At 44.6% G+C, this 61,010-nt stretch overlaps 1 protein-coding gene across 4 annotated transcripts; it reads right to left on the reverse strand.

Moving 5' to 3' along the window:
• Positions 1-303: 303 nt before the first annotated feature.
• On the reverse strand, positions 304-50,309 carry zeb1b (zinc finger E-box binding homeobox 1b). 4 transcript variants are annotated; one of them, XM_035142069.2, is made up of 8 exons: positions 50,195-50,309; positions 16,058-16,213; positions 10,532-10,693; positions 9,243-9,445; positions 8,533-8,638; positions 6,393-8,077; positions 4,743-4,923; positions 304-3,998 (listed from the first exon to the last, which is right to left on the reverse strand). In XM_035142069.2, the coding sequence occupies exons 1-8, from the start codon at positions 50,250-50,252 to the stop codon at positions 3,256-3,258; spliced, it is 3,294 nt and encodes a 1,097-aa protein (XP_034997960.1). In that variant the 5' UTR covers positions 50,253-50,309; the 3' UTR covers positions 304-3,255. The 4 variants fall into 4 exon arrangements, with proteins under 4 accessions (XP_034997960.1, XP_034997962.1, XP_034997963.1 ...); XM_035142071.2 differs by lacking the exon at positions 50,195-50,309 and adding an exon at positions 48,361-50,182; XM_035142072.2 differs by lacking the exon at positions 50,195-50,309 and adding an exon at positions 25,082-25,284.
• Positions 50,310-61,010: the final 10,701 nt, after the last annotated feature.

Consider the following 61,010-nt stretch of genomic DNA (forward strand, 5'->3'; position numbering starts at 1 on the left):
TACCACATTAACTTTTCTGCTTTAGTAAAAGTAAGTACTTGCTTTTGAATATGAGTATTAAAAGTAAAAGTAGCCTATTCCCTAATGTAACGTTTTACTATCTTTATAATCATTGTGGCTGAGACTCGGTGGTGTTTCTTCACTAGTGATGCTGCTGCTGCAGGAGGCGGGGTCTAATGTTACCGGCCCACTCTGGTTGGATCCATGGACCAATTTCCTTCTTGTTATTTATTACTTTAAAAAATACATTTAAAACAAACAATGTAAACATGTAACGCAATGCATTGTAAAAATGTAGTGGAGCAGAAAGTGCAGATATTTGCAGATATGAGTAGTGGAGTACAAGTGAAAAGTACCTGGAAACAAATCTATTTCAGTAAGGTACAAATACATGATAAATGTACTTAAGTACAGTAACTACGTAAAAGTTACATCCCACCACTGACTGAAATGACACCTGTACGACAGCATGTCGTGGCAGAACAGTTGAACTGGATTGTATTAGACTGTACAGGAGCTAAATGTATGTGTTTTATGGACCATGCATGAACAAATATTTATACCTTAAGTTGGTCAGAGTCATTCGCAGCCAAAGGCATCAACAGTGTAACAGTGACACTGCTTATGTTTAGAGCCGATTTCAGACCCTGTAGTGTCTGTCTACCTGTTACACACTTAGCTGGGCCTCATGAGGAAGAGAGGGTTGTTCACTAACCAGAAGGTTGGCAGTTCGATCCCAGTCTCATCCCGTTCAGTTTTTTTTATAAATGGTCCCTTGTTAAATTTTTTATCATAATATTTACTTGAATGTTACAGTGTGAGCAACCTATTATTATAGGACTTTAAAATCTCTTAATAAAAATAGCATCACAAACTGAGCAGCTTGTAATTGATGTATTTTATTGTGAGATGGGGAGTCATAAAAAATGAACTAAAACAAAAAAACAAAAACAATCATTATAAAAAAAAGATGAGGGTGTTAAAAGGGGCGGGGGGCATATAAAAGTGGGTGTGGTCTTGACACTGACATATAAAGTAACAAATTGGCACAAATAAAAACATAAGAACATACGTCATTATTATTTTGGCTTGGCAAAAAGGACAGTTTGTGTGGTTAAGCATCATCCTTCAATACAACAGCACACACTCATGCTATTAGACATACAATTAGTTTTTTTTCTCAAAAGTTCAGTAGCATTATATTAGAGAGGGGGAAAGAAAACTAAACTAACATGAGAATGGATGCAGAAAGGTCACAGGTTCCAATTTTCAGGCTTGCAGGGTGCGGGTTTCTTTTCCCGAGGAAAAACATAATTTTGTTTGTTCGTAAAACATACTTCAGTATGCCGGAGTCTCGTTTTCCAGGCTTGTAGCTGTAGTTGCCTTTGAATCTTTTTTTTTTCCATACTAAAATATATTATCGTATTAATACAAACTACAGTATTGTACACTACATAGTGTAATAAATAACCATAAAGAAATATAAAAAATAAGACACATAAATATAAAAGTTCTCTATGACTAAACAGACATTACCATCTCATTTGGGGGGGTGGGGATAATACTGCCATTGCTGGAAACGTACAGTACACACACTGAACAGAACATAAAACAACATAAGAGACAAAAATAATACTGACAGGTAAAAACTTTGTTGAATTAAACTCCTGGGATTTGCCTACATTTTGTTACCTGAAGAGACGTTTGAGCGTTTCGTGGTGTGTTAAACAAGTGCACTGAATAAGCTTTGAAAAAGGCAGGACACAGTTAACAAGTGGAAATCATACTTCATCATCATCATCCGTTTTGAAAACATGTGCATCGTAATTCATGTAGTCGCTCGGCATAGAAATAAAAACAAGTCATCTAGAGTCTATGGTACATGATTATGTCGTCGGCTAAATTCTGCTCGCTCAGGTCTGATCATACCTGCGAAGCTTCGGCAGCAATATTCTGTGGCACTTCTGATTTGCATGTTTCTCTTGTTTTAGTTTGATTCTTTTTTGCATAAGCCTCAGGTGGGTGCTGGGTAGGGGGTTATAGGGAGGGGTAAAGAAAGGGTCAGAAAGTTTTCTACATCTCCTTTCTGCTCACTCTGAACATTTAAAAAAATAGCTTGACATTTAGGGTGTTACGCTCATTTGCTTTCACGGTAAGACCTGAGACAACAAGATACCGCGACCATATCTGCACGGTAAATACCAAGGTACAGCCGGGGGGTGGCTAGTTTGAGTTAGCATGAATGCTGCAATCAGCAGGAAACAAGCTAACCAGGCTCCATCACTAGCTTTTTTTCCTTCGTCATCATTTGGGTTTCAATAGCATTTGGCAAACCAGGTTACAGGTGTATTACTGCCAACTACTGGACTGGAGGGAAATAACATATTTCCCTAATGTTCTGGTTTTCATGCTACGCTATGCCAAGCTAAGGTTCGTGACAGGCCATTTACCGTACAGGCACGAGATTGGTATCAATCTGTACATCTCACTCTCACGAACCAAGCGGACAAGCATATTTCCCAATATGTCAAACTATTCCTGTAAAACACTGATAGATACTTTGACAACAATGTGTCTAAACGTCTTAAAAGGAACAAAAGTGAAAAGACCCGTCCATCTTCCATTGTTTTTCTTCTTAAGGCTCACATTCCGATCTAAATAACACACACACAAAAAAAGTAATGCTAACATCTGCTAGCGGGATGATGTGGTATATCTAGTGCGGTAATACTGAAGGGTAGACAACACAACTCAACTGCTTAATCCAAAGGTAAACCAAGCCACGTGTAGTGCACAGGATTTTTCTCATTTTCCTTCCAACTTAATAAAATACTGACTTTTTTTTGTTCATTGGCAATAAAAAGGTATAGAAATATCTCCCAACTGTACAGCTTTTAAAGGTTAAAATATGAGTGATAAAATTAGTAACACTGATAAAAAGAAATGACCCAAGGTGTTTTAGTAATAAAACATTATCTAAAACATGTCGGCTCTAGCTTCCAAAGTCTGTATAATGCATTTCCTTTGTTAAAATTTCGTCTTCATCTTTTTCTTTACAAATGGATTTTTCTAACAGTGAGAAATTGCTCTCCTGTGGAAAAGTCACTAGTATTTTTTTCAGGCACACCTGGATTTCTACACAGTAGTGAACTGAAACAAACTGTCAGGGTGACCAGACATCATCTCCTGCATTCTTCCTCTGCACGAGGAGAGGAGGAATCTGATTGTGTTTCATGGAGGAGTCTGGTTCCTCTTTTAGTCAGTATCTCCTTCCTCCTGCGGCGTCTGGTTCTCGTCTTCAGAACCCGTGTTCCTGTTTGTTTCGACTCCGCTCTCCTCTCTGACCTCTCCCTCTGCATTCCCCTCTTCCGTCACCCCTCCTTCTGTATCCATCACCTCCTCTTCCTCCATCTTGACTTCCTCCTCCTCCTGAGTGCCCGTGAGCTCCTCCTGCCTCGTGTCAGCCTCCACTTCCTCAGGTTTCATTTCTTTCTCTGATTTCTCTTCCTCTCCTTCTCCTCCCACCATTACTCTCTCAATCTCCTCCTCGTTCCCTTGCTCTTGCTCCTCTTCTTCTTCCTCCTCTTCTCCTATCTGCACTACCTTGATGTCATTCATGTCTACCACACCTTCCTCCTCCTCCTCCTCCTCTTCCTCGCTCTCCTCGTCCTCCCTTGTGCTGCTTCCTCGCTCATCCAAATCCAGCTGGAGAGGGGCCATGTGCTGCATCTGCACGTGGTTCAGGGCCTCCATCTCGACCGGGGCCTCGCCATCCTCCTCTGGGCTCTCCCGGTCTCCTCCTTGGTTCTGTGTCTCCTTCTTGCAGTAGGAGTAGCGGTGGTTCATGTGCTGGGAGTAGGAGCCCGAGTGGGAGAAGCGCTTGCCGCACTTGTCGCACTGGTACGGCTTCTCCCCCGAGTGTAGCCGCATGTGTTCAATCAAGTGGTGTTTGTGTTTGAAAGCCTTGCTGCAGATGCCGCACTCGTGAGGTCGCTTCCCTGCACAGAAAGAAAAAAAACAATATGAGTCAACACATTTATGATAAATGACAATTCCCTCGAGTTAAAAACAGACTAAGGAGGGAAACAATAAACAGAACAATCACTACAGACCCCCACACTGTCGCATGAACAATGCCAAAGCTTGAGAAGGCCATAACGTTAACGTATCCAAGGAAAACATATCAAAACAATACAACTAAATCACAACAATTGTGCTTAAAAACCTTCAAGGAAACTTTATCCAGGCCACTTACACCTAGGCTGAGGTCATTTGGAGCTGGGAGCAGTGCTTTCAAGCCAGGTATCAGAGTAATAAAGAAAAAAAAGCTAAAATGCCTCTGAGAGCATTGACCTGAGCTTGGCCACGGCATCATCATCTTAGAGCAATCCAAATCACTACCAGAGCCTCTTACAACATTTGGTGCTTCACATGAGAAGCTGGCAGTGCAGAGGTGGGGAGTTGGCGGAAAGAAATTCTCAGACCTCTTCTACGCATGTTGAGTAATACCTGCTGGAATGGAGCTGTCCACCCTTCTTTAAACTGCAGCGTAAAATCCCCCTTTGCTCACACTCTGACTCATCTTTCCCAGGATCCAAAAAAGTAAGTGATGGTTAGACAAGTTCCCTTTCCTCAGTTTTTTTTATTTTCTGTTATTAATATTATTATTATTCAAGCTCCATCTGTGACTGGTGCTTGTGTTTTGTGTGTTTGTCTGGAAAACAACAAGAATTTGTATTCACCTGTGTGTTCATATTTGTGTCTCAGCAGCGAGCTGCTCTTCTGGAAGATCTTGTCGCACAGGTCGCAGGCGTACATGCCGCTCTCCGTCTTCTTCATCTTCTTCCTCTGAGGGCCTGAGTCTGAGTCATTCTGCTCCTCCACAGTAGATACGCCCTCCGAGTATGTGTCCTGTCTCTCCTCCTGGAGAATATGAGAAACCATATTAATACAGTGGTTGGAATTCAAAGGGAGGTTTGTTTTACAGCAAAAAGACAATGAATGACTCAAAACAGAGAGCAGTGTATGTGTGCTTGATGCTGTGTCATACACTACTCATCAGTCTCTGTGGACACAAGCAATCTTTTCCTTTGCCTGAAACAACCACACTGTTCACTTATGAGTGTAACTGCAGCTCTCTCCTGTCCCTTGGCTGCTAAAACTCATGCACTGATACAGTGAACGAGGAAGTGAGGCATTATTAAGAAGCAGATATAAATACACAGGGCTCTTTTTTACAAGGCAGGTCTATGCCAATCCACTTAACACAAAAGTATAATACAACAACAATAAATCAATGGGGCAGGCGGAGGTGTGGCGTTTAAACAGATTCCAGCAGATCAATAGGGGCGCTGCAGTAAAGTGCAGCCTCATGTCCTCTGGGCGACAGCCCAGGAAGATCACTCACACATGGTGAGATCTACATCCATCTTTAGGGGCCCATTAGGTGTCTGCACAATGAAGAACTATTAAGGGCTATTATTTTTACAAAGAGCTGAATTCTGACATTTCTGTATATGGGTTATTGATCAGAACTCTGAATGCTTTCACACTATTTATAATGTTGTAGTGGTTTTGAACAATGAGAGGTAATAATCTGGACTAAAGAGTCTGATTCCAATCCACTCGCTTCTCAAAGTGGCTACTGGATTAGACACTGAAGCAGCTAACCCCCTTAAACCTAAACAACATGTGATTTGTTATATTAAAATATGTTGCTTTTATTCTATGGCTTTTGCAATAAACAAATGTCATGTAATGTCATGTCGATTTGTCAAGTCATTCTGTTTTTCCTGTTTTATTTTGTCAGGACACTAACGCTTCCTGTTGTTTCAGTTCCTGGTCCCCCGTTCACTTGGCATATACACACCTGCTCCCGATCTCCCTGTGATTCCCACCAAGAAACCCCTTATATACTCTGCATTCTTTAATCTTAGTTGCCACATTGTCACTCTCATGTTTTTCCCAGTGTAACCTTCTCTTATCTCATGAACTTTTGATCTTTGGCTTTTTGCCTGCTCCTTGCCTGTGTTTGTTTGCCTGATTCAGACTGACTACCTGTGAATCTTGGATTTTGAGTAAGTACTTTCCATTTGACCTCTTCCCTGTTCTCCTATGTGTTCTACACCAGTTTCTGTCTCCTGTCACACATTAATTAAATCAGCTTTAACTGTGATGGTAGGCAGATTTTTTTTTTACCTTTAAATATAGCCTGGCTAATTCTTTGTGCGAAGTGTCCGACAGTAGCTTTATAATCATATGTGAGTTGTATCTATCGTCTTATATGTTGGCTAGAAAGCAAAAAGTGTTGCTTTCCAAAATATCAAACTATGATTTTAACAGAAACAGGGCAGCTTAATTGTTGCTAGAATGGAATATAAACGGTTGCACACCTTCACTCCGTTGAGGTGGATGGTTTCGTGCATCTCGGTTCCTGCAGGGCTGTTTGCTGTAGTGGTATAGGTGTAAGCCAGCTGGGGGATCAGGATAGTCTGTTTGTTATTGGTGGCTAGAGCCCTGAGGCATTGCATCGTGGTCACAATGTCGAGGGGTTTGGCACTTGTCTGGCTGGCGTACAGTGCGATGGGAGTGGTGCCCATGACTGAGAGTGGCGATGCCTCTTTCTTTGTGCAAGTTAAGTTTAGGGGTTCTTCCTCATTGGTCAAGCAAGAGGAGGGAGAGGGGTACATGCTGGCTTTAGCCACCATTCTCTCTGCTTCCTCTCTGGAGGGCTTTGGCAGCGATAGGTCTAGGGGTCCCTCTGTGCTCTGAGGGGTCTGGGCCGGTACTGGACCGCCAGCTCTCACGTTGAGTGATGATGCCGGAAAGCTGTGATCACCATTTGTCTCTGCTGGGGTGGCTTCTGTAGGGCTGTCCTGGCTCACAGCAGGGCTCATAGTGGATGTGTCCTTGCCTGGGACCAGAGAGACCACACTGTTTGCTTCACAGGTATCCTCTTCCTCTGAGGGAGGTGTCGGGGCACCCAGTGATATTTGACCCTCCTGCATTTTGTCAAACCACTTCTTAACCACATGGACTGGCAGGCTCACTGAGTCAGAGATCTTGGCCAGCTCATCCTTAGTGGGCTCTGCATTTAAGGCAAAGTAGGCCTTGAGCAGGGACAAGAGGTTCTTGGGCTGGTTGCAGAGTCCTCCCTCTGACAGCAGGGCTGCAACAGCAGACTCAGACTTTCCCAGGCCTGCTCCATTCAGCCTGAGACAATCCTTCTTGCAGTGCTTGAGGGCATGGAGGGCTTCCAGCCCACCGGGACAGTTATCACACAGGAGACAAGTTTTAGTGGTCTTTTCCTCTTTTTCTTTTGTCTCAATGGACCTGGTGCCTCTGATCGTAAGATCTTCTGGGAGTTTCTGGGACTTGAAAGTGTCAGTGGTGGTGTGAGCTGGTGAATCTGGCCCAGGCTCTTTCTTCAGGTTTTGGGCTGTGAGCTGGCCCTGGTCCAAGCTGTAGTTGATGATGATTTTTGCATTTCCATCCTGACCCACAATAGGCAGACTAATGGCTGAGATGAGTTGCTGCTGCTGAGGGTGGAGTATTCCAGTGGTTAACCCCGAGTTCATCTGCCCCTGGCTTTTGGCATTGTTTTCGAGCACCTGACGAATGACATTGCTGTCCACTGCTACTTTGAGAGCATTCTGCAGGTCTGCCAGGTTGATGCTGATGGGCGACATCAGCCCCATAGTCGGCAAGACTACGGCCTGCACTGTACCCAGAGGAGCAGCAGCACCTCCGTTGAAAACCGCGTTCATGGCAGTCTGGGACGTGATCATTGTCGGCTTGTACTCGTAGTCCACAGGCTCAGTCTTGATCTGATTGAGGGGCAGCTGCTCCTGCAGGGGCTTGCTGTGCTCCAGCTTCTCCCTGATCTGGGTGCGGAGGACTGAGGGTGGTGTGGGCAGCACTGGTGATGGACCCTGGGTCTGGGTTTTGGTGTTCCCCGAGCGTGGTCTGCCGTTAACTGAGATGACGCTGATGCACTTCTTACTGCTGATGTGGGAGCTGTATGAACCTGAGTGGGAGAACCTCTTTTTGCAGTTGGAGCACTCGTAGGGTTTCTCTCCTGAATAAAAACCACAATGTGTAGAACAGAGAGAGAAATAGAGAGGGGGAGGGGGAGGCATGTTTCCATTAGTGAATGAACCTAAATGAGCAAGCTAGGCTATGAGCACTATGGCAGGAAGAAGCTCTAATGCGTTTCAACGATGCTCAAACGCTGATGTAATGGCACCATTGGGAACCCTTCTCTAATTGCTGTCCCATAATGCAAAAAGAAACACAATTATGGCACATTAAGGAAGAGCACACAATGGACTGAAACACAATAAAGGATATGTAATACAGGGAATTGGCTCAAACATAAATAAAACATAAATACGATTTCAATGGAGACAGACATTTCTGTGGCCAAGAGAGACTCATGGCAGAGACATGTACACTAGACCTGCTCAAGTGCTCGGACACGCCCATTTACACACACACATAAGGCTGCCATTGTGACATGGGTTGTCCACTCACCGCTGTGGATGCGTAGGTGCTCCTTCAGATGATGCTTGTATTTAAATGCTTTGCCACATTCAGTGCACTTGAATTTACGATTGCCGCCCGACTGCGTGATGTGTCTCTGTCAGACGAGGGGGAGAGGGGTCACTCAGTGAGATACACAATGAAAACACAACCTTTGAACTGCCACTAATTCATGTCACAATGTCATTAATCAATCGAGGGCAAAAGTTCATGTTTATTTATCATGTTTGGAAGCGGGCCGCTAAAGAAGCAGGACTAGGCTTCCATGTCAGGTTGCATAATTTAGAATCACTCCGTCATGATTAGTGGAGTACGACAAAGTAAAGTGCTACTGAAATGAATCACAAGTCATATAATCTGAAAATGAAAATTTAAAGTGGAAACTGATCCATATAAATAATAACACATAAATATTAAACTCCTGCTTGGTTTCAGTCAATCTTTTAAAATATTTATGTTCATGTATACACTTTATTAGTAGTAGTAGTAGTAATAGCACCAGAGAAGTTGAATGTTTCTTAAAAGAGGATTCATCTGGCTGCATTAAGTATTTAAATCAAATGTTCCCTGACAACTTTAAACACTGAGAGCAGAATACAAATTATATCATTTAAGATTACATATCAGATAACATGATTTTTCTGTCTAGCCAGTGATTGTATCATCAGTATCCAGACACGAGTAAAGTGTTAAGTTTTTACCTGATCCCGTCCGCCCTTGTGGACTGTCATATGCCTCTCCAGTTGCGCACGGTAAGCGAAGCTGTAGCTGCACTCGGGGCAGTTGAAGCTCTCCTCTGTCTTCTCGTGTCGGTATTTGATGTGCTCCTTCAGGGAGCTGTAACGCTTGTAGCCGCGAGTGCAGTAAGGGCAGGTGAGCAGCTGGGAGAAGGAATCCGGAGTTCCTGGATGGGAAAAAAAAAAAAAGGAGAGATTGTAACGGCATGTGCGAGAAGGAAGTGGGGAGGACAGGAAAGGGTTAAAGACACATGGTCAACAGGCAGGGCTCTTTGATGTTCCACATGGCCTGCTGCAGTGACACTCACCAATCACTGAAAGTTCCTCCCTCTCAGGTAAACAGCACCCAGGTAACCAGACGGATAGAGGCTGAGTTCTGATCCATTGTAACACCCCCCAGTCTTAAAGGACTGCAGTTTATTTTTGGTTTTGTACCATCCGATTGCCTATTGCACATTGGACGATTTTTAAATAAAAAAACACCCACGTATGTTAGGAAAAGTGAGCTTGGTAAACAACTTCCACCTGTCTGGATCCACGCTGGTGAACAGAGGGTCTCAGTCGCACGGCTCCCACACAGGTAAAGCATTAGTGTGTTAACAGGTGATGTATTAAGTTCTCCTGTGGGACAGGTGAGGGCCTCGGGATGGGAATGCACACACATTACTGGCCAGGTAGCCGTGAGTCAGAGCTCGCACAGACGTGACAAATTTACTCAGGTGTTACTGTTTCTCTTCCTTCCCCCCCTTTCCTCCTCCCCTCCCTCTCTTTTTTTCCACCCGTCTGCGGTCGCAGGTAAAAGGCAAAAGCCCGGGAGCCATAAAGGGCCCAGTGTGCTGCACTTAACAAATTGCAGTGTGTGTAATGAAGTTGGAAAGTGGTGTTAATGGGATGGAGTTAACACCTGAGGTGAGACAGGGAGCAGGTAGAGCCATCTCCAGGGGGCGTAATTACTGGGTAGGTGCAGTTACAGCGTGACAGCTCATTGACTGTGAGATCATGGGTGGAAGTACTGGTGTGTTTGAAAAGGTAGGATATTGAAAAATGGCGGTAATGCACCTTGACATTGGTTGCCACCCGCCAGTAAACCAAACAAAGAAGAAGAAAAGGTATTGGTGTGTAATTTGAGTGTGATTTATGGACACAGCACTGCTTGTGTACACTAACAAACCAATTAATGAAAAGAGCAAACAAACCTAATTCTGGGGGACAAAATTATGTTGATGAGAGAGTTTTTTATTTTATTTTTTTACCGTTCTCATCGTGGATGCTGGCATCAGGCGTGCCCTGTCGTTGCGGCTCATCTTCCGGGGCTTCTGGGTAGATGACGGCTGTGTCTCCTTGCTGGAGCATCTCCTCCACCAGGGCGTCCGTGCTCACATTGTCCTCTCCATCCGACACACAATCCTCCTTCACTGTGAGACAAAAAAACACACACTGATTAGAGTCGGGCCTGCAAAAAGGTATTATTGATTACCCTTTTACTTCATGACTTGCATGCTCTCCGCATTGTTGCAGGCTCTGCATATGAAACTTTAACCTTTGTGTATGAAATGCGATAATCCAATAATGTCACAGTGAGTGTCATTATAGCTGAACCGGATCTTCCAGTCCAAGCCCTCGATCATGACATGTTCACCAGCATGGAATGAGGCATGTGGCACGGGGAGAAATAAAGTGAACGCTGCTGTTCATAATAGGATGAGAAAACTAATTAGCATCAAAGGCCACAGGCGACTGTATGAGCATCGAGCTCTTTGTAAGAACTGAATGGCAGGCCGCTATTCACAGTGTTAGGTAAGGTACTTGTTGACACTGGGGCTGATAATTAGGTGATGAATCTTGTCCTGATGTATTGTGGCAGAGAGATATCGCACAGGAAAGGATGCACACACATGTTAACAAACCCACACTCTGGCCTTCAGACTCTTCAAATCCAAGCAAATGAGAACCTGCATGTGGGAGCACAGCGCGTTCCTCCTCGGCATCACATAAGCACGGCTAGCTAACGTCTAACGAGTACTAATTACCAGGCAGCATTTGTAGGATGTGTAACCTGAGGACGACATTCAGGATGAAATGAAAGCTTCCTTCCCTCTCTCCGTCTTTGCTCACCCATCGTTTCCTGATGTGGCGGCCGGAAACCAGGTATAGTGTGTCTGCGATTAAACCGAGCATCATTCCTCTATGGATATGTTAGTGTGCCTGCGTGTATCATTACAGAGAATAATTACCAGGGTGAGCTATCAGCTAAAAGCAAAGTTAGGCTACTGAGGATACTGTGGAGGTGTTTATAAGGCAGATGTTTTATGGATTGATTTAAGCGCTCCCACTGCAAGGGGAGATTTGAGGATTGTGTTTTGTGAATTGTGTGCTTTGAAAGACCAGGGCCAGCTGCGTTTTCCGCGGAGATGGGAACAGGTGTAGCGCCTCATGACTCACGGACACACAGCGAATGCCAGTAGTGTTACGTACAGCCCTGCTCCGGCTTCCTCTGGTGCACCTTAATAACGCCAGGAAACAATAGGCGAGCAGCCATTTGTTGCTATGGTTATTAAAGACCATTCATAGAAACCTCCCACCCTGACAAAAACACATAAGAGATAATCCAGAGAAAGAGGTTGTCTGCTGCAGAATGTGTGTGTGTGTGTGTGTCAAGCAGGAGCCAACAGCAGGTGCTGAGAAAGTCAGAATGAGGAATTCTCATCCCACAGTGGAGGGTCAGGAACACATTAAGTGCTGCTAACCCCGACATATCACACAGCTTTTCTCCCATGACCTCAACCGCATAAATTAAACACCCCTGGACATGTTTGCCACATTTTTATTACCTGGAAATAAATAACCCACCATTCTACAAAACAACCTTATTTGATTTTGTTTTTAATAGCTGGATTTCAAAAAATGATACGGCTCTTTATGTGGCAGCCTTTTGGTTGCCACTATTCTGACTGTAAATTATAAAATACACCTACCCGAAAGTGCTGATGTGACTGTGTTTAGTTCCCATCCGCTGCTCAAAGGCAGCATCCAAACACACAAACACACCTCCAGGCAACTAAATGTTGACCAAGTGTGTGAAGTGGAGTCCCAGTTGAGGGCCTGTGGTGCAAAGGTATGACAAGCTGTTGTTTTCTCTCAGTCTGTGTGCGTGTGTGTGCGTGTGTGTGCGTGTGTGTGTGTGTGTGTGTGTGTGTGTGTGTGTGTGTGTCTGTGTCTGTGTGTGTCTGTGTGTGTTTGGCTCTCCCGTCCTTTTGTTTCCTGCAGAGCGAGGCTAGAGGGGTTCACAGCCTCTCTGGGGCGGCTCTGTGTTATCAGGCTGCTCCCCTGACATGAAACATCACACAGGCCATTTATGTGCTGACGCAGGGATGTGAATGCACCACTGCACAAGTGGAAAGCAGCCCCAGAACTCCGGCCCCGCGAGGCTGTAGCGGGACATTCTGTTACAGTTCTGAAAATCAAAAAAAAACTAGCATAACCTGACTACAGTATGTCTTAGAACAAAATAAGCAGACCACCTACTCTCTCCTCTTTCCCACACTCCTTTCTCATCATTCTCTGCAACATGATACAGCGCTATCCCATGATGCATTTCCTGGCCTGGCTCACCTCTGCCCCCACTGCTTCCTGTGGTCGTGCATCCAGACCAGACCCAAGCGATTCTATCTGGGATGGGGAGAGACATATCACTGATAAGGATTTTCCCAAACCGCTGAAAAAATTCCACCATCGGTAGTAAAGACGTTAAACCGAAAGGAGATAAGTTAATGAAAAGACAAATGTAGGATGATTTGCTCCACCTTGTGCAATGAAACATTTCTGCTTAGTCTCCACTTGCTTTTCTTCCTAGCTCTCTGAGAAGGGTGTCTCAGTTTTAACATCACATAATGACATATAGCACACAGGAATGTAGGTGTTCCTGTGTGTTCTACGGAACATAGTGTCAGGCCAGCCGGGAGGAAAGAGTAAGTGCCATCGCGCCTGAAAGCCTTGTAACATCACTGCTAGTGGGAATTATGCAGTGCAGCATGAGTGCCCATCAAACACTCTCAGAATTCATCTTCTTGCAGCCTTAGGCTGTAGTTTCATGCAGTTAAACCTGGTCTTTGTACCTTAGCAACCTCATGATATCCAAGCTCTCCAACTTCACCCTGCCTATTCTCTGAGATGTAATCATGCTCTACAACTTATCAAATGTAGAGCAGAGGCCCTCCCAAGTTAACTCTCTCTCTTTACCTTCTCCTCCCTGGAGTTAGTCGGCCTGTTCTTACAGGAGAGCAGGCTGCGGTGTACTGCACCAGCACTGCGCTGCTCCACTACTACATAATCATTTAAGAGTGAATGAGTAATGACAGCTAGCAGGGGGCCCATGATACCTTATAATCAAGAGGAATGATTCAGAACAAGAGACACAGTGAGAGAGAGAGAATGGTAGTGTAAAAAAAGAGGAGTGCAGGGAAAGAAAGATGGCAAGGTGCTGAAAAAAACGCTGTTTGGTTTTGGAGTGCAGCAGTCTCAGGAGACGGGGTGTCAAGGCTTTAATTTGAAGCAAACTGGGCTACGCTGAGGAGAAGATTAGTGGGTGGTGGTCATTTTTCAAGGCTGAACCAGAGACTTCTCAGTTCTCAGGAGTGAAACCAGCAAAGGGAGGGATGAAGGGATGAGAGATGAGAGAAGTGTGTTTGTTTAAAGGACTGTGGCTTTCGGCATGTTTCATCAGACCGATCTAGAGTGACAGCATAGATGTTGCTTGATGTATGAGATGAGGGCTAGAGAGGATGAAGAGAGGTGTGTGTGTGTGTGTGTGTGTGTGTGTGTGTACTCGCATGTGTTTGCGTGTGTGCACATGAGTGAAGGCAAAAGAAAATATGCCTGATCAGGCAGAACTGTGGAGCAGAGCCAGCTTGCTGAGCTGTTACAGTGTAACTTATGTTTTTGAAGTGTTTAATGTTCACGGGCCCCGGCCAAAACCAATGACATTATTCTTCCCACAACTTTCCCTTTAAAAATAGAGGTGCGGCTTGAGAGCAGTGATGAAAATGACGAAATAGACAGGGGAATAGGTGGCTACACCGTGTGCAGGTCTGAAACCATGCAACTGAGCTGAAACTGATGTAAACTCATGGAAGAGGAATTTGTAAAAAGTCCCTCCCTAAATTACATTGATAGACATCTTTGCAAAGGCTAACTTGGACAATTGCTAAATCAACGCTCCCCCTCAGTCTCACCCATGAGAAATTCAGCCAAAATCTGCAAGATGCAACACTCCACAATAAATATTCTTGTGATTGAATATCACATCAACGTGTCTAATTACATACGGGCTTGTCACATTGTTGCACATACTGTACTTGGCACAGAGCCGAAGCTAGCAGCCTCACAAGTCCACTGACGCATATTTATACACACACACACGCAGTATCAGATCAGGAGCACAGCATGGAAGCCTTGGACCCAGCTTGAAACAGCAACATCCTTCAGCACCTGTAATTGTTGTTTGGAGGAGTCTGTGTCTGTGTATGTGTGCCTGCGTGTGTGTCAGCCCTTCCTGTGGACGTCAGCTGCCTGTGATGTCACTTCCTCATGGTTTGAGGTAAAAAGAAGTTCACTGAGGCCCCTCCAATGCCCACCAGTGCCGTAAACCTCTCCACTGGCTCTGTGCTCACAAGGCTGTTTTCTGTGCTTGAAGGTCTCTCCCTCTGTAGGCATTGTCTTTGTATAATATCATGCTTCCTGCCTTGGTTAGAAATCCACCACATGTAGTACCTGCTTCCTCACACTCCGCGCTTCACAATGAGACAAAGCCTGGTACTTAACGGTGTACAGATGTCATTGAGACATTTTGTAACTTAGCCCCACATCACGTCATCTGAGACCAAAATGAGAATCAGACAAATTGATGTCGTAACAAAAAGATAAAGAGGTGGAGGACAAATTTTCTTTTATGTGCTGGATCGATCAGTTCCTACGGTTCTTATTCTGAGAAGGTAGGAGTAGCTATCATGTTCACCAACACTTTCTTGGCCTCGTGATGGCAGGGCTGACAGTGAAAGGAGATAACTGTCATAAAAACACACGTTAAGATGCCATCTGTTCTGACACTTGAAATGATTTAAGCTTTGTAGTTTTGGTGACGCAGTGTAGTTTTGGTGACGCAGCATGCAGGAGGCAGGATGTAATGTATAAATTCAGCTGCAGAGCTTTTTTTGTTTTGTTTACAGCACATCGACACTGGCGTCTGGCCGGATGTCGAAAAGCTTTTGAATATTGTTGTTTATCTAAGTTGACATTTTTTCGTAGGCATCTTCTTTTGGTCTTTTTCATTCTGAGATATTTGTATTCTTTTTGTTTTGGTCACTTGCCTCTGTCGTGTGTTAGAAACGTCATCAACACTCGCTTGCAGTGAATCCTGTGGAGAATCTTATGCAGTTTTCTTATATGGGCTCACTCTGACATTCTCCAGGGTTTTTACTTGGAGGAAACTCCAGACAATGTCCACAGCAACTGACTGAGGCATTTGCGTTGTCACATAAAGCCCTTCTGGAGAATTTCAGGAGATTATCCGGGGTTCAGTGCATGTCTGAAAGCAGCTATGACGTTTCTTTTACAGTATTTAGTGCTGTTGTCCCCTATCGTCATACTGAACTTTTCCACAATGCAGAAACGTGGAACATGTTTCATAACATTGCTGAAGTGGTGACTGTGAAGGTGGTCATGTGTGTTTGCATGATTCAGCGCGGATGTGTGATAATAATAATGGGACCTATGAGTCTCACCTCGGTCCCAGCAGTGGTCCCTTGGGAGCTCATCATCTGGCAGGGTGCTGTCGCAGTCGGCCCCATCCGCCAGGCTACTTTCCTCCTCCACAATGTGCAGCTTGTCCTCATCATCTGATTCTGAGCCCGCCTCCACCACATTACTGTAGTTAGTCACTGCGCAAAGGGAACAAGGGGGACAGAGGTTAGAAGGACTTGTCTGATTGTGTCAACTCTTTAATTAGTCTTAAATGGAGAGTGAACGGGCAACACACTTTTAGTATTTCTATCCTTAATAAAGATAATGGGAGGGGTACTGCGTGAGCTCCTTGATTATGAGTACTGAATGGTAAAGGCCACGAGTCGTAGAGGTTATATATACAGTAAATGTCAAAACTATTAGAGGGAATGGTTGAAGGAAGAGGGGGTAGTTAGCTTGAAACACCAATTAAATAGCTCATGGCCCAACTTCAGTTGATTAGATGAAACTTAAATGACCCGGTGGGGAAAGTGGGTTGTTAAAGTGGGAGCAAATAAGACGGCTCAGGGAGTGAATAGGGGCTAATAAAAGGTAATGCAAACGGTAATTATTGACGCCTTAATGTATATAAAATTATGCAAATGAAAACCCAAGAAAGATTTGAATCTACAGTAAAAACAAGAGTAATAAAGAGAGGACAAATCCCCAGAGCACCCACCCAGATGTAGAGTATTGAGGAATGCCAGTGATAACAAGTTAATGCCTTTGAATCCATACTCTGTAAACAAGTCAAACTCGTTCCAATGAAAATACAAATTTTCATGTCACCCAAAATATCAACTTTACCACCCGATGGCATAAATATGAACTTTAATAAAACAAATACCACATTGTTCAGCTCCAAATACGAAATGATTACAGAGGGACTGACGCACAGACATACTGATCACTGTGTCCCCCTGTATTATATACCAGGGGAAAACAAGCTCTTGAACAACACGCTCTGTGTTGCAGAGAAACAGAGAAAATTCACACTTGAGACACTTGCGGACACACAGACAGTACCAGTGTGAGATCATTAGATTGCAGGCAGAAGTGGTGTGTGTGCTGTGTGGGAGTCGGTGTGACCTGGTCGGTTGTGTTATGGGCTGGAGGAGCCAGGAGACACAGAGACAGCCAGCCTACAGAGAGGGTTATTACGGGGAGTAAATTTTCCTGACCGACTGTCTTCTTCAGATGTGTGTGTGTGTGTGTGTGTGTGTGTGTGTGCCTGTGTGTGTGTGTGCCTGTGTGTGTGTGTGCTGTGTGTGTGTGTGTGTGTGTGTGTGTGTGTGTGTGTGTGTGTGTGTGTGTGTGTGTGTGTGTGTGTGTGTGTGTGTGTGTGTGTGTGTGTGTGTGTTCCTGTGTCTTCTCATTTACACCCTGTTCCCCCGTCTCTCAATTCCACCTGTGTTACTTCCACCCACTCTTCTTCCATTTCTCTCTCTACCATCCATCCCTCTGTTCCGCTGAGAGAGATACAGATCCTCTCGGAGGCCAAATCAATTCTCCTGTGAGAGCAGCCCAGTCAGCAGAGGGCCCGGACTGCAGCACTGAAACTACCTCTCAGGCTACTTCATCTCACATCACACACACACACAGCACTCGCACATATGCACACACACCAACTGCATTCACTCGCTGAATATACCGTGCCAGTACAAAGCACCTGAACATTTTTTTCAATCTCTCTACCTTCTCCTCACCCCAACCCCACTCGCCCACCTCTTTCTGAAGTGGCTGCTAATATTCTTCTCGGGAGAATCGTGATCCTGTGTTCCAATCAATGAGAATTGTTTTGTTGAGGTCTCTCCCTTTCTCTCTGCATTGTGCGGGTCACTACAACCGGTTGGTATTCACACAGACCCGAAGACAAGCAGAGTTCAGGCTGAGGGGGAGGCAGGAGGAAGGAGGTGTGGGGGCGGAGGGATGAAAGGTGGTGGAGGAGGAGGGAGAAGCTCTCTTATTTGGCGAGTCGTTCGTAGGGTCAACGCCGCTGTGCTGCAGCTGCAAAATCCTACCGGGGTTCATCAGGAGAGCTTTTTCATTCACAACCTCTTTCCTCTCTTCGCACTATTTCTCACTCCACACTTTTTTCTCTTAACCAGGATGTGGTGGTGCCACGGCATTGTAGTTTCTAAGATGTCGCACATCCTTTGTACCTGGATTACCTCTACACTACATGATATAGTCTAAAAATTTGAACCGGCAAGCTAATAGAAGGAGTGAAGCCCTGAGAGTCACAAAGATGGGATCCCATTCAGATAAACTGTTAAACAATTACATTAATATAACATTGCAAGGCTGTATACATGTCATGCTTCTCCCTTCTTGCTTGTCTCCCTTACACCACCTCTATTTCCCTAGTCCCACCTTTCTTTTCGGTCAGAGCAACAGTGCCAGGTGATATATTGTCCGTTCAGCAGCCCAAACAGGGAGCAACTCTTCATTCTCACACAGAAGGTACTTCAGGACAGGTCTGAGAGGCTGTTTAGGGCCACAGCCACTCAGGTGTGGAGCTGAGGTCAGCGATTACAAAGGCAACACTCTCCACGGATGGTGTCAAGAGAAAATGATCAACCATAAAGCTGTGGAGAGAAAATCAATGCGTGGTGTGCGCAGACAGGAGGTGGCAACGGAGAGCAGGATAATATAAACGGGAGCTGCAAAGTACAGCAAATAGGGTGAGAGAAAGAGTAAAAAGGATGGAGGGTGGTGCGGGGAGCGAAAAGAGATGGTCTTCCTGTGCCAAATGGTTGGCGGTGATGAAACAAAAGTGTGTGTTCCAACAGGAGATGTAACACCTAGCATCAACAAAGGCTGCAGTCCCTTCTGGCTGACCGGCTGAGCGTTTGGACAGCTGGCCTCATTAGCGCTAGCATGTTAGCACACAACAGGAGGACGACTCCTACGCATCTGAGAGAGAAAGCATTGCTAGGTGGAGGAGGTGAAGCGCTTACTTCTAAAAGTTTGCTTTCCTACATAGGTTGCAGGGAGCTGAGCACCTGAGAAAATAATATTGTGTAACCATGGCTCTGGTTTTAAGTCAAGCTCAATAGCCTCAAAATACTGTATCATGTCTTGATTTTAGTTACCCATGTTTCTAATCCTGAAAGAATTATTGATGCTTGGAAACAAGCTGGCAAGCAAGCACTTAAATGTGCCTGCTGCGGACAGGGTTGTGTTGTTGTGACACCTGCCATGTTGTATCAATTACTAGCAAAGGAATGGGTGACTGGGTGGGTTACTCCCAAAGCAGACCCAACATTATCCTGTTGGAGGGGGATCATTTTGTAGACTCCGTCCTGTAATTGTGTAAACTTGTTGACACTTATTTTAGACCCATGCTGTTTGATCTTGGCCTGATTGATTTGATTGAATAAGAGACATTTCAGCAATTTAAAATCACTTTTAACTGAACTTTTCCAACACCAGATTGCCTGGTTTGTGCTCTCCTACACTGAGACCTGCCAGCCAGGAATGGCAGTATCTCAACCTCTGTGGGAGGGAGCTATCTCTGTGCTTGGAGGCCCTCAAGGTGTGAGTGACTGGTTTAATAACTGGACTTTGGATGGGGACAAGGACACATATGTATAGCCAGCATGTGAAAAAACATATTAGCATCTGAAGTAAGCTTTTATCTCGATTCATTAACTGTAAGTACATCTGTATGGGACTCAGGACCTATACATCTTGGGTGCAGAACTTCCGCACCATACCAGAACAAGTAGGTGGTATGTGTGGAATGTACAACCAAAACACTTTTTCTCTGAGTTTGTCTCTTAAAGAGACAGATCAAAAGGATGGGCTCTCTCCCTGCTACTAATTTTAATCAACTGACTAACACATATTCCAGGTCCGCTGTTATTCTGCTTGTGATTAGACAGATTGACTCATCATGAGCAGCAGCAACTCTTTGTCTGTCCTTCTACCTCTCTTGTGTCTCTATATTTAGCCTTGGTACAAGGCTCCCTCATTGAGGTACGCCACTTATCTCATTCGGAGCTTGGAGCCAGGCAGGCCCTGGTGAAACTACCACAGGCATCCTCAAAGAGTACAGACCCTGCCGTCACAGAGTCTGCCCTTGCGGCTCTGCAATGCCATTTTCTCAGGGAAGCCAACCACTACAAAAAAAAACCAGCTTGAACCAAAGTAAAACAAAGCTGTGCCATTCAAAACCTCAAGTATGCCGTCTCAAGGTGAGGCGCCTCATTCAGCTCTGAGGTAAACGCTGCTGGTTTTGTTAAAACAACAGCCTTCCTCCCACAGAGTCAGGAAGGTCAACTCAAGTGCCAATAACAAAACAAAAGAATTGGGGATTTTTCATGGTTTGCCTGTTCGCAGGCTGCCTCCAACTTGCGAAACCATTTAGAACGGACAAAGACTGTTTGGTTCTAGCAGTTAAGACATATAAATGTGGACACAACCGAAAGGGATCACACGCTCAGTTAACTGTTGAGGGCACAATGGGTCCAGAGAGTCTGTTTCCTATCCTTGCTCAGTGGCTAATGCACAGTCTCTCCATTAGAAGTGTCTGCAAACAATACCATAGCAGGCCAGCCACATTTAGGAATATGTCATATCCTCCACAGATACACAGCACAACATTTAGCTCCCCAAACAACATCAAATGACTCTTACTCATGAGGCTGGGAGGCCAAAAAAGCACACCCACTGGACATACTGTAGACTTGAGGTAAAAAAAATTATCACCTAGCAGTCCTGAGAATTAGTCCCTTTATTTGCAGTAAGTGTCAAATGTTCCATTAATAGATTAGGGCAGCAAATTCAACTATAAAATAACAATACAGGCATAATGCAGACAATCGGTTAGATTATTCCATCAAAAGCAAAGCACTTCAACAACCTGTGGAGCACAGCTCTTCACAGGAACCATTTCAGAGGTGAGCTGGAAGACAATGGGCTCTTGTCTTTCTAATGATGCTGATCAAGGTTTTAGCATGTGAGCTAATAGGCCTCTGCGGGTCACTCATCTCCCATCTGATGAGCACTTTCCATGATAACACTATTGCTAATGGGGACTATTGTTCTCTTAATCTGCATGATGACACTTGGAAGTGTAAAGGAAGTCGTGGGTGTCAATGAGTGTTAGGAAAAGCAAAAAAGAGACTTTACTGCACCTCAGAGATTGTGGATTGCTCCTTTTCCAAAAAGAAAATTACTAAACCTTGACTATTACATGCTTTTCTCATAAGGGCACATGCTTTTATCACTCAGGGTTAGACCAAATATTGTGCCAAAATGACAGCCTGATTATAGACTGTATTTCTAGTCAAAGGTTGTTCCAGGTACAAATGATAGTAGCAGGCAATAGTATTTCTCTCCGGGGGTAATGAGCATGGTGATGAGCCACACACATTCTGTTACACCGGGTGTCCTCTGAGTGTTGCTGCTTCTGGCTCCTCTCAGCTCTTCTAAATAAGGCCAGGTGGGCTGGTAGGGACCGGAGGGTGTGATCACACCACACACACACACACACACACGCACACACACAGAGCAATGCCTTGGCCACCGAGTATACACTAGTCACCCATGTTTATGTTGGAGGTGAGGCAGCCCAATCCAAGATAATAACTCTGGTACACCTAAGTGAGAGTGAAGAGTGTGTACGTGTGTCCTGTATATGAAGTTGTAAAAAGGCATGCTTAGTATGTAGACGGCTTTCAATCATTCTAAGGGGGGCGTGACCATGGCTGCGTATCCATCACAGAGCAAAACATTCACCTAAGACAAAACGTTCCAAAGGACAGAGGCCACCCAACAAAGCCCCCACCAACACATGCTACCTACTTAGAGTATCTCTGGACCATCAGCCTCCCTCCATCAGTGAGGAGGCCTGCTCCAGCTCTCAAACACTCAGCAGGCCTCTAGTGAGAGAATGCCCACCCATCACACTGATCTGGATATGTACAATTTAGGCAGGCAACAGAAGGTGGGGTAGAGGTGGGCGAGTAGGGGAAGAATAAAACAAGAGAGGTGAGGAGAGGAAACATCTGCTGTTGATTCTGTTAAGACCAGAAAACCTGCAGTCACGCTTATGGCAACACCTCCCTTCTGCTCTCTCGTTTACCTCTCTGCTCCATTTTAATGCTTTTTACGGTTCATCCGTCACAGTGTGTTTTCCGCCTTGTTTCTGTCAGTGGACTATCAGCTATTAGACCTTTAAACCAAAACCATGTTCACATCCTAAGTCCAGACGATGTCCAGAGAATTAGGTCTGGAGAGTTGTCTGTTAGGGATGCGTCCTCACCTACTGGAGGTAATCTGTTTCGATATGGCAAGGTGTGGCGCCTGGGTAGAGCACGCAAGATTAACAACAGGAACGACATCACAATGTCCACTCGCTCTCCAGTTCAGACATTACACATGGTAACGGTCTGTTTAATGTCCGGTTCAAGGGATTTGACATTTGTTTTGAAACATACAGTTCCTACGGGTGATCTCTACTGAAGTATAGGTGTACATGTGTGAAAGCAACTCAAGTAATACCACACAATGTACTCTACCATGTATTTGACTTGATATTTTCCCTGGTGACTGCACTACAAATGACCTCGAAGACAGACACAACGCCAAAACAGCAACACAAATATTTATGCCTTGCAGGAAAGCATTAGCATCACACCTGGGTAAAAAGTTGTTTCCCTTCTGTCTCAAGTGAAGAGCAACACCTCTGTATCACCAGGCAGCCAACCAAACACAAACCGGCTAATGTTACATTAGCCTCCGTCAAGACTCGTTGGAGTGTTGCAGGCAAAATGAAATGTCCCTGCCACCTCTGCTGTCAGACTCCATTCAGGCTGCAGCTACAGACTGATGTGTTGTGAAAGCTGCACAGTGGAATAATGGTCTTCTTCCCTTTGATTTTGCCAGTTTGTGTCTAGGACTGACATTTTTAGAGGAGGCTCTTTGAGGATATTATTAGAGCAACTGACTAAAGGTATTCAGCCTGTGTAAATGTAGCTGGTTACATCAGCAGCATCGAACTTCATTACATGGCTTGGTTACTTTTTATCCAACCGCTGCAACGCTAATGACGGGAACACGACTGGGTCAGCAGATACTGTCTGAGCACCGTGAAATTCATCCGCTCATGCATTAAGGCCGCACGACAGGCGAATGCATCCAGTGGTGTTCTAATCATTTATGATCAACAAGAGGCAGGCCAAACAGTTGAGCCTGTTCTATGTGTTGTCAGACAACAGAGTCCAATTTCACAGCTCGATCCAAATGCTGTCATAGATACACATGGGTCAGATGGCTGAGCACTTCCAAGTTATGCTTAACACGCCTGAAATGCTACCATTTGTTCCAGTTACTACTGCATGGTTTTATCTTTGAGGGATCATTTAAAATTTTATGTTGGGATCATAAATATGTTTTGTTTTTTGTATATTAACTATGAACAAATATACAGTAATTGCAAGAAATATCTAATCCATAATTTTTTGTTATCTGAGCATATTTTCAATCTAATATAATTCAATCATTTTCTACAATTTAACCATATCATAGAATGGCCTAGCTTTTAGTTTTACTTTCCACACAGCAGGGCTGTGGCCTAACAGCTGAGCTGGGGCACACTGAGGTGTGTGTTTAAATATATGCAATGAGCAATAACGGTGTTATCCAACCTGCTTGAGTAGTGCAGGTCTATATTAGGTTAGTGTAGCACAGGGCTGTTGCATTTTAGGAGCAGGTGACTGGACATTCCTGCCTGTATTAGGCTTGACAGTTTACTGTGGGGGAGTACAGAGCAGGGAGAATTACACTGGCCTATGAAGAGGGAGGGACACATACTGCAAAACAATTCTCCAACTGGAAAATCTTATTAGATCTTGTGTACCTGTAAGTGTACCTTAGCACAGACTAGCATCAGTAAATCCAACATCAGTTTACTAAGAACAGTGAAACATGTTACTCATCAGTTCCTCCCTCTAGTCGAGACTCTGTTTGTTATGTAGATTAAAACAAAGATTGCCAGTCAGCAGCCAGGGATGTGTGCGCACAATCACAAAATGTTCAGGAAAGGTAAACAGAGAGGAATGGTGGCAGGGTGGGAGGAGAGGAACCGCTAATGGCTTAAAAAGACAAAGCTGGCCTGTCACATACGATGCTCATCTGAACTGATGGCTGCCCCGGGGAGGGAGTGTCACAAACTGTCAGACTGACTGAGGGAGAAAGAGTCAGAGAGAGCACAGAGGAGAAGTGGAGGCTGGGAAAAGGAGTCATAAAAGGTTGAAGCAAGGGTGGAAAAGTGAGTGAATAATAAAAAATGAATAGACGTAAAGGGAGTGAGAGCAGAGAAGAAAGACAAACTAAAGAAGGGAGGGCAATGGACAACATTAGTGTGTGTGTGCATTCTGTGGTTGCCTGCACTTCAGTAAAGGTCAGGTGTTGAATCTGTGGCTCTTCTTGACAGATGTCTCATTGAGGGGACAGGCCATCGGGGACAGGCCGTACACATACACACACACACACACAGACACACTTTGTACCCACTTGTATACAAATACACAGACAGTACAGAGTCCAGAAGTAATCCAGAAGTGCTTCTTTTGTTTTTTTCTTATTTGGTTACATCAAATTTGTACAACAGTTGCGTCTACAGCATCGCAATCAGCAGTTCAGCACACCTCAGTGAAGCCGTGCTCCCAGATCCATGTTGACAACCGACTATGGCTTCACTAATTCTGACACTAACATGAAAAAGTGCAGCGAGAGATCTCTTTTGTCAAAAATCCTGCTCTTTGTGGCATTTTGACAACAGCTGACCACACTCTCATTTCTCCAGAATGTCAGCTCTGTCACAAGACTCCCGAGGCCAAATGTCCTGGACGACCCCTCTCTCACACACACACACATAATCAAACACACTGCCTCAGGCTATTGCTCAGATGTCACAGTGGTTTCTTGTTATTCATGTGAAGCGGGGAGGAGAAAGGGGTTAATGCCGTAAACGTACATCGACAAAAAGCTCTTTTGTCATACCCCCCACCCCTCACCTTATCGTCCTTTCCTCTCTCCCCAGGGCAGAGTGGCCTTTTCCCCTTGTGATCAGGAAGGGTTAGCCCCCTGCTCCCCACTACACGAGCCTCCAGGGCGGCCAGAGCTGAAGAGCAGTCAACCAGCACTGCTCACACCATTACCCTGCTGTTAAATGACCATGAGGGTGGACTACAGACGGCGTGTCACATGGACAGTTACGGACATCTGTCATGCTAAACCAGGCGAGAACGACTCGGCCCATGCGTGTGTGTGTGTGTGTGTGTGTGTGCATAGACCAATCATAACATTAAAACCCGTTATCTTTGTTTTAATCTCGTGGCGGATCGGCATGTGTTGCAAGACCTCACTGTGTATGAGGGGGTCAAATTAGTCCACCGCTTCCCAGCTCTACACCGGGACTGAACTTAATATAACTACATGTAAACTTTGGTTTGTGGAGCAGGGGCGGACAAATGAAAAATCGCAGATCGAGTAAGCACCATTGTTAATGTACCCTCTCAACATGGCGCTGATTGGTGAAATGGCTGAGGCAGCAGGTAAATGCAGGTCGTCAAGTATTGATGTATTGACGGGCCCTTTTTTGTCCATTACACCCAGAGGTGCTGGAACGGTGCGTGGGCGTGTGTCTGGTTGCCACTAACCCCAGAGAGCATTAGTTCGCTGTGTCAGAATTCGAAGGGGCGTATCGACAGGCCAGCTGGGGGAATCGATGTGTGCAGATCTCTCACTCCCCTCTGCCATCTACAGTAATGGGCCTACAGTGAGTCAAACAGTGCTGCTGTGGGACTCTTATGTACTCAGTTATATCACCTCACTTAGTATATTCCAGCATTGGACTATACTCGCTTAGGGATTTTCCTTTCTTGTCATTCTTTCTATGTTCTTCTTTATCTTTCTGGTTCCATGTGAAGTCATGTCACATGAGTGTGTACTCATGTGAATGATAGTGTTTGTGTTGTATGTAGCCAGGTGCTATGCTAATCTCTGTTTCTGGTTTTTCGCCGTCTAAACTTATTTACACATGTATTCACAATGTGTATTACTTTGCTTCAGTTTGCTGCCTTGAGAATGTCACTTTTCAAGCCCCCTGGAGGGTTTTCAGGCAGTTCTCCTTCACAGTCACTTGCAGCTTACATACTGCATCTGTATACGTGTAAACAAAGACGCAAAACAAAATGAAACCATAAACAGAAGAAAAATGAGCTGTTGCTTTTGAGCGTGGAAACGGAACAAAAGTAGGTCAACCAGACGCTGAGACTGAGTGCGTTGCAATTGTGGGACTAATGCAACTGCCAGCCAAACAACGCTGTTTCTTTCTGATGGCATGCAAGCTCCATACAGCTGTCTTGTCCTTAATTCGGCTTCGTCATGTTCTTTCCCACCCTGGTCAGATGCTAGCTTCATCCTTTAGCCTCAGGGGGTAGCAACTAAGACCAGGGTTTTTCTCGTACGCAAAAGGGTGGGGACCTCTATTACCCAAGCACACTGCAATCATTGGACTGCACTCTCGGGACTATCCCATGTGATGTCAGCCATGATGTGAAGTCATTCAACAGGGAACAGCCAGATGTTTTCTGGGATAGAGTCACCTACACCCAAGTAGAAACGCAGGAACACAGTGTCTGATAGAAGCAAAAACCTACAACTATAATGATAATGGCTGTCTATCAGAGGATCTCTTCAATTACTTTCTGTTTAACAAGTGACCTGTCCTTGTGACCTCAGTTGTTTTATGAGTTTTATTACACAACACCACTCACTGTGGGACTTCCATGGAGCAATGACTTCCTCCAGGAAGGCCGCATTCATAGGGATTCAGTGATTTGCTAAAGAACACACAGGCAAAGCTTTACCAAGGACACCCAATAGATCTAACCCCTGCTTTCAGGCAGCAAACATCAGGGCTGATATCGCCATTTGCAGTTTGTGACCTGACCATTGAACAACTCACCGGAGCTTTGCAGATTCTGCTAGAGCAAAGATTGTCTGAGGGAAAGCCAGCGTGGATAGAAGAGGAGCTTGTGCTTAGTTTTTTCTGACACTGACAGTATCTGAACTGGGTCAAACAGAGATATGTTTTGCTCTTGTGAGCGCCCTGCAGTTCAGGGGGAATTCCACTGGGCAGCGCGTGACCCTGCACACTGACCTTCCTGTTCAACTGTGGAGATGAGCTCTGTAGCCGAGAGGAAGAGGAAAGAAAGACAGTTCTGTCCAAGGACTAGCTCTTCTTGTCACACCACTGACATGAGTGTGGCTTGTGCTGATGGGTTGTGTTAGAGCTGCCTGTGTGTTTATGTGTGTGTGTGTGTGTGTGTGTGTTGCTGTGCTCTGGTGTACAGCTGTTGTCAGACAGATCAGTGATAACACACTGGCTTTTAATAAACTCAGCAGGAGTGTGTATGTGTTAGTACCTTAGAGTGTGTGTGTGTGTGTGGCTTGCTGAAAGGTCCTGGGCGTGTGATTGATGGGAGCTTTAGCACAGTAAACACATGCACACACACATTGGATGTGGGTGGAGAGAGGGGTGGTCATATGCAGCAATGCTCAGCTAATATTATTCATGCCGTGTTCATCTGTATGAGCTGAGCCCACCGTTGCTCATATTGATGAGCAGGGCGGCGTGTACTAGTCACTTTATTTACATGGCAACAAACACACACAGGAAGGGACATTAATGAAGCCCATGTGAGACTAGCAGCACAGAATTGAGGTAATTTAGAGCATTTGTGCTGCTTTTCTTTTGCGTTCCTTCTTGTATTCTGCACTTCTCCTATTTGTTTTTAGGGCGATGGGGTGATTCAGAGGAAAGGTCGGGAGAGGGTGGCTGAGGAGGAGAGAACTGAGGGAGAGAGTGAGCAGGGAGGAGGAGAGGTTATTTTGGAGTCTCTAAACTGTAATCACCACCTACAGCTGCTTCCTCCCAGGTGCCCCAACTGGACATGAACAGAGAGAGGGAGGGAGAAGTAAAGAAGCGAGAACAGAGAGAGAAACTGTATCTCCACATCAACGTGAGATACTCATGTAGTCGATGTACCAGCATTTGTCCTGTTTAAAATTAAGCCAGAGTTTCCATTTGTCACTTCATTACTAAACCACACTCGTAATATTTTTTCCACAGCAGTCATGTGTAACCTGCTCATGTCTTTTCTTGCAAACAAGGGGAAGTTTTATCTTAAGAGAAGGAGGAAGTTGAGGAGGCCATCATAGAGCTGACACGACACTTCCAGTACCTGCCAGAGGAGACAGGATGGTGACTCCTTTAGAGGAAGCTAGACTGGCTGTGTGTCATGCCAGACAGCATTCGACTTGCGCAAAAACAGCAGATGACCAACAGGTGAGACCAGCTGACCAGCAGAGATTGATCTATGTGGCAACCTGGTCCACACGTTACGTTAATCATTTACTCCCACTGCATATATTTGACTGAAAATAAATGAATTAGTATGTGGAGTACATCACACACTGTAACGTAGGTACAGAGCAAAAGTATAGTATATTAATTCCACAGTGCAGTAATGCCATGGAAGTGTGTGTCTCTGTCAGTATTGGCAGATTTACACAGTGAATTGCAGGATTCACAGTTCAATAGAACATTTTTCCTTTTCACTTTGCATCTAATTTTCTTCAAATAAAAATATCATCATACAATGCAGTTTTTAGCTTCTCTTTTTTCCTACACTATCGAATGGGTGAGAAGGATATAAACAACAATAATGTAAATCTGCACCGAGCTAGAAGGCTAGCTAGCACACCAAAAGTCCCAGACATTTAAGTGGGCATAAGCATTGGATAGCAAAAAATATAGGAGACATTATTAATGAGGAATTGCCTGGTTTGTATTTTGCTTACTAGATGACAATTTGACAAGCAAATGTTGAACTACAACTACAACTTTACATTTCAGAGTGAATAATAAAGGTAATCCCTTTATGTAATCTTACAATTTCAAGAATTTCCTTAGCACTTCCCTACTACCCCTCAATGCTGAACTAGGTCAATCTGATAACCTAACACTGTTATTTCATTAGCTCACACATCCCACAACCACATAATGAACTAATGAGGGCAGACTTATGTACAAGCTGCCTTATTGTCCAATCAAAACAAGCAGTAACCTGACTTCCTGTTCCGATACGGAGGAGCAAACATCATCAGCATCAGCTCATCATAACACAAGATGTATACAACAAAACAACAGTACATGGACACATAAAGTACAACAAATGTATTACTACTAATTTTCCACAGTGCCTCACATCACCTATGATGCATGTTCTAGAAATCATGTGGCAAAAACACAATCATTCATCCGGCCAAAAGCCGCACCCACACAGCTATAGGTGTTGCTGTGTTAAGCGTCTGAGGCCAGAAAATACATCATACAATGGTTCACTTGCGCTATAGCAAAACTTTCCACATGTGCACCAAGCGTCTTGTCTTCAAATAAAACCCCCTCCATATGGAGGGTTGCGGCTGCGTCCCTGTAAGTCATCCATGGCAGCCTCCCATTATTGTCCAATAAAAGCAGCTGGCGCCATGTGAGCTGTACATGTCACCACCAACAGCTCCTCTGTCTGCTGCATTTCCAGCAAGCACACGGTGACATGGTGGAAGCACCAACAAATATGGATTAATAATACCACTAAAGAGAATACACAACTGCTCTAGCACAGACCAGATTACAGGGTAGATAAAGAGAGATGGGGTTAGAATACCTAAAAGACAAATGAAATCAACAATGCATTCTCATGTATAATGTAGAGAAGGCAATCAGCCGCAGTGTTTAACACTGAATTGCCAGCACAGACTGGGTATCCTGCACCAAAGGAAAATATGTGAAAAGATCAAACCTAAATGACTCATTACAATGAACAGTTTTCTGTTGTATAACAACATTTTCCGTTCTACTAAGAGAAACACGTACTCGCACTGAAATGCCAGAGCACAGGCACACACCCCACAACACTATCAACCCATTCATGCATAAATAAAAACAACAGCTATGATAAAAAAGAGCAACACAGAAAAAACACCGAAGGTTAATCGTGCAACGTTGTCATCCTGTTAAAACCAGCGTTCCGAGCCTGGCCAAACAAACCTGGCTGATAAGCACAGCGGTGGCACCAAAGCCTACAGATTATAGATTACCATCAAATCAGTCCATGCACTGCTGCAATGGATAGGCAACTGCTTTGTTAATGAAATTAATGAAATACCCCAACCTTCCCCGCTTCCCAAACGTGCTGTGCTTGTTGTACAGTTTGCAGCCTCTCTGGGCCTGTCACTCTCCTCAACCATCAGCGGTGTGAGGATTAAAGGGAAAATCCTGACCTTCTCCACCTGTCTGTAATGCCACTGCTCACTTTAAATGGATCCTTCCAAGCTAATTGGCTGGATTACTACTCAGGTGCTCACCCAGCACCCCGCCCAACTCCAATTCCCGTAGGACGTCAATGATCATTGTTCCAGAGGTCTCTCTGACCGATTGAACAATTTATATTAATTGATTGAGTTGCAGCCTATGCAATGCTGAGAGGGTTTGGGGAGAAAGAGAACGGGTGTGGTAGACAGTCCACAGGAAATGCTAATATTCTGACCTGCCCAGCACAACACCAGCACCACAACCCCTCCCTACTCCCTCAAAATCCCAACAGCCGGCAGAAATTCTCACTCCTGTCCGTCTCCCTGCTGGAGTCGCTGGCGTAGCACTTTTCTCCAATTTCATCGCCATTCTTAACCTTTATCTCACTCCTCTCCTCCCATCGTCTGTTGTCCGCTCTTTATCTCTCCTTTATTTTCCCTTTTCACGACCAGGCTCCTCACGATGAAACAAGGTTGTAAACGTGGGAGATGGTGATATTGTTTGGCCTGTGTGTGTTTGTGTGTGTGTGTATGTGTACTCTACCTAAGCTTACATCCTGGGGAATATTTTTGGGCCACTGCCTGCTAAATGGCACTCCTGTAGGTATGTGTGTGCCCTATGTGACTGTGTGTAGAATTGCTTTTGTGTTTTTGTTCCTCTGTTTTTTATATGCCAAGATGATTGCCAGTTCTCTCAAATGAGGATCTCGTGGATTTTACCACCATTTTTATTCCACTTTGAAAAACCAGCATGGGAACGAATTTAATAAACATGAAAACAATTACAAATGTAGACTTATCGGATGACAGGATTCTGAATTCAATACAGAGCAGGGTGAGTGCTCACTGTTAGAGTTTTGTGTGCAACAACACCTATACATCTGCACTGTTTTCACTGTCTTCATATAGCATCGCCATGTTGTCCGTCTCACATGTATCAGGAGAGACCCTGCATGCATATTTCATTCACACCCACCCATTAGTTATGTATGGAGGACTAGGTAGGTACACTTGTGCTGCAGCCGTTTGTCTTTCTAATGGAGGGGGAAACAGCAGCAGCTACAGGGAGAGAACAACTCTCATGCTCCTTTAATGGGAATGAATAAAGGATGAGTCGAAGCTCAGACACCAGGTTAAGATGCTGTTTAGCACCTCTGGCCCAGCGCCCAGTGTTCAAGGCAGGGATGGAAGGGAGGGAGTGATGGTAGAGAGAGGATAAAGAAGACATCAGGTAGAATAGCAGGGTGGAGTTTTAGAATAGATTTGTATTCTGAAGTATAATGTCAGTGTTTCCTATTAGGCAGCCTGGCATCATCTGATGTGCTCTGCCATAGCTTTATAATGATTCAACTTTTTTCACAATTCTCATTATAGCATAAAAGATCCGAAAACTTAGGTCTAAGAAGATGACCCATAACCAAACATATAGAATGCAGAAGCTGTTGCGGTTATTTTTCTACACAGAAAATTCCAGCAAACTAGGTAGGGACTCTGAGAAAGCAGAGAAAGCTACTTGTTGACACTGAGTCTGGTTCCAAACGCCTCTGTAGACCTCTTCTCTTTGATCCACCTTAGAAGAAAATGAAAGGCGCTAGAAGAAAGAAAAAAAGCAAAGCAGGGAAGAGCAGGGACCTGGGAGGAGGGATGAAAAGCAGTGCCTTTGACAAAGTCCTGGTAACTTTAGGGAGGAGGTTGGGAAGGGACTGCCAGGCCAGCTCATCTTAATCAACTACTCTGTCGAAACCATTGGTCGCCAGTGCGGAATAAGAAAGCAGAACCCACTGTGGGAACGGCAATGGTGCCAGTCTGCTTCCTCAGACAGAGCCGTAATGGCTGCCACCTGCCCTGGGTTATAGCAACCAGAAAGACCTCATGGCAGCAGCCGGCAGCACCTGTGCTCAACAGTCACGTCACCACATCAAAACAAGCTTGAAGGATTGCATGTCTGCTTGGGGTGGAGCTGAAGGGCGCCTGAACAAGCCACAGATGGAGAGGTGCTTTTCAAGATGCACGAACTGGGACCAGTGGAAAGAAGGCTATAGGTTCAGTAGGACAACAACAAAACTTATCTTTAGCTGTGTACCGTCAGTGTAGATGGCTTTTCAAGAGCTAACCAAACACATAAAAGATGATGGAGATACACGGCAGTACAATAGTCGTTTTTTACTCTTTTTCCACACCGAAAAACCTGCAGAGCAGTGTGAACACTTTTAAGCTTTCAAAGTCCAGGGAGTATTTGGGGAGCTGTGGGTGATGGCTGGTGCCATGTGACATGGTGTGAGTGCATCTTATTTTAGAGTGAGAGGTTGAGATAAGGTGTTAAAAGGAGGGGAGGGAGAGGAATGCTGAGCTGTCCTTGTGAGCCTCGATGTAATCTCCCCTCCCAGGTTAAATTCTTTGATTACAGCTGCTGCCAACTAATGGTCAAAGAAAATGCGCTTTATGGCATTTGTCCTGATCCAGACCATTTAACCTCAGATGTATTCCATATCAAACTGCAAAGATCTACCCTGTAATGTCTGCCCTTCTGTCTGAGTGATCCCGTCACCTCTAAAAGCACTCTCTCTTTCTCTGTCCTCCCTGTCTTCTCTCTCTCTCTCTCTTTCTCTCTGTGCCCCACGCAGCAGTTTATTTAGCTGCCATGTTTACATTCCTGTTCAGTCAGCCTCTCCCAGGGGAGGATGACTGGATCTGAGCACTGTGGCTGAGCCTCTCTCTCTCTCTCTCTCTCTCTCTCTCTCTCTCTCTCTCTCTCTCTCTCTCTCTCTCTCTCTCTCTCTCTCTCTCTCTCTCTCGCTCTCTCTCTCGCTCTGTCAGTTACACGACAGCTACTACAGATAGTAGTGACTGACACATACAGGCGTACAGTCAAGACTTTGGGCTCTTTGCTCTGGCTAACAAAAGCTAATGTACATGTAAATGTGAAATAAGCTAGTTTCAATAAAGTGCAAGTATGCAAGATGAGAAACTTAAAAAATCACCAGTACAGCATCAATCAGAAACCCTGTCTCTCTGCCTTGGCAAAGAGAAGCATTTTTTTTTTTTAATAATGGAAACAAAGATAAATGGGGTGTCTGCCCTCAGTTGTCCTGCTCGGGCTAAGTAACGGTGACAATGGGCGGGGCCAGAAAAGGCTAATTGGATGGAGCTATAGGACGTCCTGAGCGCTCAGGTCCCCGGCACTTCACTGGCCTCATCATTAGACTGACTGGCTCCTGTGGCCTCCGGCGGAGTGCTGTCTGCACGCCCTAATGACCGCTGACTCACTCAGCACGCAGCATCGCCGCCACATTAGTCCAGCCCAGAATAGACCCAAATAAAGAGAGATGAGAGGGGAGGGTGGATGTTGGGCGCCCATACAGTCTTGTAAGGCATCACTCTAGACTACATACATAGTTATGTTGTGTTCAGCTCTATTCTAAACCACTCTGTGTTGCACTCATTGCATCTGATCTATGCTATTTAATTCATTTCAGTATAAACTCAGACTCTATTTTAATAACTTTGGTGGTTAACTCACCTGCATGTGTAATTGCTTTGATACTACGGGTTAATACAGGACTTAAGTATTCAAGTTTCAATATAATGAAGGATTTTTTTGGGGAGCCATTGTCAAACAAATAGTTTGTGTGTTAGTGAACCAGGACAAGGACAGAGCAAATTTACCTACGTGAATAAGTGTCAATTGACAATAGAGTTGATATGTTTTGAATATTAAAGATTAAGAATGAACTCTGAGGGGTTTAGACATGACACCAAACTTCACAAGTAACAATAATTATCAGAGTATATAGACTGACCATTGATAAGTTATGAAACTGACTTTATAGTTTGACATTTTGGGCTATATGATAATTTCACTTCCGTGCCGAGAGTTAGATGAGAATATTGATATTACTCTTATGTGTGTACAGTACGTATGAAGTTACAGCCAGCAGGCAGTTAGCTTAGCATAACTTGAGGACTAGAAACGGAAGTGGCTGTAGGTTGTTGCCTTAGATTTTGAAAACAGACATAATAGTGGTGTTGGCATATTCATTGAACAGTCAGCCAGAAGAAGAGGAAGCCAAACAAGCATTTATTTCCCAAAACTATAAATTCAAGGGACAGAGCAGAGCACAAATGAGAGGCTGAGCACAGCAAATGAAACACTGTGTGGAACAATATCGAGCCTGGCTCACCAGAAGACCATGGGTTAAATAGGCTGTAAAACTCACATGATGGCAGGACAGAGGACTGCTCTGTATTTAACTGACCATGGGGGGCAGGAGGATGTGCGAGGGAGGGATGGAAACAGGAGGAGTTTTGTACTGTTGTCTCTCCATAGAGAAGATAGGGGTAAATCAGCCACAAACCTCCACAATCGAACAAGCTAGGAAGGTGGGAAGACACAATTAATTTGAATGACGGATGGGAAAGTTTTGGCATTAAAAAGTAAAATAAAAGGAAAAAGGTAAATAATGATAAAAAGAGGAGTGGTAGTTTTATTTTTCACCTATGTGTAAATTTGTGTACGACAGAGAAAGAAAGACAGAGAGACGGGTAGACATGTGGGAGAGGAATTCATAAAAGCAATTGACTCCTCTCACATTGCCGCTGATAGTGAGCTGCTAGCTGCTGTGCAGACTAGTAAAAAGTTAGTTAGCCCAACTAGCATTGTTAGCATAGTAGTGCCATGCTCTGTGCAGCCCAGAGGCTGTATGAAAAATAAGGAGTAGCTGCTGTGTTTTGGGTTTAATAGTGTCATGGTGGGCAGCTGATGTTTAGAGTGTTCGTGTGAAAGACGCTATAGCGCGGAAAAACTGATGAAAGTGAGCATGTCCACCTGGGTGTCACGTTTATCACTGCCAACTGGGGCTGATAAATACCGACTGCCTACTAGAGTCATGACCCGGGAATGAAAGCCAATTGTACCCTTTCACACTGAAGACAAAAGCCAGATGTGAGTGGGTGTTTTTGTCCCGTGTGAAAGGGGCTGCAGAGAGACAGGGGGGAGACAGAGAAAGAGTGGGAGAGAGACAGAGAGAGGACACATCTGCTTGGGATTTGGGTGATTTCACCTTCTGTCAGGAGCGAGAAAGAAAGACAGCGAAGTGGAGCGAGCGTAAAAGAGACACGGCTTCACTAAAATACAACAACAGAGTGCAGTATCAGCCCAAAATACTCCTCCTTACAAGTCTATACTGTGCATCGATCACCTCTGTGCAAGGCTTATGCAACATCACCACCTCAGTATACAATGATGGTGAAATCACTGTGTGCAAGCGGAGGGTTTGCACAGCAACCTGCTTGCCCTGTAGAGATGGAAGAGTAAACTCCTCATGTGTGCCACAGGGTCCTTAAATCAAACTGCACAATGTGAACTAATGGCCTGGAAACACTGAGAGAACTGAGCTCGCATAGACCCATATATAGAGACAGACACGAGGAGAGAGTACAAAGGAGGCAGGAGGAGACGAAGGGACCAGGCGTGTTAAATGTTCCTGAGAAGGCCTCAACAATGGAAATGACTTAGTGATGAGAAGAATTCTGCATTCATAAATCTAGAGGAGATGCAGAGCAACATCGAACTGAGGCGGAGGGCCAGGTAAGGAAAAACAAGAAACAGAGCGGAGCCACGATGCGAGTGAGACACTTCTGAGCGAGATTCAATCACCTGTACTCATCATCGTCCAACCCTCCTCTCCTCACCTGCTCCTTCTTTTCCTCCCCTCTTTGTCCACCATCAACTCCTCCCCCTCTTCCTCGCCTGAAACCCAACGCAGCACCATTTCCACTGGGACTCTGATGTGAGCCCGGAGACAGCCAACCTTAATCGATAGTGCCAGGTTGCCAAGACAACCTTGATTTCCTGTCGCTGTTTTTGCCGAGCGCCGGTGATTGTGCCGGGTGTCCGTTGCACCTGCCGCCCTCTCCCCCCTCCTCCTCTGTCTCCTCCTTTACTGTCTCATCAAGCGCTCCTTATCCATCGCCTCCCTCCCCTACTCCTGCCCTCCTCACGCCGTATAGCCGCCATAGACAAAAAGCGAAGACAGATATACAAAGGCAAAATGGATTAGACCCCAGAGGTTAAGTTTCAACAATCAAAACACAATATTGAATGTGAGGCTGCATACACACACATACACACAGAGACAAGCACGCTCACACACTTTGAACAAACCCACACACAGACCCTGCCATCCCTAACAAAAGCAAGCTGTGACAGCTATCATATCTACCTTAGAGGGTGATGTCATTGCACCTGGGGAGCATTTACTATCAGGCCCTCTCTCTCTCTCTCTCTCTCTCTCTCTCTCACACACACACCCTCACCCCCTCTCTCTCTAGGAGGGGCTGGCACCTCCTGTTTTTTTTTCATTAATGGAGAGCTCATTAATCGTGGCTGATAACGAGGATGTGGGACAGGAACATGATTAAGGGGCTCTCTCTCCTTTAGCTTGGCGCCCTTGGGGATAAACAGCCTAGGGTGGGTGTGTGTACGTGTGTTTCTTGTGTGGGCCGCATGTTAAAACAGGTAAAGGACATACACCCACTGCTATCTCGAGGACATCTGTGGGATAGGGTGCTACATGTTCTTACTTTTAAATGATTATAGTCACAGTCAATAATCCCTTGTATCCCATTTAGAATAGTACCCATGCTCTTCCCCTAAAGATCTCACTGTGTTCATCCTGGATTCCTTTAAAGCTACTGCGAAATGGACTAGGGCTTCAGGGAAACAACGATGAGACTTAAACAAATGTTTTCAAGTCCCATAAAGTTTATCTTTACTTTTACAACACACGTAGGTTGTGACTCCTCGGCTCCCCAGTTCTGAGGTCTTACTCCTGCAAGATGAGATAATCTGATGGTCCATGTCAAAATATACCGTGCTTTTGAGGTGACAATATTTTTGTGCTTTATCTTGTAATTTGTCAATTCAACAGTGTGTCAAACTGAAATGGAGTCATATTACTTACTAGAGTGAACAATGTGTATCCCCGACTGGGACTAATTTTTCAGCGTCGACCATGCTGTAAACTATGAAATTGTTGATTGCAAGTTAAGATGTTAGGTGTGTGTGTGTGTGTGTGTGTGTGTGTGTGTGTGTGTGTGTGTGTGTGTGTGTGAGTGTGAGTGTGTTTGTGAAAATGTTTGCCGGAATTCTCCTGTTTTGTTTGAGTCATGATTAATCAGTTTCAGCCTTAAATGTCACTGAAGCGCCCATAACCACATTCACTGAGTTACAAGAGTTAATGGCAACCTTAACCGTGAAGGGACACACAGGTACAAAGACATTATTTAGATGCTTTCATTATGAATGTGCAGTGTTTGAGTACAAATGTTCACTTCTGGGTCAAACCGGAGCAAGTAACCAACATACAAGGACAGGTAAAGCTCTGTTACAGGTTCAGGTACAGCCGGTGCCCATTATGTGGGTCGGTGTTAGTGGGTCTTTTGATCAGTGGAAAAGGGTAACTCTCTATTTTGTCGAGTCATCAAAACATACAAAATATCAGGGAAGGAAACAACTGTGAAAAAGAGGCCATTAAACAAATTTGATCGAGCAACACATAATATAAAAAAATAAGGTGTATAATGTAGAATTACAGATGAGTAATAAGGTGATTTAATGCGTAAACTACTGAGGATAAAATAATAACAATAAAATGTTTCTGTCTTCCCAAGTCGGACCTGACCCACAACTGTAGTGGACATGACTGATCCACTTACACAACAGTATGTGATGACGTCTCAGCCAAAGAACAGAGATCAGTCTACATACACAGGGGCTTTGTAATTTAGTTTTACACACACATTAAATCCAATCTGTCTGGACCAGCACCCTAATCCCCTCTCCATGACCATGGAGGCAAGCAGACAGTAATCCTCCATTTTTGTATATTAATAGCCAGAGTCTCAGAGGGGGCATCTCTATATATCATGATGTATGTTTTATTAGTTTGTTAATCTGCTTGTCGATCAAAGGACCTGGTCCATTTAAACCTGGGTTTTAATAAAAACACAGCCAGCCCTGCCTGAGGGATAAGCTCCCCAAGGACAAGGGGAAGAGCATGCCGGGATTCAAACGACTCATCATAAACAATAAACAGCTTTACATCAATGTTATCTGTCAAAGGGCAATACAATTATTATATGGAATTCCGGCCTAGGCTTGTGTTCATTCCAAAGAGGAGGGCCAGATGAAGGGTGACCCAAATGTAAGCCTCCCATAATGCTCTTTTCAATCAACTCTAATGTTGTTTCTGAGTGCACCTCAGAATCATTGTCTGCGTGTGTCTGTTATAATCTACATTGCCCTGAGAAATCCTCCCTGTCCTCCTGAGGAGTGTGCTCGCAGGACGCTCGGGAGGAACAGATCTGGTTAAAATGCCGTTCCATGTCAGCAGACAGGGCCGGCGGAGTGAAGGAGAATGAAGAAGGTGAGATTCCTTTGGATCTGAATCACGTTGGAGTCGTCTCCTCACCTCTGAGCCCGTCTAGACGCTGTGTCACTTCCACACCCCGGCGGACATCTGTCCTGATTCAATAGATTTATCAGACAGCCATTCGATTAGAAGGGCACTGCTTTAAATTAGCTGACCGGTCGGGTAGTGATGTAGGTATGCAGGACAGGAGGGCCATTACATCCTACAGGACACTGTCCCTTCTGCCTACCAATGGTCCTCAGTCACAAGGAGCACAGTGACAACTGAAATCATTTTAACTATACCAGCTGTGGTCAACTAGTGATGCAATTAAACTGGTCCATTTCTAAAATGTTCACTTGCAAATTATTTTACTCTAATACTGAGGCATCTGTCGTCAGTGTGCAGGCACAGTTTTATGGTAGCCATCAATCAACGTGACTTCCATTGGGTAAACAAACAAACAGCTTTTAAACATCTGGTCAGGAGAGAAAAGAGAGAGAATGAGAGAGGCACCCTATGGAGATGTGAGGTTTTTTTCTGAGATCTGTTGATTAGAAGGAAGGATAGAGGGAAGCACCGAAAATGAAACAACAGAAAAAGCAAAGGAAGCATTTCAGAGACAGTTCATAGTCAGGTCAGATTTCAGGTGCAGGTCAGGAATGCACTCACTAACTACACTTAACACACAGAGCCACACAGAGACACACATAACATGGTCTTCCATTGCATTGCAGCCAGGCCATGTGACTCTCATGGGGTAATCTCATGGGAGCATCCCCCACCCCTGATCTCCCTGATGGACTGTAACAACAGGAAGTCAGCTCGGCCTGCTACATCACACCAAACCACACCTACAGATAACTGCTCCCTCTCTCTAAAACACACAGTACACTAAAAGTAAAAAGTAAAGTAAAAAAGAAAACGTTCACAGCCACGCAGAAAGACACGTATCCACCGCTTCCTTGCACCATATCAGCCTTCCTCCTCATTTATGCTTTGCGTTCACAGTGGCCATTTATCAGTTATCAGAGTTAAGTCTGAGTTTAATCCCTCTAAAAGTGTGCTGTGTGTCGCTGAAGAATTGATGGCAAAGTGCCTGCTGCTGCTGGCATTGGTGGCGCGCGAGACGCGCTGCAGCCTGGCACTGAAACAAGGACAGCCCAGGGCTGGCAGGGGTGGAGGTGGGGCGAGCTTTTCAGTGACTGAATAGCCCTTGTTTATCTAGGTCCCTCTGGGAAGTCAGGACACTGCAGTGAATAGGGGCCAGTTAGCAGTGATGGCATAATAAGACCGGGTGGATGGGGTGGGGGGCGGGGGTCATTGAAATTCAACGCAGACCACTGTCAAGACAAACCACCCTTGCCAGCTGTAGCAGCAACTCAAAAGAGCATCGAGGGATTTCTAAGACTGAGGTTTTGATTAACAACGCAGCATTCTGGGACCAACAAGCTTTAATGTACCATTGCTTAATCGTCAGAAATACTTGAGGTAAAATGACAGAAGTTATCTTTCAGAGGATAGAACTGCTTCACCAAAGCTGAACAAAAGAGACACACACATGTGTCAAATTTAAGTCAAAAAGCCCCTCAGATGAGTGACAAAGACATGACAAACAGGGCCTTGTCTTTAGGCCTGTGTGTCATACTGTGCCCAGGCAGAGGTGACTGGAAGCACGGGTCGCCACCAAGAAGACACACGAGCCGTTTTCCGACATGCACACTGGAGAAAGTACGCAGAATTGATAGCAGGATATTCTCCTCTCCGACACATTCACAACAACACAGAAATCTCCGGAGCATGTGAGGGGTGGCGCAGCAGGCGGGGGCGGAATATAACATATAACTTCCACTGCTGATACCACATATTTTTGTTTAAAGTACATTGACATCAGCGTCGACCCTTATCAACAACAGCTCCCTTGACATCTTTGTCTGTGTCGACACCACTTTTTCATCCTGAGATATTTGTATTCTTTTTGCTTTTTACAGTTTTGTGTCCTCAACTATCCCAATCACTGACGGTGAATCCTCTGGAGGATCTCCTGCTGCAGGAGAAACTCAGAGTATGTCCAGAGCTTCTCCCTCGGACATTTGCGTTCTCACATGCAGCCCCTTTCAGTGTTTATTGCATGTCTGAAAGCAGCTAAGCAGTGTTCCTTAACCCTATTTCCAATTCTGTGCTGGATCGTGAGGTGCACAGTACAAAAAAGGGACCATTCATTCCTGGGCTCAACCTGGGCAAACTCTTTTTTAATGTGTCTGAAAAGGAACGCGATATATCTTTGCACTTTGTGTTGTGTGAAACAGTTGGGACTGCATCTTAGCAATGATTCTTTCTCCAGGCTTTCATGTTTTCTACCCCGGTTCGTGGTCTCTGTAGCCCCTGATGAGGAGCCTTAAATAGGCTGCCACAGGTGCTGGGGGGCCAGGGCGGGCGAAGGAGGAGGTGGGGGTGGCCTGGATGGGAGCAGGGCCGCAGGAAGCCTCTTGTTTTCACAGAGATAAAGGGGCTTTCAGGTTGCATCCTGGGCTGTAATCTCTCACACACTTCCTGGTTTTGTTCCCGGTGAGGCAAGAGAAAATGACAAACTAACCTTCGCCCAGAGTGGCTGATCGATAGCTTCTGATGAGACAGGATGTGCGCCTGCCACTGGTGGATTTGACGAGCATAAAATGACAAAGAGACAGCATGGGTTTTATTTTGAGCTGTGTTCATTAATAGCCCTTGATTTATGGGTTCATTTATTCCGAGTGCTGGTTCATTACTGATGATGATTATAAAAGTGTGCATATAATTTCTCTCCTGACCTCTTCATTTGCTTTTAGAGCACGATTAACATTGTTCCAAGCTCTTACATCCTAATTACAAAAAAGATAACACTCCCTTCCTTCAACTTCAAGTTCCTCCTTAACCAGTCACTTAGTGCTGGCCTTGTGTTTAAAAAGATCCATTTACCCGAAATTTGCATGAAAGGGGTTTATTGAAAAGTTGGCATTGACGAAAGCACACCAACTTCAGAAGAAAAAGAGACATTCACCTTCAAGAAAAGAGAAGAAGCTCACATTCCTCCTCTTTTCTCTGCACTCACATTTTCTCTTTCTATTCTGAACATGTCCTTCTTGAGAAGGCCAGCGTTTGACCGTGAGCCACACCCTGTTCTCCTGCCAGAGGAAACGTTCAATCTCTGCCTCCCTGGCTCACTCTGCCTGTACTTCTGGCTCTCTCATACTTTTGTCAGGTGTTATTTATGAGTGCTGTATAGCCGAGTTGCTGCATGCCTACAGCACCTGCTGGTGTTGGAGAATTAGAGCCAAAGCAGCTGCCAGAGAGAGGAATGAGAGACAGAAAGACAAGAGCAGAGAGGAAAGAATACATGGGACTCTGGAAGGGGCCGAAGAGCGAGACGCTTTATGAGAAAGATGGTGGGGCGAGCGCATGTGGCTCTTGTTGATGTTGTCAGAGCACTGGCGAGCGAGCTGACACGTCACGCAGCTAATGATGGGCGTTATGATGGGAGCAGTAGGACAAAACCAACAAACAAGTGATGAGCAAGTGCTAATTAATGATGTTGTTCAATTCGAACATGATCAATTAAAGGGCACGCTTCATTGAGTTGCGGGGGCAAAGCTCCAGGCACCAGTGTTACAAGAGAGGGGGGTAGGGGCTCCTGTCAGCATGAGTAAGAAGGCAGATGCATGATCGCCTGGTTATGGAGATCCGAGGGTATCTACTCCCTTCTCTTCACTACACACCACACACTACACACACACACACACACACACACACACACACATTATATCCACATTACACACATTCACACTAATTAAAGGAACATGCTTGGGGAGGCCCTGGTATGTTTTAACTGTAAACACCTGAACATTGGCTGCAGTGGAGCTGAGCCAGGACAGGTGGGCTGAGACAGGTCAAAAGTCACTGGCTTGATTCCAGTTCCCAGAGTTATAGAGACCACGAGTCAAAAGAACTGCACAATGTACTTTGCTCTAGAGGCTTGTTTACTGTGGCCGTTTGGCGTATATATTTTTTAAGTAAAAACGCAACTTTTGTTTTACAAAAAAAAGAACAAAAAAATGACTACAAATGCTCAAACAAATATGTGGCGATGAAGTTTCCATCAATTATCGGTCAAATAATAAGAAAGTTGTGAGCATGCTCAGTAAGCTTATTCTTCTGTGGCTGTAGTAACTTCAAAAAACAAAACAATAGCAGCTCAGGTTTATTTCAGCTTATATCTTTTTATCTTTATATCTTTTCTTTTATCTCTGTTTTGTCAACTTATCCAAGACTTTTCTGGCACACGACTCAAATGTACACATGGATACACCGAAACTGGAGTGTTCGGAAATCTACACTTTGGAAGGCGTTTGTAAAATCTCTGTTTTAGTGGCGAGAGGCCAAGATGTAGAGAAAAAAGGTTGTTTTACAAAATATCCGTATTTGTGTGGACAGGGCATAAATCTATAGTTTGGTCAGCAAGAGCAAGAACACAATCCCAGCCCATAACTCTATTGTAAAGACCATCGAATCTAAAAGGTTTAGTGTGACACTAACTATGTGTTAAAGCAACACACAGGTGGTAGAAGTAAGAAACATATGGAGTGATGCAACAAGGGAATAAAGTGTTCATTCACTGACAGGTATTTCTCAAACAGCGGCCAGGCCTGTTGAGTCTCTTAAGGGAGGAACTTGATGAAACCACATGATTTCAGACTCAACAGAAATGCATGAAAACAAAACACTAACATTGTTAGGAAATACAGAACATTCCTATACTGCAATTACCCTCAGGACAGAAAGAAAAACACCTTTATCCCTCTGTTTGAATCTGTGTACTGCTGTAAAGATGCATCATCCAATCCATGTTACACATAAAGGAATCCCTATGTTCTCTATCCTCTGTTCATGTATTTTTCTATCCAAAGGACATAATGTAGCGTCTTCTTCAGTAATAGTCAATGAATGTGTCTGAGCTCGGTTGCCCCCTTGGGTTAAAATAATGTCTATGGGTTAAATGGGGCGATGTGGATGCTCCATGTCCCCCCCCTCTTCTGCCCTCCCTCTGTTTTCAGCCTGGCCATTCTCCTCTCATTAATCCAGTGTGGATGTTTATCCATGATGACATCCAGCATAGCGGCCGGCCTTCTTTTGGACTAACAAACAGGGTGACTAAGGTTTTTTTTTTTTTTTGCAGGAGCTGTCACAGGGCTAGCCTAGCTTAGCTAGCCCAACCCACATGCTTGGGGGACGGAGGGCCACTCCATTTGTTAGTCACTGTGGCCCTTGGGACGACTGGAATCAGTGTGTGAATATGAATGCATACCCCCTCAGGAGGGCCATTATCAGTTCTGTGTGCTATGGAGAGGAAAATCAATATGATCATCATAACGGTCTGGCAAAGAGCCAGCCACTCGGCTGTGTTCAAAGCACAATACACGGCAGCGGATTACTCCTCATCTGATGTCATCTAATTTCATCCCTGTAGACAGAAACACCGTGGGACTATAATAAGGTCAAGCACGTTGAAAAGGGACTACACCTCCAACATTTGCAGCATGTCACATAAGAAGACAACAAAATAAAAGGATGACTAACTGACAGTCAAGTGGTCTGAAGAGACGCTACAGCAGTAGTCTGGGTTTTTGCCACAAACACAATCTCGCGCAAGTGCCCCTCACTGGGCCCGCCTTCTGCTTATTCTGTCAGTCCAGTCTTTTTCATTAACTGCTCCACTGAGGACCACAAGAAGGGGAGGGGATAGATGGGCGGGAAGGGAGAGAAGAGGAGGCAGTGGTGATGATGGGGGAGCAAGGAGGGGGGAGACAGACCCAAAGGGACTCACTGTGGGCCTGAAGAGCAGCCACCAAATACATGATTAAAAACACACATCAACAGACAGCGCTGGGCACAGTGAACACAACATTTACCTGCATCAGGGCGGCAATTTAGAGGTAATTTCTCCCTCTAGTATACACACTACTAGAGAATATTATATCTCACCCCCACACCTGCAGGGAGACCAAGAGTAGAAGACAAGAAAAGAAAAGAAAAGGAGGACGGGAGTTCATAAGGTTGCAAACGCACCTGTCTGCCCATGACTCAGTGCTTTGGAGTCAGTAGAGGAGGGCAGAGGAGGCTTTTCTGCTCAGTTAGTTTACACGACACACTCAACTGAGCTCTCCCCCCTTCACTCTCCGGCAACAGATACCTGCCTACACCATTTTCTGTTTCAGTATCAGTGTTTAGGTTCAAGGCCGTCATACGAACACAACTCACTTAGGAACAACAAGCACGTTGTGTCGCATGACGGCCGCAGCTCTGGTTACTACAGTAGCAAAACGATCTCTCGTGCAGACAAGAAGCGGCGCAGGCTGCTACTCCGGGGAGGGGGCGGGGGGGGCCCCGTTTTGCTGTAGAGCAACGGTTTTGTTTTTGTTCAGTTCACTGAGCTGACACGTCGCTACAAGCTCCCACCGCCTCATCCCTGTGCTACCCCCTACCCCTTTTATTCACCCCGCAAACGCAGCCACTCTAGATATGTTTGTCCTTTCAGAGACAGTGTCGCCGATCTATGGATGGCTGCGTCATCATCGGCTGGGGAAGCCTCCAGGCACGCACACCCAATCACATTGTCCTGTCATGCAGATGGACCCCTCTTGGCCCAAGCTGGGGATTCAGGGAAACTCCTGCCTGCTGTGCCAAATTAAGCCCTCAGCCTGACATTAAAAACAGCACACTGGGTATAGCGCACATTGCCACTTTAAAATACACGGGACAGAAATGCCACGGGGATGCATCAGTGTTAACGTTGTGGCGAGCGAGCGTGACGCAGATGTAAGCTACATTTCTAAGACAAAAATGTCACACAGAGTGCTGCGACGCAGGCTCTTGAGAGCCCGAGGGCCGCGTGAGAGAGGGATTTGATGAATTCTGTGAACGTTCCACAGATTCCTCCCTCGCAAGGACCTTTGGGAAAAGAATGGGTCATATGCAAATGGCATGCACAGTATGGAGGAGAAGTTTCCCACAAGCCGAGTGTGAAAAGGGCTCTCCCTCCCCATGCCGGGCCCGCTGAATGGGCCTTTTCTTCTGCCACTGAAAGTGTATGAGGTAGAGCAGGCAAACTGCAAAGGTAACTAGGCTCTTTCTCCTCAGGCTTTCTCACTAAAGCCTGAACACACAATGGTTCATTTAAGCATTCAGCCACACAAACCCCAATAAAGCACATCCAAGCGCAGTTAAGGGGGTTACTGAAACTGACTCTGGGTTTAAAACCCCTTCTTTACCTTTTTATAGGCTAATGCTCTCAGCCTCCATGGGAGCAGCTAATCATTAAGCTGCCTTAACAGAGGTGGGAGTGTGGGTGTACATCACATAAGTTTGATGGTCAGATGAGGACAGGTCTCTTCCCACCCCGATGGATGTGGAGGGATGAGCCTCAGCCGAGAGCAAAACTTTTTTCCACACGGGTAATAAAGACAAAAGTTGTTAAATTCACCTGTACAGCATCTAAAATTCTTAATGGGCTATTTTTGCTGATGTATGTCCGCAGCATACCATACACCTTTTCTGACCCGTAGGTCCATACAGTTCTGTGAGATAGCTGCCATGTGTGTCAGGCTTTTCATCCACCAGCACCAGTCCCACAGTTGTCACCTGTTGTAAAGTTCTTTAGTCACCTCGGCCATTTCGCACCAACCTCCTCCATCCCCCCCTTTTCGACTCCACAGGGAACATGGAGCCCACGGTTTCAGGGGTCAGAGAGGAATGGGTGGAGAGAAGAAGGGAGCGGAGAAAAAGCTACACCCCCTCTCCCCAGCTCCTCTCTTCCCCTTTTATTGAACAGGCTTAAACACAAACACAATTGGACATGCCGAAAGCCTCACAATGGCACAGGGGGGGAAAGTGAAGTCATACTCTCGGCACGCATGGGTGCCTAGGTCAGGGGGCAATCAAAGGCACCCCTGGCTACTGTGTCTTAACCCCCCGAAATAAAGGACCGGCTCTGGAAGGAGGAGTGAGAGAGAGAGAGAGAGAGAGAGAGAGAGAGAGAGAGAGAGAGAGAGAGAGAGAGAGCGGAGGCGGGGGGGATTTTCTTCTTACTTGGCACTTTCAAATGAAGCTGCTGAGGAAGTTTGTCAAAAGCAGTGAGATAAATGAAAAATTTCCTCCTCTGCTAAACTCTTCACACAACAGGGGGAGGACCTTTTAAATGTAAACAGATGTCTTTTAAAGAACTGAAGTGGCATGTGGACCAGCCGAGACAATCCCCACCTCCTCCTAGAACCAAAACATGGCTTGTTCCACCAAACAAACTGTAGCTATCACTAAAACATGATCAGTTTTACTCTTACTACATGTGGTCATATTCTGTAGTTTCTAGACAGGGTGAGTGAGGCCAGGGGCACTTAGTTTAGTAAAGTATAGTTTTACCAGGCCAATAAACATGCTCTTCAACATTACATGAGTTGTTGCCAAGTGCCAAGCCCACAACCTCATTTTCCTTATTTGATGCATGATTCATTAAGGTGCAAGTGTTATATGAAATAGAGACAGAGAAGGGGGGATATGGAGGGAGAAAGAAAAGAGAAGAGTCAGATTATGGGGATGAGACAAATGACATCTTGTGATATTGTCAAATAAATAGAAATCCTTGCTGCCTGCATGAGCGCTTGTTTCAAAAGTGTCTCCCAACACTGTCCGGAAAACACTGACTCCAGCGCCGGAGCTCGGGTACAAAGCTGTCCCAGGACAGCCCTGTTTATTTTTGCAAAGAATGTTAATACCGGGTGCATTCCTCTATTCCCAAATTGCTGTGTTAAATTACCGTTGCGGGGAACGGCTTCTATTCCTAAGGGGAGCTGACTGGGTAGAAGCGTCAAAGGAAGCCTTAGTATCACACCGATTGCAAACACCTGTCATCCTGCGGGCTGTTAACACCTCTCTGTTTACAGCGGGGAATGGAGCTCACCTTGATGTCAGCTCCCCCTACGAGCCCGGGACATGGCAGAGCCACTGGCCATAACAAGCCGGACACAACCTGAGGGCTCCCTTAATTATACGGAGCCCTAACACTGGCTAGCTAAAGCTTTTTTCCACCATATAAGTAGTGAGTGATTTGTGGCAAAACCAAGACTGTGAGGACATGCAACACCAGCCTTCGATTTAATGTTAGAGAGGAGTTCTCAAAACACAGAGAAGTTGATTTACATGACAGATCAGCTGCTTTGTCAGACGTGAGGACTTCAAAGCACGACTTCACTGCCCTTAGAAGCAAATGGAGCTTAAGTGAAAAGGGAAAACATCTGTTAAGATACAGATGTGACTTTGAATATCAATAGGGGCGAGTCATTTGTTACAAAAGTTTTGTAAAAGTCGGTTGAGTTAAAGAGGGAAATAAATCTACATTTTTAAAGTAGACATCCTGATGTATCTCCAGATTAGTAAACAAGACTTTTTCTAACAAGGCAGAGAAACATTCACACCTTGACAGCAGGACCGTTAGCTGAGGTGTGTCCACTCCTTGTGCATGTGAAGCAGCGCACACGCACTCCAGGGACAAAAACGCAAAGAATGACAGAAACGAAATGACGGTGAAGATCATTGGTTTGCATCAAAAACAAAAGGAAAAAACATGTCACTCTTCAAAATCACTCCCAGAAAATTCACACGACACCTAAAGCGCACCAGAGCACACATTTGGACGCATTGTGCCTCCCACGGATCCGACTGTTTTTAGCACCACAGAAACTATCCGCTTCTTCCCTTTTTTAATTCTACAGGCTCGTTTAAAAAAAGAATAACACCGAATTCCCAGCATTGCCCCAGTTCCTTAAAGCAACACGGGGAGGCACAAACACACGTGCATGGCTGAGTTTGATGGACAGCACATTTTGTCAGGGCAACCTTACTTTCTCGATCTAATAATTAGTCTATAATGAATTTTAAAAATAGGTTAAATTCAAGGAAATGCGGTAAAAACAACTCGAAAAAGTCCTTTGAACATCAAAGTCCTCAAGCCAAGTGAGCGTTTTCAGATCGGAAGAATGTGGAAACAAAGTATCCGGGGCTGAAGAGAATTTTACTGGCTACTTTGGAACCACGTAAATAATATTTTCACGGCATAATAAGGTGCGTGAGACCCCGAATAGGAAAATAATTAAAACGCATGAAAGAAATTGTTTTTAAAAAATGCTATTAATTCTACAGATTCAGTTGAGATAAAAAAAAGGAAGTGGAAATACAAATACTAAGAAATAAAAAAGAAAAAGTGAGTGTTTGAGGTTCGATCGCGACCTCGGTCCTGCGAGAAATCAGGATTCCCAGCGCGCGACAGGAGAGGATCCGCTGTCCTTATATGGGCTGCACGCGCTCGCCCTGCTCACACAAACAGCGCGTGAGATGTCCCTCGTTCCCCCGGAACCTCCGCGAGCCGCGAGCACATCCATGTTTCTGCTGAGCTCCTCGCCGACACCTCACCGACACACACACACACCCCGAGTTCAGCCACTGAGCCCGGACACCGTGAAGCGACACGGGGCCGGAACACTGTCACAATAAGTTGGGAGGGCGACGGCGAGGGGAGTCGCACAGGACGTGATCAACACAACAACTCGTATCTGTCCACTGCCTCAAAACACTGTGACAATGTCGTCGTTCACGTGAAATGAACACGAAGCCGAGAATTAAAACAGGAAAACAGGTTTAGTCAGCGCTCAGCAACAGTGTCCCGGTCGCTACCTGCTGCCTCCGAGCACAAGAAAGAAGCCGAACAATAGTTTTACATCTCCTCCAAAAACACACCAATGATTCCCACAAGCTCTTTTGACTGAAGCAGAATTATATCTAATGTTTTCTCCAACTCGAAGTGTTAAAAACAACCAGTCCGTCGAGGTCCGCAATAACAACCAGGGGAGCCTCGTTTCCCCCAACGAAACAGGTCCGAGTCCGGTGGTGGGCTTAAAAAAAAAGTGGACATAATGGGAGTAAATCAATGAAAGCGGGCTGAATAAAGAGGTTTAAAGTGTGTGAGGGTGGATAAAGGTGGAGTGGAGGCAGAAGCAGGTCCGGGGACAGCGGGGTGAGGTGCGTATAACGGTCCCCGGTGCAGCGGACCGCTAGGCGGAGGGAGAGACGCGACAGCAGGTATAACGGTGCACCGCACAGGCGCTCACTACTTCCACTGCACTTTCTGCGACTGGAAACTCGACTCTCCCGCGGCCAAACTTTTCGCTGAAATTCCCCGGTGGTCCCACGGACCGTCTCCCGGAGACAGCGGCTCCTCCGTGGAAGTAGTTTTTTTTTTTTTTTTTTACTCACCGCTGTTCCTCCTCGGGTTCGCCTGCTTTCTGCGCTTACACCTGGGGCCATCCGCCATGATCCTTTCGTTGTGTCTAAATGCTGCCGGAGAGTCACCTCCTCTCTCACCCCTCTCCCCCCCACCCCCCCTCTCTCTACCTCCCTGCCTCCCTCCCCCTTCACCTCCCCTTCTCCGCACCTGGTTTACGACACTCCGCTTTACGACATCACCTTCCCGCACCTCCCCGACCCTCGCTGCTGCCAGCACCGCTCATCCTGGATCCTGGAAGTGAGAGGGATGGTGACTGCGTGTTGTTGCTGTACCTGGACAGCCTGCTAGTAACGTGTCCGGTGTTTATTCCACCATAAGATGTTTGATTCTTCACGTAATGATTAAAGGTGCGGCTCTAGGTGATTATTGTTAACAACACATTAAACTACCAACTGTACTTCTTTCACTTTATTTACCTGATCACAATGTGTGAAATGTCATTTTTCTCGTTTTTTGGACAAAAATATGTCAAATTTCGGAGAAATTTTAATTATGTTGTAATTGGAAATAAGAACAATAATAATAACCACACTACTAATAATTATAATAATGATGATGATACAATTTATAATTTAGGCTCTATGACACAAATTGTGATTTGTGAATACGGACTATACAAATAAAATTTGATCGATTGATTGATAATAATAATAGCACTTAGTGAGAAAGTGCTTCACCAAGACAACATATAAAAACAAGAAAACAAAATATCAAAAGCAAGAAACAAATCAATACAATGTCATTTAAAAAAAAGACACTAAATTATACAATACAAATGATAAAATCAGACAGTAGATGAAGCAAACAACTTCATTTAAAAGTAATGGCAAAAGAAAGGGGTCAAAGGAGGTAATACCAAAAAACAATAAAATAAAAGTCGATTGGTGAAAGTACGTTTTGAGGGATGATAAAAAAAATTATCACATTTTCATTTCATCTCTTATACACAACTGGTTGAAAATTATTATTCTTCCACATGATCAGTGCACATCATAATATGATATACACCTTCAAATATGATATTTTGAAACTTTGACCTACCAACCTGTTGTTTACATGTTGCGTGTGTGTGTGTGTGCTCCTGTGTGCTCATGTGTGCTCATGTGTGTGTGTGTGTGTGTGTGTGTGGGGGAGGGTGGGTGTGTGTGTGTAACACAGTAGGACAGCAGCACAGCAGACAGAGAATGTGTGTTTGTGTGTGTGTGTTTGTTACAGAGAGGAAGAGGTCATGAGACTGTCATCACTGATTCAATCCTCCACCTAAAGAAAGACCCTGCTGTTCTCCTGAGCGGAGCTCACTGCAGCCGTGATGAAGAGGACGCAGACATGCCAGCACAATCAGCAGGTTCAGACTGTGTCCAATCAGACCTCAACCTCAGCTACACGCACACACACACACACACACACACACACACACACACACACACACACACACACACACACACACCTACACTACTTATCACAGAGGGCTCTGTGTAAATCGGAAAGAGAAAATCACAAGTTTGAGGTGAATTCTTCTGGAAAGATGTGGTGACAAGAAAGATGAAGAAGTTTATAAACTCAGCGCAGAATGAAATAATGCTTGAGGTCCCATGACTTGCAATTATAGGTCAGAGGAGCAGCAGTTGCTGCAAGGCTGTGGCTATTCTTGAAGCAGATGACTATAAGGTTTCTGGTGCCTGGACCTCTGGTATGTGAGATGTTGTCATCATTCAGTCTATTGTGGCAGCCAGACTGTGTAACCCAGTTTTTCCTCAAGTAGGGTGTCCTGTATTGTCAAGAAAGACTGTTTAATGGGGCCGTGACATTGTGTAATCACTGGAAGTGATTTAAGGAACAAGCAGAAGTTACCACTTTGCCTTATGTCTTTCTATGATATATTTGGACTACACCGCCAAGATTTCCTCATGTCACAAGCATGTTACTTTGATATCAATCTGCCTGTAAAGTATTTTCACACTCCAAGTAACAAGCTCCTCATTGCGGGACGATCAGCTTATCATTCAGCTACATGTGACAGCTTGTATACGTAGAGTGGTAGATCTGTGGGGTGAATAATTCAGTAGCAGCAGAGTAGTCCAGCTCTCAGGGCAAGCTGCCCAGACAGAGAGTAATAGCTTTAGCATAAACACCACCTCCAAACTTGCTCCAGGTGGCCTCTTCTGCCATTAGGGGAGGGTGCCACGGCTTCTCTCTGCCTTCCCTGATGAAAAAGGCCCCAGAAACAGTCTGCATCAGCAGAGATCAATGATGAGACGCTCAGCTAACCGTGCGGTCGTAGCAACGTTCCCTGCTCACCGAGCCTGGAAAAATGGGATGCTTGTTATCCAATGGAAAAGTCCAATCTTTCCCATTTTCCTTGGATCACACCACCATTAGCATGAAGTCATTTTTCAGCGTCTGCGGAAGAAAAAGAAGAACAATTACACGACCACTGCGTATACGAAATAGCCTGAACACATCTCGGATCTGTTTTAGAGCAACTGGAGTTAAAAAATGGTGATTTATTTTCTCTGGCAAATGAATGTGTATTTTGTACTGGAGCGAATTCATGCACTGGTAAATGTGAAATACACAGAGCGGCATAAGTTGTTTGATACATGCACGCTTCTCAGTGACCTCTCCATAATTTGGATGAAAGCAGGGTCAGAGGTCCATTACAGGGCATTAATCTAATTTGATAAAAACATCCACCTCTCACTAAAGCCAATACCTCAGCTAATAAAGACGGACTGTTTTATCATAAAGGCCCCCCGAAGACAACACACAGGTGCTATTCACCTGAATAATGATCCCAGCGATAAAACTGAGATATTGTCTTAACTAAAGTGGGCCATAAAATGAAAGGCTGACTCCTGCTCTTCCTATGGGGAGTTGAAACTGAGGATTGGCGGCGGGGGGGAGAGTGAGGGATAAGCAGCCATCCTGCACTACATTAAGGGATCATGCTGCTCCCTGAAAATGAGTATTGATCCTCTTAGGTCCAGGATCGTTTAGGAGATTAAAGGTTGAGCTTCATGGTGCTCCATGCAGGACCAGGGGATCAGCGCAGTGGGACGGCCGAACCAAAGCGGCCTATAGCTGGGCTGGGAGAGCGGGGCTGGTGTGCAGTTGTGGAGGTGGTGGTGGGGGCAGCTCTGTCTAGTGCATCCAGCCACAGCCCCATTAGCTATGTGCCATCTGGGCTGTCAGCTAAGAGAATCGGCTGAATATCTATGGGTCAGGGGAGTGAAAAGGAGGGGAAAAGGCTAGAGGGTGTAAAATAGAAACTGAATGGGACGGGGGGCGTACGAAAAAAGCTCCTGCAGTGTCTGAAGCAGGCAGGATGGATGGCAAGGAAACACAGCGAGCAGGGGAACAGAGGAAACGAGAGCAGAGGAGAGGAACAGAAAGTGCAACAAAAGGAGGAGGACGGAAAAGGTGCACGCCGCCCTGCTCTGAGCCGAGAGGAGAAGCAGGAGGCAGTGATAGAGAGAGACACAGCAAAGACTAAACTGCTTAATCTCTCCCAAGAGACGGCAGCTAAATGTGAGGTCCACCTCCTCCTCCCCTTTCAACAGACCACCAACCCCCACACAACACTATCACCACCACTGCATACTGCTCAGCTGCAGTCAAGGCTGTTATCCAGGCAGCCAACACACACACACACACACACACACACACACACACACACACAGACACAAACTGTAAAAGTGCTCAGGTGGTGCCTGCAATGCAACTGATACAATGAGAAGAGAAAAGATCAATTTCAGCCCAGAAGGGAAGCTCAACGCTGCACAAAAAAAGCTGTGAGAATATGACTCAGACATTGAAGAAAAAACACACTTTTTTATTTTTTAATTCTTCTTCCTTTAACAATCTGGCTTGTAGCAACTACACAGCTCTCATTGGAAGCTCAAGAATTTTCTCATGCCTCCCTATTGGGGTCAAGTTGGCCCCTTGGGGGAAAATCCTAAAGCAAACATCAGCTGAAGAATTCAACAGTAGTTGAATGCACTGTGTCCGAGTCCGAAACCCAACAATACAATGTTTGGAGGACTAGATGTCAATCTCTTGGTTTTCCTCCACCAAGCCGGAGTTTTCTCAACTCACTTCCGCCTTCCTCTACGGAATTTATTTCTTGAGACAGGAAGTAGCTGACATGCTGGTCATGGACTGAGCCACACCCCAAAAATTGAGGGGAAAGGTGAGCATGACAGCACCAAACATCCAGAAGAATCTCAATACACTCACTTTGTTAAAGGGGCATTCCACAGATTCTAAACATCAAGTTCAGTTTACTGAGTTTTAATCAGAGACAATGATGTCACTGTGTAACAGTCACATGGTCTTTTTTTTTGTGTTGACTACTTTAACTTTTAAGAATTTTGTGCATTTCTCTCAAACATGTGGATACTTTTACTCGAGATAACATTTTCACTTCAGGACTTTAACTTGAATAAAGCATTTAAATGCATCCTCCACATGCAGTTACACAACTTTTGGTGGCTCACAGTCCCAGCAGGCCTTGGAATCTCACTTGGAAACATCATCATCTTTCAACTTAGTTTATAATATAGGCTTTTTGTTACATGACAATTGAGTTACCCTGACTACCATTATGGTGACATCATAAAAACTAGCAAATCCAGTACAAAATGACCCAAATGACATCATGGTTGTTATTCTGTCTTTACAATCATAGCTGTTTTCAAAGTCCGAATATGACAAATAAATGCATCTTAATTAGTATTTTTATATTTTCCTTTTGGCAAAACGTGAGAGAACTGAGAAATAAGAGTTTCCTGTATTTTATTCTCTAACCTCCTTACTTTCTTCAATTGATGAGTCAAAAATCAGTATGACATCATAAGTCTCAGGAAGGATTTTGGGGGTGAGGATTGAAGGGGTGTGAAGAAGCCCCTTCTGAAGCTCAGAGTAACACAAACAAAGACAGACTCCCCCACTCCCATGATTCAACAGGGGTGGGTGGCCACGGGGCTGAGAGCTCCTGACCTGCGGGTGAACGTAACGTTGCCTGTCTACGCTGCTGGCCAAGATATATACTTGTTTTGGCGAGTGAGACTCGTGTGTGGACTTATCCACATGCATGCACGCACATAGAAATGAATACACCCACACAACCACACAACCTCAGCGCTCCAGTCAGGCTTGCCCCAGTCTTCTCCCTCTCTACTTGTGACTGTCAAAAGGAGACAGCCATCCTCTGCAAAGCCCAGTTTAAATTTATACTGTATTTATTGGAGCGCCCGTTGCATTTTACTGTTCATTTGTCCTTGCGGCTGGAACAGCGTTTGTGTGCTCTGCAGGGACGTCAAACTCAGTCTATCAAGGTGTTATTTTTGGAGGCATCCTCCTTCTCTCAAAGTTGAAAGCAGTCTGTCATGAAAAAATAAGTGTGAACTGAGGTGCATGGCAGTGACAGGATGATGTTATTCATCAGGTAATGCAGCTTCTTGCTTTTGTCTTGAAAGAGTTTGCCCGGTTCCGACTTTTTGAGATTCAAATTGTTATTTTTCTATTGTGTGCATTGTTTCAGGATTGTTTCACCCAAATTAATACCAGTGAGATCTATCCGTCCTCATAGCTTCGGTTCGTCCTGCCTCTGAGGTGGAGTGGTGCTAAAGACACAACAAAAGGACCTCACAGTGAACTGAAACTAATCCTAATTTTAGAAATCTTATCTGTTTGCTGCATGCTGTTAGGTGTTGCTGACTTTTTAAAAGCTGCATCAACTTATTTTATTTTGCCACTTTGGAGCAACACGTAGACAGTATATGAAGATGGATGATATGACTGTTCCTTTAAAGTGAAGCCAAAGTGTCCTGACCACCACCTGGGTGCAGTATAGGCCATACATCCTGGCTACTCCATGTTAATGGTTTGGACATGGTGCGAACTTAAAAGATAAAAAACACGTTAGATAATTTTTTCTCAAAGATGGTTTCTGTCATTTTAGGTCTTATCACACTGATGCATCTTTAAGTACAAATGTTTCCAGTAGGTTTGGTTTTAATTGGTTATTTTATGCTGTAAAAATGGGGTGAAATGATTGACAACGGAAACTGCCTCATGATTGGTTGAGCATGTGTATCAGCGGGATCTCGATATCATGGCTCCATCCCATCCACATGATGGCAGTGTTCAGTATTTCAGCTTAATTTCTGCAAATGCGAAGAAGTGGAGACGGGCCATACATTATACACTATGGTGTAGAAGTACAAGCTGAATACACTGCATTACAAAACAACACATTTTTAAGTTGATGCAGTGAATGTATTTGAAAAAAAAAGGTGCATTTAAGTCAGGCATGGAGCAGCATTAGCATAAATTTGGAGTCACGCTTCTCCCCATCTGGGGAATTTAAGCCACATATCTCTTTTTAGCTCAGTTTTAGTCTCCACCAGTTCTTGGGGGAATTCCGTCTTTGCTAACTGCTCCACTGTGTTCACTAGCTGCTTGCTAACTTTGTGTGTCGGTTGCTGGGCAGGTAGTGTGTGTTTATCAGAGCTTCGCAGCTGTGGCTGGAGATAAGGTTGACAAGAGCAAAGTTTCTGGGCCAGGAAACCCAGAATGACAAAATTATTCTCTGTGGGATCAGCATTGAGCCAGGGTCACTCCCATTTGACTATTACACAAAGGCACTTGAACTTGAAAATTATTGAGTGATGTAGTTTTAAATGTAATCTAGTTTTTCCACAAGTTCCATACAGCTCCATTTGGAGGCAGCACAGTGAGTATAAGAGAGACATTGTTTTTATTTAGCTCACTTTCCATTGATGGATTTAATTAATATACACCATTCCCCTGTGCGCAGATATGAATCTATACATGTCATTTCCATTACAAAGAATCACATCTAAGGCTGTGTGGTTACATAGGCCCAATGGTGAGGCTTTGTGAGTGAATGGTATGTGGGTGGTATATGTTTGTGTCTGTGCTTGTGTTTCAGTCTGTGATTGGCCACTGCTGTTTTCACTGGATGAATATGAATACCACACACCTACTCTTTTCCCACACACACATACACTTCCAGAACATCATAACATTTTTCTCCGCACATGAATAGCGGCGGAGCACTAGAAATGAACATCCAAAATGCCAGCCAATTACGACGGTGCCCCTTTGCTCAACCTCTCCATATTGAGCCCTGGTTGTCAAACAGATTGTCTCCGGTGCTCCGAGCAGCCAGTGCTGTGAAACAGTTTTCATTAAGGAAGGATTGCCATGGGCCTTAGGCTGGCGGCTTAATGTAATTTCACAGCTCAGTGTCCATGTGGCCACTGCGGGGTCCAACCACGGCCACCCACACCTTTACAAGAGCCAATGAGAGGTGTTGAAAGGGTGACGGGCCACTAGTAAGTTTTAGGAGTGGAAAGGGAGCCCCAAAATGAAATTCCAGCATGGGAAATGACTGCAATAATAACATAACAGCCAGTAAGGCTTTGGAAATAAACATGTGTAGAGATGGTGCTTATTTAGTGTTTGTAATGAAGTGTTCAGGAAGAGGAGGACTCGCTCAGTAGTGGGCACATTCAGTTAAAAAATCAAGTGGGATTGCTGTATTTATATTATGGAAATTATCAGTGATGCATCTAAAGATTTGGTTAAACAATGAATTCTTCTAAAGCCTTTCCTGGCACTATTTAAAACGGCTGTATCATGTAAATTCTTCGGCATAAATCTCACACCCTGAATCTAAGAACTCTGAGAGAACATCTTTGTTGAGTAAAATTATACATGATTAGAGGATTGGAAAGATGTTTATCTAGCACAGAACTTAGTTTACATGACCAAATCACTTGGTAGGATCTAACTCGGCAGACCAATGTATGCTTATGTGTCTCAGGTGTCTCTACACATGGGCACATACCTTTTTGTACACGTGTGTCGTAACCTAACTGTTTGACCCTGACCATCTCTTGAGTATTCACCCCCAAAATTCTAAGCCAAGTGTGCACCAGAAGCCCCTATTAGAAACATGTGGCGAGCATCGCACATCAAAACCCAATGTGACATCTGGTCAAAAGTGAAAGTGAGATAGCTTAGTGTTTCATTTTCATGTTTTACAACTTGGAGAGTGCGAGAGGGCCTTGACCTCATGGCTCGGAAAGGAGAGGAGAGCAACACAGCCAGCTGGAGATTAGGCTGTTACAAACCATATAAATGCTGGGACACACACATACTTAACACAGCCTGAAAATCCAGCCAGAAGAAAAAAAAAATGTATGTGTAATTTATACCATCTTAAAGTCAACGCAATCTTTTACAAATTTCTTCATCCCTCATACCCTGGGATCAGTCACTTAAAGGAATCTTTGATCTAAAAAGGAGTTAGATAAGAAGGTTGATACCACTCTCATGTTTGTATTGTAAATATGAGGCTAGTGTCAGGATATCATTAGGGGGCTTATGTTCTGGATTATGTCTTGGTTGGGAGCACTGGATACCTGGAGTTATGTTGTCACTGTGAGGATGCCCGACAAACAGCAGAGACTACTGAACTTTAAAAAGTTACATGTGCATATGTAATCCCCGACAAAAGCTCTTTTAAAAAAACTTCAGTTCCTGCACAAATGTAAAAATTAAATAGTTTTAATTATTAGGCTTTAGATCCTATTTTGGACAGAGCTACGCTTGCTGTTTCACCCTGTTCACAGTCCTTATTTTAAGCTAAGAGAGATATCAATTTTCTTAGTCAGTCCTCTGCAAATAAGTAGGATGTATTTCCCCAAATATCCAAGTATTCCTTTGAATATGGAGCAGGACTTAGGACTTGAATTAACGCTTAGACATACATCAGTATGATAAGAACTACCTAAAATGACAGAACTCATTTTTGAGAAAAATGTATTTGACATGTACTTTCACTCTGTAGTCTGATCCACGTCCCATTTGCTAACACGGAGGAGACAGGGTTTATGACCTATACTGCAGCCAGCCAGTAGGTGGCGATCAAGAGGCTTTGGCTTCCTCGTTGGCGAGCAGTCATCTCGTCGACCTTTACATACAATCTGTGGTTTAGCCAACAAGTTACCCAAATAACACGCATTTACCTTGTTTTAGTCCCTAAGAATTCTGTGAAGTTGCTATTGGCATATCTTACAAACAATGGTTTATCGATTTGCCAGCACTTGTGTGCAGTGTCTATGGAAAATGTGTTTCTTTGTTATTTTACCATGGGTTGAATGTCACATCTGCCACTTGAGGGTGGTTAACTTAAATTAGCACAAAAACAAATGACAAAAACAGAACAGAACCGCAAGACAATTTCCGTCATCTCCATTCTTTATGCTAATCTGATAGATGAAGGTTCATATTTTCTGCACAGACATTTTTAATCTCACTTTCATTTTGAGTGTTTTCCAAAATGGTGAACTATTCCTTTTGAAAATCCCCCCCCAGTTTGACCTGATGATTAATAACATGAGCACAAGGCCACAGACACGCGGTGACATATGACTTTCATGATGTCAGGCAAATTACACCTGAGGCACCTCTTCCATCTGCTCTTAAACCAAAGCACTAACTCATTATAATCACGGTTTGAACAAGGTCATTTTAAATAAAAGAACACACAGCACAGGTAGGCCTATACGCTCTTAATCTACATAAAAAAAAAAGTCTGGGCTAAAACAATGGATGACGCAGTAAATGAGTCAAAAACAAGAATCAGCCCAACCTTCACATTATGAATCACCCGCATAACGCTCATGCTTATTCAGTGTGTCCACTGAGGTGTGCAGCCTCTTCATTTAATATTTCCATAAGGTTGCATATGAGTGTATTGCAGGCAATCCCTGTAATAAGGAGGTAATGTATTCTGCGCCAGTGGCAAAAAGGTACGCTTGAAACATCCCTCACAGGAGCAGCAGTTTTCAACTTGACAGTGGACACATACATAATTAAGCCAACTAAAAAAATGAATATTTCATCTCGAAGCATTTTCATCTCCAAACATCAAAACACCTCAACGTCTCACACAATGAGAGCAAGGTAAATTACTTTTATTCACAGAGGGAATACGCAAGAAGGAATGCTCACTCAAAGTACCTTGCTTAAAAAATGTATCGGCACAGGAAAGGGACTGGAGGGCTACATCTTATACCACTTATTCAGGATTTTGCAATCATTTTTTTGTTTCTTAAGATGAACTGTTGTTTTAACATGCAAAAAGAGCTGACTCTTTCGTATTATTGTTTTACCTAACCCTTTTTTCTAAACTGTAATTGTGCCATTATGTTATATTACAGTGTCAGACGTAATGCTTTGTAGCCTTATCTTGCTATAACTCATATTGACGTGTAATTCATGACATGTCATCCAAGAGTCGCCTGAGGACTTTTGGGTTTTCGGATATGTGGGCACATGCCAATGGAGAGGATAAATTATTCTATAACCTTGCAGTAGTTGAATTTTACTACTGTGGTCTATGCAAGTGCAGCTTTTGCCAACCTTTCTCCATTTCTGCGATGGCAAAGAGACTCTCAAATGTCTTACTTTCCAAAGAATAGGTCATAAATTATATTGCAGTTGCTTAAAATGCCTGTGTGGTACGTGGGGAAAGTAGCTGCGTGCTGGAGAGAATTACTTTGACCGTCAAAGCTGACTCCAACTGGCTCCCTTTACACCTTCATAGATGGGAATTAACCTGCCACAGCCTGAAACGCTTTACTGAGCGCCGGTCGATACTGTCATTATCCTAAAGCAATTCTTAATTCTATTTGGCCCTGAGCTAAAGATCCTTGTATTGATCACAAAGTAGGGATGGCACAACTACTT

The sequence above is a fragment of the Hippoglossus stenolepis genome, chromosome 19, assembly GCF_022539355.2.
Source record: "Hippoglossus stenolepis isolate QCI-W04-F060 chromosome 19, HSTE1.2, whole genome shotgun sequence".
In the NCBI taxonomy this organism is placed as follows: domain Eukaryota; kingdom Metazoa; phylum Chordata; class Actinopteri; order Pleuronectiformes; family Pleuronectidae; genus Hippoglossus; species Hippoglossus stenolepis.

Bases quoted from the DNA above. Each gene is read 5' to 3' on its own strand.
- zeb1b (XM_035142069.2), bottom strand. From the start codon at position 50,252: ATGGCGGATGGCCCCAGGTGTAAGCGCAGAAAGCAGGCGAACCCGAGG. The intron at 9,446-10,531 runs GTAAAAAAATAA...TTTCCCATCCAG, and splicing joins CAGCATCCACGATGAGAACG to GAACTCCGGATTCCTTCTCC. The intron at 8,639-9,242 runs GTAAAAACTTAA...CTCGTCTGACAG, and splicing joins ACAAGGGCGGACGGGATCAG to AGACACATCACGCAGTCGGG.